The sequence below is a fragment of the Limanda limanda genome, chromosome 23, assembly GCF_963576545.1.
Source record: "Limanda limanda chromosome 23, fLimLim1.1, whole genome shotgun sequence".
Classification (NCBI taxonomy): Eukaryota; Metazoa; Chordata; class Actinopteri; order Pleuronectiformes; family Pleuronectidae; genus Limanda; species Limanda limanda.
Genome location: NC_083658.1, coordinates 7727370 through 7793946, shown reverse-complemented (window position 1 = coordinate 7793946; position 66577 = coordinate 7727370). Strand labels below are relative to the sequence as shown.

The following is a 66577-nucleotide window of genomic DNA, read 5'->3' as shown; positions in this document are numbered from 1 at the left end:
CTAAAAACACATTTATTTACATCACGTGGATCTCTTCAGCTGATAAAAACCATGGCCGGCGGACATGAGCCGGGAGTCACAGCGCTGATCAAGGATCAATTCTGTCTCCTCTGTGATAATGAGTCCAGGGGTTTCTGAATGTTTTCCTTCTACTATAATACTTGGCAAAGGGAATTTCCCTTTTCTCTGAACCTCCCTCGTCCCTTCACTGGGAGGCCACAAGGTCAGAGGTCAGGGTGAGAAACCCTGGCGCTGGTAAAGCCTCAAATCTTGCTCAAGAAAACGCTGAGGGATTCTTTTTGTTGTCAATTTTCCAGTTTTGAAATTCCAGGCCTCAGTTTCTTTTGTCCTATTTTCACATTTTGATCAGTAACATAAAACGTAGAGTCACGACTTTGAGGAGTAAAGAAACAAGACATTTTCATCATTTAATAAAACAACCCACTGAAGTTTCCTGAACAAAATAAATGATCAGATTTATCACTTTTTCTTCCAGCTTTGAAAACCAGAAACCCTTTGAACACCATTACCGTGAGAGGCTGCATTGGCAGATCCTGGAGCAGCGATGCAACTTGAACGCCTCGAGTAATGTGGGGTCAAAAATGCTTTAGTGTTTTTCTTTTCTTTTTCTTTTGTAGAAATTTCAGGCCTGGCAACCAGACCCGTCTTGCTGCCAAGACAGTCTTGGTGGCGAGGTCACCGGAGTTCAATGTTTCCTCTAAAATTCTTACCAACGAGTGGGAAAAAAGCAGGAGATTGAGATGCTGGAATGAAATACCTGTAGTGGATGATTGTACTATCACATATGGAGTATTGCAACTGCTCTCTTCGAGAGCTTCTGGGGTTCGTCAAAATACAACCAATAGGGGACCCGAATCGGCTCCTCGCGGAACTCCTGAGGCTTATCATTCAATACATTTATTTTCTGCTGATGAATCCTTAAGTGCTTTCTTTCTTTGTTTCTTTCCAACACCAATGAGCCTCTAGCTTTCAGCTTACACAAAGCTCAACTTAAAAGTTATTTTTTCGCATAGTGACGGACATTTATCATGCAGCCGGGCCAGACCCCCTGCTGCCGAGTCAAAAAACACAAGAAAAAAGTATACATGAATGCAGAGGAAACACTGAAGTTCAACACGCACTTATAAAGATTCAGCTCAAGAGTATATAGTTGATACAGGTATTTATGTTCTCATGTCTGTACAGATCCTAGACTGCTTAAAATAGTGGGGGCAACAAGACACAAATGTTTCACTGGTAGTTTATATGCACAGCAATGTGAGGTGCTGGGCTGGAGGAGGTCGGGATAGAAGAAGACGCAAAAGCCCGGACGCAGAGAAATCCATTCATACACCGTTTGACAACAAAGTTCAGGTTTGATATTGAGTGGAGACAGCAGGTGTGTGAGGAGAGTGACGTCCTGAGGGGAACCGAGGAGATGAAGCTGGTCCTGTGACCGTATAGAAGGTGCGTGAATGGATCTCGTGCGCCGGTTTTACTCGTTTTTTTTCTACGGCGACGGGGCACAATCACACGAAACCAGCCAGACGCAAAGCCCTCTAAAAGTTACACAGGGCCGGGCTCAATCCATCAAAGTACACACAATACTGGAATCCAGGAGGCTGAAGAACATTCATTCTCGGTCGTTTTTGTCCGTAGACTGAATAGAAAGATGCATGTTACAGTTTATATTCTTTTTTCTTTTTTTTTTTTTAGAATTAATGAAGTATTTCCTGAATTACAACCGAAAAACCCCCCACCCACCCTCCCTCCCCCCGACAACAACAACAACAACAACGACAACCGTAAAACGTGCCAACTCTTGCAACATTATTCTGAGTTGCACCTGAGCTCTGATCCCCAAAACCTCAGGCCTGTAAATTAAAAAATAAATACAATATATCAATATGCAAGGTCACGGATTTAAAAAAAAAAGAAGAAACAAATTAAAATGCTACAAGTTATTTGTGTGTGTGTGTGTGTGTGTGTGTGTTGTGTATTGAAAGTCACTCCTGCAGCTGATCCTACAGAGGAGTAGGGTAGTTTGCGGCACTGGTTGCATATAACTCACTAGAACTTAGAAAAGCATAGTACTGAATCCCTGAATGGTATTTTGTCGGTTTGGGTCGGTTTCTCAGGCGCAGTTTAAACTCAAGCTGTCGAACTGAAATCAACATCTTCCACCGGGGATGTGACCGCCAACCAAATGCTGGCACGTTTATTTGTTTTGTTTGTTTTTTAGCTGTGGCTGATAGGTTTGACGACACTCATCAGCCACTTTGGCAGGTGACCAACCAAACATCTGGCGGCTGTTTGAAAGAAATATCCACGTGGTTGTTAAAATACTGGTGAGGACATCAACTTTGGGAGGAAAAATGGAGTAATACTCTTAATATTGCAATACTATTACGTTGCGATTCTCCTTTTAAAGCAACATTATGGAACTTTTTAAAGTTAAAATAGCAGCTTGGACATTCGTTTGCTGGTTTTGCTGACTTGGAATTGGGAGAATGTTTCCTCTTATTCCCACTACTCATCTAACTTTAGTGAGTGGTTACGATCTGAATTATTCTGAAGTAATGCTAAAGTGTAGGTCAGATAAAAACACTTCTCCAATATAACGTACTTTATATAGCCCTATACAAAGAAAATTTGATTCATTGATTGTATATTCAGACAGGAAACCTTCCAAATATGAAGAATTATTTTCAAAATACAGTGGCAATTTGTGTGGAAGCTTGGGATCATTGTTATAAGAGCTTTGTTTACATCAAAAAACGTGTGGCTGAAGAGGGCGCTGTTGCGCAGGAAAAGTTACATAGTGCTGCTTTAAATAACCCTGCTCTTCTTTAGCCTTGTCCAATAATGTACAACTTTCACAGAAGATAATACAAAATAGTAAAAATCCAGAAACTTCTTTTTAATGGTAATTTGCTTTGTCAGTCTCAAACTTATGAGAAACTGACACTTTTCTGATTCAGGAAATTTTGTATCTCTTTTCCATTGGAGGAAACTGGTAATTGTATCCTTTTTGTTTTGCCATACTTGCCTACTCCCCCAAAGTAATCCCTGTGAGTGAGGTAGTACTTTTTGAAGGGCTGCTGAGGTTCGCCACACTGATCGTCCCTAACTCTCCAATAACAGCCGCAGCAAAAGGAAGCAATATTGATGCAACTATCGTACTCGTGCTACAATAAGTAAATAAGAAGGTGATGGCTTTGACTTCCTTCAGGTTTGCTGTGTTGTTGCAATAGTCTCAAACTCATGGAACAAACCGTCACTTAAGAGGTGAAGCAGGAATCAAACGCCCTCTCACAGAAGAAAACTTATGGTTATTGATTTTTGTTTCCTCCATTTCCTGAATTTGTTGTTAGTCAGGGCAACCTTTCAAATTAATAGTTAAATTATTGAAGTTGAAACTGACATAAATAAAGCAGGTATCACAGGATAGATGGGAAATAGGTAAGTGCTAAACTAATATAGCTTAGGATTTGTCCAATTGATCGTTAATCAATTACATCTTTTACTGTTTTACTTTGCACTTTACTTTATACAGAGGAAGCAGAATAAGTTCCAGCCTAAAAAAAAGATTTGATAGAAAGAAACACGCTTGATTTTAAACAGCGATGCTGCGAAACCGCCCCAAAACTTGAGGAGAGACTGCAGGTCTGCCGGCACCAGTGTTCAATGTCCCTCGGAGGAAAATAAAGACTCCAAAATGTCATTGCTACCTTCACAACAATGACAAGATACATCCGTTTTGCCTGACATCTACAAGAGTAACTAATATGGATACATAGAAATGGCACCAGGATGAGAGAGAGAAGGAGAGGTTCCTCGTCTAACTGCGGTTTATAGCCGTGCGATTTTGGTTAGTGTCAGCAGGAGTACGGCAACGTTAACGTCAGCCCTGTGTGAGGAACATAAAACTGAACCTAACTAGCAGTTGTTGTTGTTTTTTTAAGCACATTTTGTATTTCGGGAAAATAAAGCAGCTTGTCGAAATGCGAGGAACAGGTGAGATTCAAGGTTGTGTCCGAAACCACTCCTCCACGTGAACACCTTCGGACACTTCTCGCTTTCCAGTGCGTCATTGTCGTCTAACAATAAAAACATGCGGTCAGAACATACTCGGCCCATTTTCCTGCTTAAATAAGAAGAAAACATTTAGCATCTGCTCCAACCTTCAGGTCTTTTCAATCAAACGCTTCCCTATTTGTCACTGCTTCTGTTGAGTGACGTCCTTTTATTCAGACTCGTCACATTTCTGTTTTCTCTTTCCTCTCGTCTGTCTGTCGTTTCACTTTAATTCATAAAAAGCTCAATACATGATGGTATATTTAGCTCGGTTAATGACGGTCGACTGTGGTATAATTTCCACGATGCACTGTGGTATACAATCAGTCCAATACATAGGGTAATAAAATGATCACGAAACATTCATACTATATAGCGAGTGATTTCAGACACAGTTGTTTCTCAGGAGCTTCAGGACCCAGAAGTCCCACCACCCGTCTGTCTGTCTAGTTCAAAAGAAAACGGGAAATGAAATCTGAAGAAAGGTTGGTGTTAACACTGAAAGCAGTAGAAAGACTGGTTGGAACCAGAGTCAGAGAAAGACCTTATTTGGCTTGCTTATGAGGATGGCTAAAACACGGAGCAACAACTAAAGCTGCGTGGGGTCAAGTTTGCAAAATGAAAAAGTTGAAACACTTGTGAAATTATCTAGTTCTCAGGGTGAGGTCCGGACCAGATGTTTGGGGTCGACAAGGACACGACACGGCTAAACCTTAACGAGCAGAGACGAGGCGAGGAGGTGACAGCAGTAAGAATCAGCGAGGGAGGAAGAACTCCAGTCCGAGACGGGTGAGGATGAGGAGGGAGAGGCGGAGGATGTGAGGAGGTGGAGGGCGAGTAGCAAAGATTCCTGAGGTGTATCAAAAAGAGAGCAGAAACTCTTGATAGTGTTTCAAAAAACAGATGTGTGCAATCAAATCAATAAAAGCAAGCTGGCTCAGCTAAATACAGGTACGATTCCAAAGTAGGGGCCCGGAAACTTCCTCAAAACTGCACTTAAAATCTAATACCTTTCCAAAATGTACGATTTCTTTTTGTTATTTAATCAGCGTTGTGTTTTTTTTTTGTTTCTAAAGAGAATCAGACCACACACAAGTGATTTCACAAAATGAAAAGAACAATAAGAATAAGCTCCAAGAGTCTTGAAGCGTTCTACACCCTCGGGTTCGGTACGGATACCAAACGTGAAAGGCGAGCTGCAAATACCTAAACTGTATATTAGGATCTCATGGCCAGAATTCGGCTCGTCAGCGAAAGATATCATTACTCCATCGACAGTTGACACAGCAAACTCAAAAAAAACAGAAGAGAGAAAAAAAAAATTCACTTATAACGACAACTTCATCATTTTTTGGGGGGGGGGCGTTTTTTTTGTTCTTTCTTTCCCATCAGCAGAATAAAAAAAAATCTCAAGAGAGAAATAAAACAACAGAGGGAGAAAGTTACCATTCAGTCACAAATCAGAGTGGAGCAGAAACTAAAACAACATGAGACTGAGAAAGGGGAGGAGAAAGGGACTTGTGTTATTTTTTTGTTGTTTTTTTTTTTCACGGTGTGTATCAGCCGCTGTGTAAAACGAGGCTTCGCCCGCTCGCGCCATGGCCGACAGCAGATTGTTTGTCACGAGGAGCCCGAGGTTGTGGAGAAGTGTGAGCTTTGACTTGTGAACAGAGGGAGAGGGACTCATTTAAACTGTGTCCATCTGAACTGAGGTATACCTGGTTGAAGGAGGTTTATGGTTTTCTTTTTTTTTCTTAAACCGTCGTAATGCTTGAAAATGGACCCCCCCCCACCCTCCCCTCGCCCCTTTAAAATAAGCTCGATTACCAAGTTGTCTGGGTCCATAATACACTATGTACAGCAGCATTACACTATAAACATTCAGAAGCTGTTGCTTATTGGCAGAACGATAATCGTCTCTTCAAAAAAAAAAAAAAAAGAACGCACACAAGAAAACAGCAAATGTATTGAGAGCCGGGTCTTTTTTTTTCTTCTTTTTCTTTTTTACACTAAAATGCACTGAGAGTTCCGTGAAATTCCTCCGCAAGATCTTCTTCTCTCTCGCTCTCCGTAGAAAACCGAACGGAACGGGTCGCCCTCCTATGTATGCGTATGTATATAAAAAACAAGACATGGTAAAAGTGTTGAGCGCCGTCGTCCCAGCATGTCGGCTCTGTCACTCGGTGACTGCGTCCGTCATCGTAAATAACCTGAATCGTTTTTTTTTTGCTCGGCGTGAAGAGAGCTTTGACTGTTAAAATGTTTAAAATCTTTAGGCACACATATCAAAATGAGGTGGATATAAACTGATGTGGTGAGGCGGGCGCCGGGTGTTTCCTGAACGCGAGTAGCGGCCCGCACTTAAAGGAACAAAAAAAAACAAATCAAAAGGAAGAAAGTGAGGAAAAAAACCCACTACGCCAACCAACCAGGGTCGGCTGTCCATCCCCTCTTGGTGATCCGTGTTTTCTGCGAGCGCGTTCGTTGTGGCGTCTGATTGGCCGATCACAAGCTGGACTCCTTGGGCGGGAGGTCCACGTTGGTCACCATGGTGACGACGGTGACGATCTCCTCGGGGCCGATGGGGGGGGCTTGGCGCTGCATTTGGCCGATGCGCTCCTCGACGCAGCCGGCGGACAGGCGGGCCTCGGCCTCGTGGTCCCAGCAGTCCTCGATGGTTTCGCAGAGCATGGCCAGACCCTGAGGGGGGGGAAGCGGATCAGTGTTATGGCCAATCAGAGCGTCTTCGATGGATTTATCCTTTTGGTCTGGTCTGGGCTTTTAAAGGCATAACATTGTCCAGAGACGCTCAAAACCAAAAGAAATCTAATGCCAGCCTTCCTGATTCATGGAAAATCTGACCATGTTTGATTAATTTCCTCAGATTTAAACTTCAGTAATATACTCAATAACCTCCTATGATCATATAAATCACATTTCAGGTTTTATGCTACAATTTAAACGCTCAAAAGTTCAACAGTATTCCCTCACAGACACACGAACAGTGAGGACAGCCAACCAAATGCTGGCACATTTTTTTTTGTTTTGTTTGTTTTTTAGCTGTGGCTGATAGGTTTGACGACACTCATCAGCCACTTTGGCAGGTGACCAACCAAACATCTGTCGGCTGTTTAAAAGAAATATCCACGTGGTTGTTAAAATACTGGTGAGGACATCAACTTTGGGAGGAAAAATTGAGTAATACTCTTAATATTACAATACTATTACGTTGCGATTCTCCTTTTAAAGCAACATTATGGAACTTTTTGAAGTTAAAATAGCAGCTTGGACATTCGTTTGCTGGTTTTGCTGACTTGGAATTGGGAGAATGTTTCCTCTTATTCCCACTACTCATCTAACTTGAGTGAGGGGTTACGATCTGAATTATTCTGAAGTAATGCTGAAGTGTAGGTCAGATAAAAACACTTCTCTCACCGCGTGTTTCTGCCAGCAGTCTCGCAGGATGGGCCGCAGCTTCTTATGCACGACCACGTCCTGCATGTCCTCCAGAGACGGATGCTGCCCCGCCTCCTCCTCGAACGGGAGCATGTACTCATCCACGGGGCCTGTTCAAGAATCACACCAACAAAATGTGAAACCCGGAGCAACGCAACACACGGGGAGAACAGTGTTTTTATTGTGGATGCAGTCAGGCTCACCGTCGGCGGCTGTGCACCGCGACGCCAGCTCCCAGAGCACGAGGCCAAACGCGTACATGTCGATACGCAGGAAGGAGTCGCGCTGGAAGTTGATGGCGCCCTCCAGCACCTCGGGGGCCATGTAGCGCCGCGTTCCCACCTGCGGAGAACAAATTGGAGAAGTCATGACCCAGCTCGTGAACGGGCAGAGACGGCGTAAAGTGATGCTTGTTGCTGAGGGAGTTGTTGCTTAGTTTCCAGATTAACAACAAACAAAAACAGATCGACAAATCTGTTTAAATGACATGATTTCATAATTCTTTACAACAGTTTAGCTGAAAATGAGAGGGAACATTTATGTTTCCCCAATGCTAGATTTTTGCCAAACAGTGCCACCTATAGGTGCTCTAAGGGAAAAGGTAGGAAAGGGGGAAGAGTAGTAAATAATTGTACTTTCCACTGAAAATTGTACCTGTCCATGCGTGTCTCCCGCAGACTTTCCAGCCTCAAACTTCAGGGCAAGGCCAAAGTCAGCTATGCAGGCTGTCATATTATTCTTCAACAGCACATTCTTAGTCTTAATGTCCCTACGGAGCAAAAAGAAAAAAGGAAAACGCCTTCGGTGTTAGAAATCACTCGGGGCAGAGCTCCTCTGATCAGAATGTCTTGATCTGAATGCCGGCCAACCTGTGAGCAATGGAGGGTTTGTGTCCGTCCTTGTGCCCGGGGATATCCTCGTGGAGGTAGGCCAGGCCGCGGGCCGCCGACTGGGCCATGAGGCAGAGCTCGTTCCAGGTCAACACGTTGGCCTTCAGGTAGTCTGTCAGCGACCCCTGGAGAGAGAGAGCAGGAAGAAACACAGAGATGGCATTTAGAAAAGGGAACATTTAAGTTTTCTGATCTTTTTTTTTTTTTTTTGCATTGTTTAGAAAGACCTGATTTGCAACTTTAATGTGAACAAATAAGGTAATTCGTCTGTTTACGAATTAAAAGTTATCATAGGCAGTGAAAGGGACAGCTCCTACAGTTGTGTTTGGTAAAATTCAGTATTATCTCAGAACCGTCACTTATAACTGAAGGTCTTAACTTCCTGTTTTAAACTAACCCCATGATCCAGTCCAAAGTATGGGTTTCTTGCCTGTGCGGGACAATGTGGAACTTGTAGGTGTGGTTATCAGAGAGGAGGAATCGAGAATGGCCTTCTGGCGCTTTAAGTTCTTAGTTCACAGTGATAAATCAAATTTATCACCTGCTGGGTGTCCTCTTAAAACCACAGTGGAGCCCTTTTGTCATCTCTGTCAACAAGCCAACTTCCAGCAAAATCTACTGTTCACGCTGAATAACAGAGCTCTGATGAACGCTCTTCATTTATCTGCTTGCTGTTGTGCTTTGTCATGACTGCTCTGTAATCTGTTTTTATCGAGGGAAGGTTTCCTGAGCAGACAAGCTTTTTATGAGACCAGCTTACATTTTATACCGTTCTACTTCTTTACTTTACGGATCTAATTCAAAACAAATATTGCAGTTAAGAAATGTAGAAAATTGTGCATTTGCTTCGGATGTTTCAACCTCGATCCTATATACACCATCTTTGTTCTTGCATAACATACGTCAATATGGTACAAGGTCACTGCTGGCAAGGGGCCACGCAGATGTAGTTCACGTAGGTGACCACTAGAGGGAAGGCAGCTCCAGGAGATGTAGGGGAAAGATGCAATCAGATCAGTGTCTGTTTTTAGAAAAGATATTCCTTTGTGTGTGTGTTTGTGTGGGTACACAGTGTTCATTTCTTTTCAATTGTGAAAACTCAAGAGTCAAACCAGACCACATTCCTTTAAAAAGACATCCACTGACGTCTACTAATGTCCTCAGATTGTCCAAAATATGAAAAGATTCAAGTGCAGGGAGTTTTGAAAGAGGTGTGTATCCTTCAAGGCGAACCACTGCATGCTACAGATACTTCAAATCCTAACACTGGGCCGCTTAGATGCATTAAACAATGGAGCATGAATCAGCTGTCAAGGAAAACGCAATCGCTCATCTAGCTGCGGTACACAAGCTCCGATCCAGAGCCGAGCGGAAAGGTGTCTCGCACCGTGACACCTGCTTGGGAAGGAAAGGTCGAACTCCAAGTCATGAATCCTCTGAGGACTCACAAAATAATTACAGTACATGGCTGACAAGGCACTTAAACATGTTTCTGATATACTCCCAGTCATGTGACCCTTTCCTAGAACTCCTCTGGAACAAATTCCTTCAATGTCATTTCCACTTGGAGAGCTCTAACAAATCAGAGTAGCACTTTTAGACATGCTCCAGGGTTAAGTGGATTAGTGTAAGGGTTGTACTGCCGGGATAAAGCCTCTTAGCCACACCCACAACCTTTAATTTTTCAGCCTTTATTCACGCAGGGAGGGTTTCTTGAGGCACGCAGGGATAAATTCTGGGCCTGGCTTGGAAAATGGGACACAAAATAAATAAAAAATCAAGCAAGTGAAGTGTTCAAGTCACTCTCCACTTTGTCGGTAATGACCCTCAAAACACAGAGGGACCTCGAGCCCAGAACGCTACAAAACACTGTGTTTGAGGCGAACAAAGCTTCCTTCTCTGTATCAGCACGGCTTAATAACACAGCGTGAACCGGCTCTTAAGGCGCCAAACACAATCAATACAATGTGAAGGTTTCAGGGATGTTTTCTATCACATCGTGAGCTGCATGCCTGGGAGGCTTTTTAGTCCTGTGTGCAACATGCATGCAGGGCACACTGAGATGACTGCATCGCCGTGTTTACATGGAAACAACCGTGTAAACACAGCGATGTGGCGATACATGGACACAAAGAGCACAGTTAGTGGAGAAAAACAGGCAGGAAATCGGAGAATTGGTTCACACGCACTGTAGAAAGTGGAAGACTCTCTACCCAAACACTAATGTATCAGTTAGCCCATAATATGTATGCAATTTGACTTTTTTCTGAATTCATGTTCTATATATTTGGTTGTAGTTGTGTGTTCTTTTTATTTATAGGGATGTATTAAAAAAAAATCTATGGTTGGATTGCAAAATATCAAGGCTAGCAGTACTAAAGGAAATCCCGTGGGGGCAGTGTAGCCGATAGTTCAACCGAGACGACCATAGGACACGAGGTCCGGAATTTCCACAAAGGTGGAACTTTTTTCGAGGTGAGAGTTTGCAGGAGTTCAGGGACAAAGAACGGCGCATAAAGAAAACCTCCTCTGCCGTCACCACGTTTGTTTTCGTCAGAAACTCTCGAGTCTGTGCCGCCCTCAAGTGGATGTATCGCCTAACATTGGTTACAGCGTTTGAAACAGCCATATCGCTGCTTGTACGTAAAAGCAGCATTATTGGCCGTTAGGGATCATTTTTTTTAACTCCCTAATATTGATATTGGCACAGAAGAATCAGCCGGGCTCTTGTAATCAGTTACAGGAAAACATTTGGATACAGCTGGTCAGTAATCACATCTCTTCACTGAGATATTTTTTAAACCAGAGCAGGCCTTAATATTTTTTGGGACATGTGTCTCAGTTTTTTAAATCAGCTTTACTCGCATGTGCTGCTCAAGTGAAAAGGTTGGAATCTACAAAATATTAGTAGTTGATTTAGCCTAATGTAAAAATGTCATATTTAAAAGAGGCATGTAGGGATTTGATATTAGACTGCGTCAGAGAACTCAATAGCAGTAGCAGTTTGCTGATGTTGTGTATCCCGGATCGCACCTTGTCGTGGTAGGCGGTGATGAGCCACAGCTCCAGGTCCAGGTTATTGTTCCTCTTCTCCACGCCGATAAAGTGGAGGATGTTCTCGTGCTTCATGCCGTTCACGCTGAACATCTCGTACTCGTTCTGCCAAGACAGCTTGTCCTACACGAGAGCGGAGAGGGGGATACAGAGGTTATTTATGTGGAGCCTGCCCTTGAGGATGAAAAAAAAAGACCCAGACTGATTTAATCTATGATCTCAGACGTCAACCTTCAAATCTCCACACCTCAGTGGATGTAAAGTACGGCAACCTTACCTGGATCGGGAAGATCTTGACAGCCACGTAGTCGCTCAGCAGCTGGGCCTTCCACACGCAGCCGAAGCGCCCCCTGGCTTTCATCTCGATCAGCTGCAAGGGTTTGTGTCCCGTAATGGGAGACGGAGGTGAGGGACCGGGATCCTACAGAGCGAGGGTGAACAGAAAAAGGACATTGTTATTCTTTATTTTTTCAGAGCATTAAAATAGCATGGGCTTACACTGAAGGTGACCGGGCCTTTGGCTCAGCAACAGTGTGCCTGAGGAGCTCCGGGCCACCAGAATCAATATCATCTTCACGTCTTAAATCACACCTTACAACTTTCATTTATAGACTGGCTTTTTATGGGATGATGCTCTGCTGTTGTTCCTTTTCCCAACAAACAGGTTCAGCCTCTTCTGTTGCTGTGGTGCCTTCTTGTTTTTCTTTTTGACTTGCTTTATTTGTTTTATGGGTCTGCCGTTTACTTTATGGGATTGTTAAAGCACTTTGCGAAAAGACTGATTCAGGAAGTGCTGCAATTTCGCATTATTATTAATACTGGTAAGTTTTTTGGCAGCAAGGACAGAGCATACCAAGCAGGGTTTGGATTCATTCATTTAGATTCAAATTAAAAAACCCTCAGGGCTACATTTGCTCACATATTTGCTTAGTTTACTGAAGAGGGATTGGAACTGGAAGGTTGCCAGATTGAATCCAAGTGTATGCAGAGGAAAAGTACCTTGTGAGCAAGGCACATGGCGTGCAGGCTTTAACATGAAAGGATATGAAGTAGAGCTTAAGCACTGATTGAAATGAACAAACGGTTGAGTAAAAAAATATCATTTAGGCGTCATCGTGACAAACCCCGGTGGATCAAACCCCATGCGTGTGCAGTGCATTCATGCTAATCCCATATAAACAAAAGTGGACGCAAGGAGGCCGAGTGTTTCCAGGCCAAAGTATGTTAAACACAGCTGGTGATCAGGATTAAGCTGATCACTTTCACGTGTGACTTCACAGAGAAGGACAGAGGGCGAGTGAGGATAGAGAGAGACACGGAGAGAGAGAGAGGAGGAGAAGGGGGGGGGGGGAGGTTAGAAAGAGGCATGCAGTGAGGGAGTCACATTTCCAAAGGATAAAAGGTAGAGGAGAAAGACTAGCACATGACTGATGGCCTTTGATGAAACCAGATACGCTGCTGTAAAAATCTCGACTTCACTTCCGCGCCTCCACATCGCTGCTGTCAGGAAACAAGAAAAAAAAAACGCTCCCTCCCGACAATGACAGCAGCGTTCATGTTTTTACTTGAACTGAAGGCTTACAAGGTGCACGATAAGCTGCAGCAAGTTTCAGAACCCCGGGGCCCACAGGATCCACTCGCACACCGTGATAGTACATGAAAAGTGCAGGGTTGTCAATCCCAGTCTTTATTCCCGTCCCACCTGTGAAATGTCTCCCTTTTGAGCTGCGAGGTTTGCTCCTGATGTGAGGGACGGGGAGAACGATTTAATTGATGGGAAACGCACGCACGCACGGACGAGAGCGTTTCCGCACACAGAGATTACCGCTGTCGCTTAATTTACCGTTTTGGCACGCAACACGGGCGATATCCAATTCTTTCCTGCTGTGAAAAATGAGCTAAAGCGGCGCCACCAGGAAAAAGCCAAAGAGCTTTTAACTGCACGAGTGAAACAGTTTGAGAAGTGGCTTCGGATTCTGCTGCCTGTCCCAACAAGATTACTGTTGCTACAGAAGCATACTGTATATCATTGAGGAGTATTTATGAGTTTGAGATTTTATCAAGAGGAATTTTTATGTGTGGTCCTGAACTTTGGCCTTTGCCGCACGGAGACAGAAAAAAATGAAAAGAGAAAGTGTTTTAGATGCAAATAGATCTCACAGTTTGAGAATTAAAATCTCATCTCATTATAAAAAAAGTTCAATAAAACAGAATAAGGATTTTATATATAAAAATGGGGAAATATATTCGGAAAAATAAACAGAAGCTGATAATTATGCAGCCAAAGTTGCATCATATTTGTCTTTTAAAGCCAATAAAAACGTCTAAATTGCTGGAAAATATAATCTGAACCAAGTTTGCAGTATTTCAAATAAACAATCAAACTTTAATCCACTCTTATGTATTATTGAGGCTCCAGTAGTACAAATTACTGTAATACCACTTGCAGATTTCTGTTTATTCAACGAGACGATTTGCATGAATAAGGGGAAAAGTGTTTGTTGGTTTTTTTTGGAGGGGTGTAAATCCAGCGGAGAGTTTCCAACCCGGGCAGTGGCTGGGGGAGGAATGGAGGCTTTGAGTGGGAACTGCTGTGTTTACTTAAAAGCCTTTTCCCTCTGACGCAGAGCTGCGAGGCAGACCTGCTGTCTCCGCGCGCTCTCACACCGAGTGCCAGCCAAATGATGGGGAAAATTACCCATGATGCTGGCTGAGGTTGGATTACAGGGCAGCCCGGAATGCTCCCACGTTAGGACCCCGAACAAACATCTTCAAGAAACAAAATAAGGAATTTATAGCCGAGCTTCGATATATCTTCAAACAAAAAAGGACTAGACGTGTAGCTTTAAATCTGATTGGCTCACGACCAGGAAGAGTGCACTCCATTAAAGTTATATTGAGATCCTCACATCTGAAACTTACCGTCCACCTCGGCGAGGGACCCTTATTGATCTGCCTGCTAAAGTTGAAGGATTCGGTGCCCGGCGTGGCTGTAATTTCAGACCCTGCATGTGCTGCATCGGGCCAGCGCTGTTCAAGCTGCAGCAATAACTGACACTGAATGGACCGAGATCTGGTTTCCCTCACTTAATATCGCGGACAAAGCTGCAGCGGTGCGCAGGATAAAAAGTGAATACGTGTGAATATGTCACAACATAAGGAAGGAAGTGGAGTGGAGTGCTGCATCATGCATTTAAAAGGAAAACACAAAACAGGTCTGTCTTGAATTGAAGGGGATTTGTTGTGCTTTAACTTAGACCCGTAATAATTGAGAATAATAAGTCACTCAATTTTGTAATTTGCAGAGTTTGTATTCAACAATGGAGCTAATCCCTTTTTGCGAGATAAATTGAGGAAAATCAGCCGTTTCTCTCGGTCTAATCCGAGAAAGGTGGGCTGTGAATTTGCTCCCCGCTCTGCTTTAAGTGTGACAGTCAGCTTAAAATTCTTAATTACCGACACCACACGGTGACAAAAACAAAGTGCAACGGCGATGACTCAACTGCGACCTGAACACGGCGAGTACACAGAGAACTCTTGTGTCCCAAGTGCAATTAAATACGACAAGGAAGTGCAAGGGGAGGAATAATCAGAACGGTATGCCTGCAATCTGGAAATCTGGACACATGTCAATGACAATAAGGTGATACTTGTTGCTCAAGGTCTCTGTGTCAGGACTGTCCCAGAAAAGTGACAAAACAACAAAGCCGCGTGACGCACTTGTTATTTTATTCATGATTTATTGTGAATATTAATGTATTATTCAATGCTAGCAGCGTTATGTGTCAATTTATTATTTGACCTCATCGGTTTGTTAATTAAAGGATTTCCAAGCTGACCTTCATCAAGGTTAGACAACCGGCTGCTAACACTCACAGCTACAGGCAAATTAGAATCAACAGTTAACCTGAGCTGCATTTCTTTGTAGTACCCAGAGAGAACCTAACAACCAGGAGGTTTCGAACCCAGACCCTCCCAGCTGTGCTAACCGCTGCACCCCCACCCAATCTATTATTAGCAGGATTATTAGGGTTTGATTCGTGATCGAGATCAGACGTATATAAATTTGAGGATCATTCTACCATACACGTTCTCACAGAGAAAAATTGAAGTACATCTCTTTTTCTGGCTACTGCTAAAAGCAATTCATATTCTGATCACATAATAATTATAAGATCCACGGGGCTTCATAAAATCTACTTCTGTATGTAATGTCCTTAATGATTTGAAGTCATTCTATTCTGGTCAGGATGCGGTTAAGAAATCTCTAATGGCCGAGCTGTGTTATCTTTTCCTCTTCCATCCCTCTCCGCTGCGCGCTGTGAGAATGAAAGTCATTAGTGTGTCTGCACAAATGTCACCGGGACAAATTCCTGTGGATCTATTGAGCTCGGTGAAATATATGATACCTCCTCCGATCATGACGTGCATGACCAAATGATCATTGAAGGACTCTGGCGTGCTCAAAATGCCAGTGATGTTCAAGGGCACAATGCAAGTCTGAGATCAGGGTGAATTTCTGCACAGATACAGCGCCTGGCAACAGACATGACGGCGTTTGACCATGAGTTTGAGGTGAATGACGAGGATGGTGATTGATGGGTCTGTGGGTGACGGCCTGATTCTCAATCCCGGACCTGCTTAATGTTACCGATCACGTCGTCTTTATTACTTCTGCTGCCACGTTTAGAGGTAACTCTTATGACGGCGGCGTCTAAACACAAGTTATTGCGGGGACTCTTTTCTTTTTTCTTTTCTCTTTGTGCCTGGATTGTTTCTGGAAACTCTTTGTCCGCTTTCCGGGCTTTGGCCTGACGAGGCGGCGCGGCCCGGTCAGCTCAGGGCCTCCCTCGGGAGTCACCGGATCCCTTGTCCGATCACAGGGCGCCGTGGCCTCAAGCTGGGGCGCATTACACTTAGTCAGCAGACCACAGGAAGCAGGAAAACAGAATCTGCTGCTTCATGCCGTTCTTTCCAACCTGAACTATCTCCCGTGGCCTAATCGGGTTACGCCTTCATCTATTACATCTGAATGGGGTCCTTTCAACCTGGTCTGGTTTGTCTGGGCTTTATGCTGTAGATTAAGTGTGCAGAGATATAACAAAATCCATGGGCCAAGTTTAAGCTTTGGACAAAAAAAGGACAATGGGCAATTATTCTGGACTTAAGCCTCCAAAGAGGCATATCTTAAGATCTTGTGACCATATAACTTGAGGCCATGTCAAACTCAGAAAGTTGACATTACAAAGAGATAACCTGAATTCACAAAAGAACAGAGTCTAAACCCTCTCACAAAGTCTGGGGTTTATTTTTGCGAGCCAAACGCACATTTGCGGAGGCTTATGCTCCTCTCGTACTTAAGTAATTTACACTCTCTGACTTGAAAAATGTTCCAGGTAAGTGGCAGCGCTCCTGCTTATGCAAAAACGTATCCGCACTCCTCCTCAGTCTGCGTGTGAAATGGAAAAGCACGCCGCAGTTCAGCTTCGAACACCTCGTGCTTTGTCTCTGTGCATGAGAGCCATAGGTCTGGCAGATACATCTCTGGAAACTGGGTCACAGCACACACAATAAGTTACATAAACATCACAGATGGACATTCATACATACACAAAAAAATAAAAGAGAAGGGGGGGGGGGGGGGGCTGCATTCGGAGGCACGTTGGCCACTTTCCACCATGCACAATACATTTTCAGCAGGGAAGACAAAGAATAAGACATCCATCCATGCAGTAAACCCAAGCAGAAAAGAAAAAAAACAGACAAAAATGTGTTAGGAGCGGAGTAAACAAGACGCTGTCGAAAAAAAAGCAACAAAAGAACAAAATGGTGGTCTGAGATTAAGGGTGGAGAATTCTTAACAAGCTCTGAACCCAAAAAAGAGGGAGGGGAGGGGGTGGGTACGGGGGACTGGGACTAATAGTGTTTCAACTTCAGTTAAACTGCTCTTACCTCCACCATAATGTGAAAGGCGTGCTAGTCGAAAAAGGAACATAAGAAGCAAACAGAGAGATTATTGCTACTTTCTGTCGGTTAGTGGGTGGAATAGAGGCAGGTAAAAGCCCCCCCCCCCCGAGATGATGGGTCGTCCCAGGACAACGTTCTGTCTCCCACTCCAGACCAGCGCTTCCAGGGCTGTGGTTTGGGACCACAGGGCTGTCCGTTCATAAGCATGGCACCAAAAGGCAAGATGGTTTGTAATGAACGAAAAAGTGCCGTTAAGCAAAGCAACTGAAAACTGACTGAAAGATGTGTGGAAGAAGAAATGTTGTCTTGAGGGAAGTGAATGAAAGCCCCTCCGCCTGAGGACATGAACACAGACTGTTTAGACCTGTTTTTGCAAGTGCTGACACATGTTTGATACCCAAAGATGCTAAAAGCTTAACTTAACAAAAAGAACAAAAAAGAAAAACAAGGATTTCAATTTAAAACAGGAAATATGTGCTCAATAAAGAAGTGGTATCGACACATTTCTGTCGATATCAGATTTTTTTGTTTTCCGAAACCCAGCCAAACAAATGAAAGGGAAACAAAGCAAATTGAAGTCCGAGCTGAAGATGTTTAAAAGCAGAGCTCTTAATGGGAAAACTTTCCCAGTACATTTTCCCCTATAATATATCGATTTAATTGGCATTTCAAATGGCAGCACATGTTTAAGAAGTTTAAAAAAAACAGACTGAGCGTTGAAGCTGCGTCCAGACAAACAAGATGTAAGTAGCTTGATAATAAAACAAGTGATGAGACTTTGGTCAGAATCGATGATGAAAATAGGATCCACGTCAGAAAAAAAAGCCCAAAGGCCTGACTTGTGTTTAAGTGCTGCAGGTCTGTCCGTGTGAAAGCTGTGGGTCTGTGTACTCAGACAGAATCAATTCCAGTTTGCCTCCACTTCGCACCGTAGTGTGAATAATGGAGGCTTGGTGGCAAAAATGAAGCTGGTGATGGATCGCGGACATAATGGCGTAATGACGGCGTGCAATAAAGTTACTTTGCCGCAAAGATAATTTCCTGGGGCGTCACACTGGATATTTTTTCACCTGTGCGAAACAAAATCAAACACGCTTCATTTGGTGTAATAACTCAGGAGTTAGACGCAAACCGGTTTCACCGCCTCCAGTCGGCTCAAACAAAAGGCAGATTTCCTTCCCTCAGTGCTGTTCCTTATAATAAAATTACAGAGCTGCGATAATGTGCCGTTATTGATCATTACGTGGGAACAATAAAAATCATGAAGCCGGCGTGTTTTATTACCTTCAGTGAAAGACGAGACTAAATTGGGGATTGCTGAAAGTTTTCTGTGCATGTGATTCCCTTTGTGCTTCTAAATCTGATTATATAATTAATGTACGCACCTATTTATCTTTTCAATGTTTGAACCCTGGCTTATCTTATCTCACCCTATCGCGTATTTCCCCTTTACGCAACAGCAACTAGGTGTTTGATAAGAGACATTATAAAAATATTTCTCTGAAGCTAATGAGGTTAAGTTAACCCAAGATGCTTAGCTGCGTATATGTTTGGTATTCGTCTCTGGCTCTGTGCGGACTGCTGCTACTCGTTTGTGTCATAATCACACTCCCACTCCTTTTAATTAGAGATTTAGATTAACTGCGCACGGTGTGGTGGCAGAGCTCGGCCGTTTGAAAGGAGTCAGGGTTTTGTGTAGCTGCCTCGTGGATGTTGTTAGGGAAGAAGGGAGAAAGAATCAAATCTATTACCACCGACGTCTGTGATGAGCCATGGTAATGACTTCCCGTACGCGCAGGGCCAGCAACAGGTGCGGGCAATTTGCTACTGTCACATTAAAAATACATGAATATGTACAGAGCATTATGCACAGATGAAGATAAACAAGGATGATAAAGCAAAAAATTTAGACTGCTCTGCTGCCTATTTTTTGTTGTTGCACTACATATGTAAAACATCTAACAGGGTGTCATCAGGTTACAAAATTAAGACTTAAGACATTTTAAGACCCGTAATAATGCGATTTTACCCCTATCTCTCAAGAAGCCAAATTATAAAAGTGATGTTAATGTAATTATTCAATTATCATCCGACAAAGTGTTTTTATAACGCTAACGCAACAAATTGCAAGAAGCTGTCGACAATTTGTAAAGTGCCTTTGGGCAATACTTGCATTTCTTAAAGTAAACATGATTATTTTATTAATTCAGATTTTACAGTCTGGTAAAAAGAAAACTCAACTATTGCCTTCTATGCCTTTTAAGTTCTTATATAATAATATATTTCATCGCTGTTCCACATCCCAACGCAGTCACCTGTAAAAACAGAAGGTGTTTGTGTTGTGTTTCTACTCTCAACAGTGTCAGAGCTGCTAGAAGCTGTCCTCTGTGACTTTGCAGAAGTGAGCGCTTTGAGTGATTATCAGAGTCACCTCTGCTTCTTTCTATACAGCCTGAGGTGCAACACAAAAACACATTTTCCAATAAAAAGCTCTACTTCTGGACTCTGCACTGTATTCTCTCCACTTAACGGAGAAAACTGCATTTAATCAATTAAAACGACGTATGGATGCCAGAACAAATGTAGATAAACATTGCAGACGTGCTTGTTTTGGCTTCCTTTGGAAATTGCAGGCAAATGGGATTTAATTCATCACCTACTTGCAGCTAAGTTGACTTTTATAAATATATCCCGTTTCCTCTCGTGTCCTTGTACACCTACTAGCTCATGCACAAGCGCACTCGGCCCATTTGTTCCATCCTGTCTCTTCCATTCCATTCTATTCTCTTTGTGATTTTATCAATCTTTTAGCTGTTGTTTTTTTACCCCAGACTGTATCATGATTCATTATCTTATCCACTCTTCTTTGGCCATGATCTTGTTGTGCTTTCTGTGTTTATTTATGTATTTATTTATTTATGCGTTTCCAGGTAGGGCGGCTCACGAGCCTCTTAGTGGTGTTGTTTTTCAGATTGCACATTAGCATCCCTGATTGTATTGGGTCGGTGTCTTTTCTGTGTCTATTCTCTACTATACTTCATCACCCTGCAAAAATATAATAACGGAGTTGAGAGAATCGTACGTTTCTCCTCAATCCCACCCCCGCACTCCCCACCCACCCACCCACTCACCCACCACAAGCATCCTCTGAGGCAGAGCTGCGAGCATCTCTGTGTTTAGTTGTGTTTGCCTATATAAAGCCTCATCAATAATGCAGAGGCCCCTGACTCCTCTTCCATACGGTGGAGAGCTCTGCATGGCTTTCCTTTTCCCCTGCTGCCGAGCACCAGAGAACATAGCTGCGCTGCTGTCGGGTGAAAAAACGCCTCGTGATGCAACTGGCTGATTCAGGTGAAGACATGAGAAAAAAAAGCAGCGCTGGAAAAAAGTGTGGCTGCAGAGGAAGAGATGATTCTCTGAATAAGCAGCGTAATGAAAGGTGAAAGAGGTGGATCCAAACGCTGTTTTAACCTAATTGGCACTATACGCACTTAAAATGGATGTGTGCTTAAGAGCATCACTGACACATAATGAACTATGCCAATTCAAATCATCCCCAGACACTCTGGCGGTTTTAAAAGCGAGTCTTGAGATGTGTGTGGGCTCCAGAAGAGAGTCGTGGAAAAAAGGAAAAAGACAGAACTAGAGCTCCTCTTATCCTCCTATACAACTTTGAAAGGAGAAACTGAAAAAAGCAATTATCCCAACGCAAACTCTCCCCGCACAGTGTGTCCGTTCTGTTTGACCACAGCTCTGTCCCTCCGCAGCGAGGGGCAGGAAAGGCCAAGGCTGTTTCAGCTCACTGAGAAACCGGATCAGCGGCGAAGTTGAAGGTTTGTTGAATAGAGACGGCAGAGCCGAGTCTTCAATGCATCATACGGCAAACTTTAAACAATACGAGAGTTGTCTGTCGGGACCGACAAAAGAGCACTGACTCATGTAGGAAATAAATCGACCAGAGCAGAGGCAGACGTTTTCGGCAATAAATTATCTTTGATTATTTTTAACCCGATCGCTTTCAGTACATGGTTCCGCGAATACTGTTCTGCTTCTTACACACATAAACTTGGACTAATTTGGTTTTTTTTATTTTAAATTTTTTGTGAAGTGAGATTTTCTATTGTTGAACAGACAAAAAGAAGAAGAAACTCTTCACCGTTGACAGGTGAAATCTGGGAACATATTACAGCGATGAGCGTTGTGGACCAAAGACAGGAAGTGATCATGGATTTTTGTCAGAGTGTCAGCATCTGTATTTCATTTTTACTTGGAGAGTTTGAGAGATTGTTGCGTCTGACTTTCATTCTCTCACCCTAGGGAAACTTACATGTGTCGGGACGAGGGCGGCCGGGTAGGCCAGCTTGTGATGCCTCCACATCCAGAAAGAGAAGAGGACGACAGCCGCCAGGCCTACGATGGGGACCAGCGAGTAAAGGAGAGTGCTGAAGAGCTGGGGCTTCTGGGAAAATGGGTTGGAAGTGGCTGTGGGGAGAGAGCGGCGGAGAGAAGAGATACAAGTTAACAAGAAGTGGCTCGTGTTGATCGACACGGCAACAAGAGTAAAGCAATGACAAATCAGAAATTGTGGACACTGACGGAGAGAAAACACAACCTGGGGGGGGAAAAAGAAGACACAAAACAACATGCCCGATTGGCTTGACATTGTGCTACATCATCTCAGAGTGCAGCACTAACTCTGCTTACAGCTTACTGCCACTGTGCTTAGGGATCATATCAATGCACGCACGCACACGCGCGCACGCACAGACACACACACGCAGCAGGATTAGCAAATCCATCTCGTGACATAACGTAATCCGCCCGCCAAAAATAACAGAGCTCTGAACTGCATCCGACCCCTGCAAGAGTCGCTGGGTGACGTCTGCTGGCTCAGCCCGTCCTCCCATCACAAGGTGTGACAGTCTGATTCGGCAGTGCTGTCAGAGGGCCGCTGATCGGACGCCGAAAACACCACGGCCGCCCTCGGGGTGATGGTGGGAGAGAGGGGGGGGTGGAGAGAGGAAAGGAAGCATTGAGGGCCGCCGGGGCTGCACCAGCTGCACCATCACACTCTCAGGGTCTTTGTCAGATGTTTGATTTGCTCTACGGGGTGTCTCCAGGTTTCGGAAAGTCACATTTGAAGGGATAAAAAGAGACAGACCGGCCTGTCGGACAATTAAGTTGGAAAGCTGGGAGTGCAAGGACGAGAAAATCGCCGCCGGGCCGAGGTGGTGACATGTTCTTTCCTTTACCATCGTCAAACCGAGCAACACCTCAAGAGTTCTGCCAGTGTAAACTTTCCCGATTATTTATTTCTATGCTTGTTGCCTTTGCTGGCTTATTTCTTGTAGCCTGCAACTTACGATGCTGCTGTATTGTCAGGGTTTCTTTCCCGGTTAAATAAGGTGAGCCATGCGCTATATTGAGAGTCAGAGGGTTTCATAAAACCTCTTATACAGACTGCATGCGAACACTTTAGTTTACACCTAATTAGGTAATTGCAATTCAACAATTGAGTGTAATTCAGGTGACGACTTTTGGATTTTGTTTTATTTAGAGGTACAAACCTAAAAACCACAAAATCAATTAAGAAAGCAGACTTTAACTTGCATGTTCCAATACTATTTCCCTATCCTGATACCGTTTCTGATCAGGGGGACATTGCTGCGTGTGTGTGTGTGTGTGTTTGTTTATATGTGTGTGTGCACGTTGGACTGTACATACTGTAGGCGGTGGAATGCTGCTGGCCGATCTGCGGGTGCAGATCAGGGTTGTACAGGAACTTCTCGTTGCACATGTTGCCCTCGCAGCAGCAGAAGAAGACGTCGGGACTCTCCTTCTTCTCCACACACTCATTACTACAGGGGACAGGAAAGCAATTCATCAATGCAAGTGCGAGTAAGGAAACACACGTGAGCAGCCATTATCTGCATGTGCTCGCTGATAACAAACACACCTCTCCTTGCCTTCATTGAAGGAAGACACACAAACACTCTGGGCATACACACAGCTACACACAAACGCACACTACTTCCTCTCCATTCCCTCGCTGCCGCACAAGTCATGAAAAACAAACATTTATAAAATACCTCCTGCACATGCTGATAAACAAACTTGCATGCACAAGCACACATGTGCACTAACGCGCGCCCACACACACACATCCACTCTCTCTCTTTCCCAATCGCAGTCATCAGATAAAAGCCAAAGGAAGTGGCAGCCGCCCTCGACTTTCTCTGGACTCTCCAGGGAGGCGAGGCGGCGCCGTCTGAGCCGAGGTGCCCAAACTGAGCGGGCTGCAGAATCTACAGCAACGCAATCGCCCAGGAATCAAAAGAAAAAACCGGAGCAGAGCCGGCTGAAACCAGCATCTGATGCAAGGTTCATGTTCCGGCAAGAAGGAAAAAAAAGAACCACTTATTAATATCTGCTTACAGTCCAGGGTTTGGCCTCTCGGTTTGCGCACATCAGACGGAATCCATTTTTCAGTGGAGATCCGGGGGAGCAATTTAAATTCCATCTCTGCTGTATTTAAAAATGTAGCCTTGTACGAGCCAGTCAGATGGGGAAGCGCACAGAGGGACGAAGAACTGTGCTCAAGGTGATTTGCAAAGTATTTACAGCTGAGGCTTCCTCTGGATGTGCTGCCTTTGTCCCGTCTGAGAGACCTGCGCCGCTGCTTTGTCTCGGGACTCAATGCTCCGGTTTTTTTTAGGGAAGGATGTTTGTAATTAAAAAATAAAGCACAACAATTTTCACTTTCTTGCACTTGAGGGACAGATGAAAACGTAGGTAGTCTTTGATAATGGCTCAGGTTGGATCATTCTTGATATTTATATATATATTCCCCCTGACTTATTTGGCGATTGCTTTTAACGTGCCCGCTACACACGTACCTGTCGTAGCAGTTGACGTCGTCCAGCCAGCAGCCTTGCTTGACCACCTCCACGTTGCCGGACACGTTCTTCCACGTGGCGAAGCAGTGCCGCCGCTTGTCTTTGTCGCCGTAGCACGGTTCGATGCCGCTGCGGTTGGTGCGCTCCTTCTCCCAGCTGGAGTTGTAGTACGCGCACTCCTGAGTCTCCGAGCGTCCTAGGATGGCACCTGGAGAGGCAAAGACGACGTTGATTAAATGACTGTAAATGTAAAGGTCATTATGAAGAAAGTATGGATGCGTTTGTGACTTTTCCTGAAGGTTAAAAAGAACAATTTGTGTGAAATATTTTTCCAGGCACACACTGTGAGGGCGGTTTTGAGGATAATTTAGTTTGTTTCAAAGCGACATTTCTTTACAGCCTCAAAGTTTGCGAGACACGAAGTCGTACAAACAAAATAAAAACATTTCGGAAAATGAAAAAATCTACTTCTAAATGTCAACGCAGACATGAAAGATGAAAGTTCTTTTTTTAAAGACTAACAATAAAAACCAGCCAGGCATGACTGACAGAAATAAGGTCTCAGAGAAACAAACAGGCGAAGCAAGGAAACCTAAATCCTCGCCTTCTCTCACCGCCAAAATAAAGGGCGCTCTGGTTTCCTGCAGATGAATGCGAGCTGCAGGTTTTTTTCGCAAACCGATATCCAGAGAAGTGACGGCATGACAGCTTGTCAGTTAAGCTGCCACTTCTCATCACCTGTCGGGGGAGTCGGTCCGGTTTAGACCGCTGACAAGACTGGAAATAGTCGGCCTTGCTTGCTGTCTTCACGTGATTTTGTCCGAGCGCTATAGGCAACGTGTAGGACTGTTGACGCTGGGTCTCAGTCATCCATATGCATCAACTGGAGCTCAACACCATGGGAAATTTAATTTATTTTCTGCCGAGGCTCATACTGAACAGCCAGCTTACTCTGCTCCGGTGTGAAAATGTGACTTAACCCGTTTGTGGGAGAGACAGCGGTGCCATGCGTGGGTCAAACGATGTGAACTTCCTCAGGCTGTTTACATAAGGGTAAAAAGTTTTATGAAAAATCCAGTCGTGTTTCTCGGCGCCCGGAGACGAGATCATACGCCAGGTCTGAATACAGTAGGGAATGATGTCAAGTCAACTGGAGTTCATTTCAATTCCAATTGGAAGGGGGTCTCAAGTTTTTTTTTTTACATGATGTATTTTGGGCTCTTGTATGTGATTACTGCAGTTTGAGGTCTGTGATGAATCTATTTAGAGCTTGTCAGTCCAACAGGTTTGATAAACACCTCCTGGGCAGAGGTATCAGAGCTGTGAGTGTTTATTCCATTTATTTTTGTTTTATTCACTTAAACTATAATTTGCCCACTCTGCCAGGATTTGCACTCGATACCAGCTTTTTTATTTACTGTTGCTTTTAATGTCTCCAAAGTGCTCCATGATTTAACTGTAAAACGCAACAAATAAAGAATAATTCTCCGGTTGTATGTGATCGGTTACCCGCTCTCATCCGCCAGGGTCATAACAGAGTGTCCTGTCCGCCCTCACTGTGTCTCCGGTCGCCGCAGCTTCCAGAAATCAGGGCTTCGCTTGCATAATGGAGGCGAACTTCAGAAAGTAAGTCAAGAAATCATGTATTTTTCAATAAAATGGCTGCTTAAGTCAATCCAGTTAGCGCCAGCTCCCCAGCCATGTCTCTCCTCAGCGACAATAACAGCTGCGGATGGAGGCGAGAGAGGCTACTTCACTGGCAGGCGAGGTCACTGGGCCTCTTAGCGCCACTGACGGCATTTTCTCTCTCTCGTCAAATCCATTTCCCATGAAGCCCAGCTTCATGGGAAGTATTTCCCAGCAACAGGTGCGACTCCGAAACTGTTGCCTGCGAGAGCAAATGGCTGGAGCAAAGGCGGAGGGGAGGAAAATAGTCCGGGGCTGGCGAGTGAGCGGTGCCACAGAAAAGAAGCCACAGCACATTGAAAAACGCGAAAAAATTATTGGTTTAAAACAGAGCATTTGTATTTACATAGAAAACACATTTGCGATGAGTGGATCAAACTGTTATTACATATGTAAGCAAAAGAAAACAAGAAAGCCACAAAGTTGTGTTATAGTTAAAGTTGTGGAAAGAAATTTTGCCCGAACATGCACACAAACTTAAATAATGCCCCAAGGAAGATTACATCATCCGACATATGGTTCATGTGGTCTTCATTTCACTTCCCCCCTGCAGGCTCTGAAATGCCTCCCCTGCAAACACATCACATTCTAGATGTTTGAACTGTGCATTTAGTTTATGGAAATAAATAACTGCACCACGTGAAGAAAAGGAGCAAATTCTGCAAGCCTGACTCACTGCCTGAGCTGAGGAAAAGCAACATTAACTCTCCCTTTTTTTGTACGGCCGAAACCTTTGCCAAGATGCCCTCGAGTGAGACACTCAAAAGTGCAGAGATTAGGTGTGAAGGAGAGCTGCTGAAAAGGCCGGCCCTCCTGTCACAGCCGTGAAAATGCCTTAATGAAATACGCCTGAGAGAAAACACCGGTGAGAAAGAGAAAGAAAAAAAAAGGCCACAATTCAACTCAAGTGTTTGGTATGAGGCTTGCGAGGCTACCGTCATTCCTTTAGGCTGACGTAGGTCTCGAGTAATTTTCCAACCACATCTCGAGGCTGAGAAAATAGAGATGTTTTCTCTGTGGCCGCTGATGAACTGCAGATAATAAAGAAGTGGGCGGACAGATTCCCTGATGGCAACAAGAGATGAGAAAACACGTTTTTTTCCTATCCTCAATTGACCTACTACAGTTTTAATATCGCTGTACGATGATGTATACTAGGAGCGTGTTTCTATAAGATTTGTTTATCCACTCCGTCAGAAACTCCAGCTTATGAAAGATAAGTTGTAGTGCAACCGAGCTCCTATTAATCTTCCTGCATGGGCATGAATACATCATCCTGTCCATTTGCCTTCGAGGGGGCCGAAGGTGCTAATGATGGAGGTATGTTTTACCTCCGTCGTAGGTGAGCTCATTAGTAGCATCAGCCATGCTAACGCTGATCCCCCGCAGTGGCTGCGTCCGGGAGCTTTGCATACACATTTCCATTTTATCTGCGGTGATTCACTATGAATTCAGAAGCCGGACGAGCAGCGAGTTCCTGGATCGACTTCAGCACGAGTTCCTCATAATAATAACGTCTCTATCTAGCTTTCTAGGTTTGTGAAACTGAAACCGACACATTTTTGGGGCCCGTACAATACGATTTATTAGACTATGTATTGCTCCGGCTTTGGCCCCCTGAGAAAAGCACTGAATCAACTTGTTTTAAGTCCTTCAGTGGCTCGGACATAAAGTACACTATTTCTAAAAATGAATCTAAAGAGGAAAAGAGAAACCAGAATGTCGGATGTCTCTTTTTCTCCGGCCGAGGTGAGCCGCAGCACCTCAACGGCTGCTTTGATAATGCACTCCATTCAGGTATTATACTGGGTGAGAAAGAGCCGCGAACCATGTGAACTGCAAACAGAGAGCTCCGTTGTAAATACAGCCGTTAAGAGCCCGAATCAATCACCTCTCTGAAATGAGGTGACAGTGCGGGCCGGCTGCCTATAGTGCCGTATGCCAAAGGTGGGCAAGAGCCGCCTCGGCAGTATGGCGGATATGAAGGATATAAAGCGGAGGAATCAATCTTCTGACTATTTTGCGGGCTCGGAGTTCACTAAAGCGGATAATGTCATCGAGTGCAAGAGCCTACACAAGTAATTGTGCAAGGACATACAATGGGGCTTCCACCCACAAGCACACATCCAGGCAATAAAGAGCGAAGCCTCTTTGTCTCCGAAGATATTCGACGCATGGAAATGTCAAACACGAGAGGCACAGGCTCACTTTGTTTGCTGTAATAAGGTTTGTGGGAGAGAGGGATAGAAAAAGAGAAAAAAAGGGCCATTGAAGGACCACAAACACGTGGTGTGTATGAAGGGTTGCTTTCGTAGTTAAGACCCAGGGATCCTATATTTAATTTAGAACGCATTAAAGGAAAATGTCAGAATTAAAGCATTTTGAAAAAGGGACACAAAAGTGGAAAAGCGACAGAAGGAAGAAGGGGGAATAAAGCGGTGGTCCACTCTCCTCTAGTTGGATCGATTGTGAAACCATGCAAGAGGCCAAGACAAAACTTTACATGGAGTCCAATCAGTCCAATCATTGGGACAGACAGAGGCATGCATGTTTTCGTCCAGCGCTTTTCTTTCGCAATAAACTGAAATGACCACAGAGCGTTCCATGGAAGCTCCTTCCTCTCTCCCAGTCATACTGGAGATTTATCAAGGTTAACCGTGACCTACTTTGGCTGCAGATATTTAAGCAATGCCTCCCCCCTGCAAAACGTCTACACAGCCCGACCCACTTCTCAGTCCACCGGGGCTTTTTGGAAAAACTGCTTCTCGCCCCCCCCCCCTCTCTCCCTCTCTCTGAACGGTGGCTCTGAAAATTCACCCTGACATTTTGAATTTCTACATTTTGGGCATTTTGCCGATGCTACTTATCCATAGTGATTAAACTCCCGAGTTCCCACAGCACCAAACAAAAAGGAAGTAAACTGTAAACTGGTCTTGTCACGATACCAACATGTTTTGCTTTGATATTAATACCACGTTTAGCATCATATACTGAAAAAGATTGAGCCGGAAAAAGTACCTATGTTCCAGTATACACTCTATTCCTGTGACCACAGAATGATCAAATTAGGTTATTAGACTCTCAAAGAATAAGTCGCCTGAAAACAGAGGGGAATGTGAGTTCACTTGAGAGTGTGTAATCGGAAGATGGAAACGATGGTGAACTTGGCAGAGACGCAGCAACTGGAGGAGGTAACTGATTATCTGCAGGCTCTGAAAATTCAATCTTTTGTCTCGTGGCCAATAGGTCAATGCTAGATTGAGGCAATTCAGGGAGCCTGAATCGGAGAGTTACAGGCGGGGGGGGGGCCCTGACACGAAGACGCAGAGGGGGATGCCATCGCTTTTCGATGGCGAGGCGCGCCGTGATAAACCCGAGGGCTGACAAGCCGCCAGTTCGCTGCTGGCACGAGTTCACCTCCAGCTTCAACAGGAAGTCATATCCACGAAAAACGATTCACGCTCTCTAATCTGAAATGTACAGTCACAACGTTGCTTTGAGTTAATTTGCAGTAATGCCTTGTAAAGCTAAAGCAAGGTAATGAAAGTAGCTACACTCTCCGCTTTAAGAAGTTATTTTAAATAACCCTTTCATATCTTTCCTTAATTGTATTCATGAATATAGTTAATTCAAGTTTTGAATAAGGCCAACAGTTTTTGTCAAACCTTGAAAAACATGAGCAAGGGTTCAGATTGAAAATAGTACTGTGTTAAATAAAAAAAACGATCAGAAGAAAGAATAAGATATATAAAGCCTGGTTTAAGGCCTGAATCCATAATTTGAAGGTTTATGTGAAAACACAACAATCATTCTCCCCGAATTCATAATTAAGTGGGTGAGGAGGGTCAATGTGTGAAAAGGATCTCAAAAGCGTCATAATTATTCAACACAGAGTTTGAAAGAACCTCTTAACCCTGTATGTCTGGAAACTTTGGAAACTTTCCCCTCCCAAGATGAAATGTTTTTAGAAAACAAGATCTTTTGAGCAAACAGATGGGCACAGCAAAACATTTTTCTTTCCTTAATTTCTCTGACCCGCCGCATTTCTCCAATGGAAGCAATTTCTCCAAAGCAATTACTTCTCTAAACATTTCCTTTCATGAGACAGTAAGTAGCCCGGGCCCCTGTAATACCTCAAATTCACTTTTCTACTCAAGACGACCATCTCTCTCTGAATGGCCACTGTTTGAGATACAAGCCAAACGTTCAGAGAGGAGACAGAAATCACAAGGGAGAACTACATCGGATCCTGCGTATCGGCACACGTCTCTTCATTAGCCAAGCCAGGGCTGCAAGGCGGGAGCCACGCAGCAGAGATGGTTCTGGTCTGATCTGTGGCCAGGGCTGGTGAGGTGCATGCTGGGTGGGAAACGACCACAAACCACCTGCCAAATGTTGGGAGAAATTTCGACTAAAACCAACTTGGCCGGGAGGCAGCTGCTACCAGGAAGGTAGAAGAAGCCATTTCTATGTAGATGGATGTAAACTTGGCTCCTCTCCATCACCAGCTGTCTTAACACCACTTTGACTCAACCTTGATCGTGTTCAAGGAAGCTTTGCAATTAGCATTTTTGTCTATTTTGCTCCCATCACACGAGAAGTGATGCCTTCATGCTTCTGCTCTCGCTGCCAGGTCATCTCTACATCGCACGAGGCTTCGACACAGAGAGAGAACAGTCCTACTGATGAACCTGTTATCTGTCAGTATAAAAATGTGACATTTTAGACTCACAATCCGTCCATCAGGTATTTCTTTGCCTGATCATTGCTGAGGAAAAACAGGAACTAAATATCTAATTTCCCCTCTGTGGCTGGTCGTAGGGGCAGGCTGTGCTTCCCTCTGCTCTGTTGCCTCATAATGAAGTGGCATTTTGGCGGGCCAGGCCGGCACTCGACACTGCGTGCACCGAAGTAGGTAAACAACTCATTTATCAAGGCCTTTTTGTGTGCCTGCCAAGAGCGGGGATTGTTCTTTATGATGGAATTTGTTCTTAGGATCAACTTATCATCGGCGTCCGGGCAGACCTGAAATAGATTTGAAGTGATGTATGGCTGCTCGGGGCGCTGGTTTGTGTGGGAATATGTGCGACCAGTGCTTTTTAAAAAAAACAAACGTGAACGATGCTTTTTGAATAGGGTTGGAATTCAGCAGGTATAGGCCAGGGGTTAGAATGACGACTGCAGAATTGGCCCCTTGTCTTCCCAGCAATGCTTGTTGTTGCTGCTTATGCAATTTGACACTCCTCCCCCACACAGCGAAGTGAAGACACAACCAAATACAGCTTTTGAATGTGTGAATAACCACATATTCAGCGGAAAACTTGTCCCAGTAGTGTTAACACCTTGCTGCACCCATTCTAAGAAAATCATACGTATTTTAAAACAATCAGCATTATTTATCTGTACTGTAGAAGGCAGAAAAACAGATTCTGGGTGTGTGCCAGCGATGTGGAAGGAGGGAAGAGAAAGACTAGATGTGCTTTTGAGGTGACACTGGGTTCATGCGACTAATGTTGTCAGCCTGGTTTGGGCTGCAGCACTAAGCAAATCAGATTGACTGTCAGGCTTTTCTTCCTGAGGTGGTTTGTTAGTTGAATTCTGTAGATAAGGAAAAATAAAAACATAAAAATGACATGTGTACGTCTAGTTTTCTTGCAGGATTTCTGCAAAGTTGTCAAACTCACCCGTGGAAGCAAGAAATAATGTTTGAAAATCCTGCATGAGTGGCAGCCATAGGAAACTGTGTTCACTGACTAAATGCAGCCATAACTCATCCGATCCAAACTCGCTCTTTTTACAACCACTATCCATCCGACCTTCTTCTTCTTCTCTTCCTCGACACGTAAACGTGGGCTCTGCCGGTTGGAAATGCAGCCCACCACTTGCCTTTAGGGCAGCTCCTGGCCGCCTTGGATAAAGATTTTTTACACCATTTATAGCTGTTTTGACGATCACAGGCATTAGGCACCGGAGGCAGCACTGGAGACCGCTGGCCCCCGGCGAGGTTAACACCTGAGTGTACACTGCGCGCCATTTTTAGTGCCGGCAAATGGATTCCCAAGTCCCACTGAACAAAGTTTATTAAGCCGTCAGCCTTGGAGCTCGATCCATATTTCTGTGATGTGAGAGAACTTCACCGTCCTCAGGTATCTGATGGTATAAATCATAAAATGTATTCTAGAAAAGAGGCTGGGGAATAAATAGGAGCTCAGAGACATACGAAATGATAAAAAAGTTTTTATAATAATTATACCAGTTCTATATTTTTCTCCAGCAGCAATGTTGTTGCTGTACAGGTAAGTGAACTGAGAGGTAACAGTCTCGTCTGAGCACAGAGGCATGGACGGAGTCAGACACTACTTTACAGTAGACTAATTTTTCAGAGCGGCCCTGGTCTCGCTGTGAGTGCTACTCTAATGCTCAATCAGATGGTGTCGTGACATGGCAGGGGTGGTCAGGTTGGCTCGGGTGAGCTGGTCACAAAGACTGCACTCTTTCCACGGCCCGGGAGGAGGGGGCACGGTGGGGGTGGGAGGGGGGGCATTAAAAAACCACCACACTCAGCAACTGAATCCAATCCCTTTAATCCTCGCTGGTATGCCCGAGCGACAAACGCCCATTGGTCTCCGCCTCGGTTAGCACTGATGGGGCCGGTTGTCGGACAGGTCAGGAGAGCGCCTGGCTCTCTCACCGCCCGACTCCGCCGTTTGCACAAGGAGCAAATACCAGAGGAGCCCCGTGTCCCGTGTGTGCAGTGGGCCAGCGCATACCGTACATTCTTCGCAGGACAAGCAATTTAAAAAGGTCTCGTTATCTCCCGGAGAAGGATCTGCATAAAACCCCCTTCTGCTTTTACCCCCACAATCCCCTCTGTGCTTGAATAGTTTGGATTTATTTGAAGGGTGTGTTAAGTGCCACGAGGGCTTAAAGCTGAACTGTATATTGAATTAGCAGCGATATTGCAGTATCACAAAGCCTGCGGCGCGGGTATTTCAATTCATTTTTATACAACAAGCAATCAATGAGTGAAGAACGGAGGGTGGGTGGGGGGGGGAGACGCTCCATTATATGTATAAGGAAATTGTCCCTCGGAGAGTCTAGTCAAGAAAATAGCCAAATTTGCAGGTGTGGAACTTTTTAAATGGCATAGCACACTTAATATGATTATTAAAAAGAAAATACATATGGAGTTTCCAAATACAGAAGCTCAAGCAGCTGGAAATATGATGTTTGAAAAATAATAAACTCCTCGACCCCACAGTGCATGCACAGCGGGCTCCAAACGCACGGAAAAGTGGGCTCAGACTTTCGGAGCCCACTGTAAAGCTGTTCCAAATATCTGTTATCTTGTCTCGGTGATTTATAATGATCCCTGTTGGCCCTGAAACAAAAACATATGAGCCGACCCCTTCTAAGAAAGCGTGCAGAAATGCACTCTGCAGTCAAGGTTGGCCCACACACAGCTTGCTGCCGCCGCTGCCGTGTAGAGCTAATGCACCGCTCCGTTCTGAGTCATCTCACGTGTCCCGAGCCATGCTCTCTCTGCCGCTCGGCTATGTTCCCTGTTTGCACTCGCCAGCTTCCCATTTGCACAAGACCAACCAATAAACATAGGGAGTCAATAACCCCCCCCTCAACCCCCCTTTTCATCCATCCAGCTATCTGACAACCCCGCTGACTCCGGGCTCATCTTTATATTTAGTGTAAACTAATGACACATACTGGTCACGAGGCAGCGGCGCCAAAATAAAGCACCAACACTTGTGTATTTTTAATTGAGATTGTGTTACAGGTGCGGTGAGCTAAGAATGTGCCTCTGCTGATGCAGAGAATAACCACAATATTTCCGCGGGGTTTATAGTTTTTGACTATCAATACCAAGGATGATGACTCAGTGATTTCTGGGCACAGCTGAGATTTTGAAACTCTCTTTACCGTCAACGCTGGTTGATTGAAAAGAAAAACCTGTTTAATATTAATAGGTTCAGGTCTGAACAAATCTCCTCTCCGCATCGCTGGTATTTCAAACTGGTGGTCGGGAGCCACCGGTGTCGAAAGATTTATATTCCGACCTGTTGATCTGTCTACACTTTACATGATTGGTGCTCTATGCAAACTAAAAAGGTTTATTTGAGGTTTATAAGATAGCAAAGCAAAGTGGCAGCAACAATAATGGCAGGAGGAGAAACCCACAGTATCCTAAGAGCGAACCACGTTTAAACCTGGTTCAGTTCCCCGAGACGACGCTACCCTTTAGTGGTTTTGGTGATAAGAGGTCAGGGCGACCTTCATGACAGGGAGGAATCTTGGCAAGTGTCGGGCGAAGAGGAGGAAGGAGGGAGAGCGTAAAGCGGGCGAGGACCCTCGAGAGAGCCTGAAACAAGAGCATGATGAATGTACAGCTCGCAGTTTTTAATCAAGGATCAAAGCAGGGCCTCTCCGTCGGAGCAGCCAGTCTGTCTAGACCGAAACGCTCCCAAGCACATAAAGCAACATCTGCAGGACCCATTAATTACAGTAAAAGGACCGTTCTGGACCGTTCTCTGGGGTACCGACACATCGAGTGGCCAAGACGGAGATTCAAATCATCCTGATAGTTGCTATGAATAGATTTCGAAAAATCATATTCAAATTCTAAGACTCTAAAAGCTCAGGGTCGTTCCCAAATCGCTGAAGCACCGCAACGCTGAAGGTGGTGGTTTTTGTTTTCAGGCTTAAACTTATTATCGTCCCCATCGTTTGTTTAATTTGAGCCAGTAATGTTTACAGGGGCAATTCATCGAGTTCCCATTATAGAGTACGCACCCTCTGCATTTACATTTGAGGCTTTTAGCTGATGCTCTCATCTGGCATGACTTGCAACGAGCTGAGCAAACAGGGGTTTCGCTTTAAGGAGCGTGACCTTTCGGTCGGGGGGGTTGGACTCCATGACCTCCCGGCACAATCCAGTAAAGCCATAGATGACAAGTACAGGCTTACAGATCAAAGTCACTGAATGTTACAACATGTATAAGGTGGAAGCCAATTTGAATCTCTAAAAAGTATTTACAGAATAAAAAAAAAATTATGAACTGATTTCTTTATTATTAATATTATCAATGCTTATGTTTGACAATATGTACCAACTTTTATTTAATACAACATCGAGTTCTATATATTTTCTTTATATTATATATATATATAAAAAGCCTTGAAATTATCTTAGCAATTACCAATATATCGCTCGAGATAAACTGTGTAAAGATAAAGCGAAGGATCAACCATATGGAGTCGGATTATCATGAGGTTAATAACATTATAACTGCAGTATCAAGCAGAATAATCAGAATCATCATTTTATCCAGGGACACGGCAGCTCGAACCGTCTTCCTCGGCTTCTCTTCGGCTCCTCCACCTCTGCTCCCTCCAAGGAGGTGAAAGCTGAATTAAATATGGATGGTATTTTAGTCCCTTCACTGCCTCCACGCTGCCATTGATCAAAAGACCCAGAGCCTTGCAGCATGTGCAAACGATTCTTTGCATTTGCTCTGACCTGCTTGCAGTATTTAAGATCTGCAGCATCGGATGATGTCAGCCTCAGAAAAAAGTGACACCTAACTGGCTTTCAAACGATTTCCTCTAATTACTTTACCTCTGTGGTGTTCTGCTTTTCTTCCAGTGTATTGGCGTGTTTGGCCCAGCGATACCGGGAGCAAGTTGAAACGCCGCTAAGGAAGAAAATCCCCTCAATAGCAATAATGGTGTTTTGATGATTCTTAATTGCAGTGAAAGTTTAGATAGTCATTAATGTGGCAAGTGCGTTTCACGACGCCCGAGGCCTTTTTTCATAATCGGTGAAAAACATCACTGCCTTCCACGCATGACAAACACCTCACTGATTTATTTCCAATGTAATTCAACAAGCTGAGAAACTTGGGCAACATGTGAACAAGCTGTGCTAAGTAATGAACTTTCTAAAGGTCATCTGCACTTCTCTCCCTCCTTCCTATTGTCATTTAGTTGGATTCTCAACTTCCTTGTGTAAATGAATGGACACTAAGTTTACCACAACTTATCCTGTAAAATACATTTTGCAACATATCGGCAAACTTTAACAATGACATCATTATGTCTGTGAAAGTCTCATATCAGCTGAAATGATAAATAAAGAAATAAAAACCAACTGGCTCCAGCTTTCTTGGTCTTTTTTTGGAGCGTATCATTGGCCTCCACCTTGAAAACACTAATTTAACTCATCCAAACTGCAATGTCCTCAACATCCGTGCCGGAACTGCACGCATTCACAAAAACCACCGCGACCACCCCAATTTGTCACCAAAAATCTGCACACAAAAGCCATTTGTGTCACAAAGCCCAAAACACCTGGCCGCGCTCTAAAATTAACCAGTGCTCCGACTGGTGGAGGGTCATAAGTCCCCCAGCTGGACCCAGCAACGTGCCATCACCGGTCACCATTCCACCTCCATGGGCACAAATCGGTTGCGGCGCTTTGTTTTCTTTTAATGATGTTCGAGCACAGAATGATACACGGCCCTGCGAGGGAGCGCTGTGGCTAGTTGGGCCCGATGGGATATCGAGGCTACATCTGGCCTTAACAAATACACCTGTGCTTTCAGAGCCTAATGCATAATGCAAGGGAACATATTAGGAATGGATAGGTGGAAGGAAATGGGACAGAGTTAGAAGCCAGACACGGAAACACCTCAAAATCTGCAGCAGAAGGGTACTAGTGGGGTTTAGTCACAGTCCAAAGTCTCAATTGGCACAAATTACCAACTTATTAAAGAAAATATGACTTTCTGTGACTTTGGACCCATTTCCTCCAGATTTTTACACTTTACGTTGATTTAAATATTCATCTTTACAATAAATAGATACATACCAGTGTTAAAGACAGATATGTGGCATTTGTTTTCATTTATTAAATTGACAGGTACATACTTCCCGAATGAAATCAATGTTTGTGTTATTATCCCTTGGATTTATAATGATTTTACAGTAAATAATCAGCCATAAGTAAAGATACATTTCCAGTCAGAGGACAGAGTCACAGTACTTTCAATTTCAGGTCAAACTCCTGAAATTTTGTGTATCTGGGTATTTGGTTTAACAATAAATAAATAAAAAGATGCTTTATAAGTAAACTAGTAATGAATAATGGTGTCTATCTTGCCCAGAAAGGCCAAAGGCAAAATCTTTACCTTGGCTGAACAATTGTTTTTTGTTCTGGATTAGTTATAAATAATTTGTTGCTTAAAGAATGTAAACATAAAACAACAAAATCTTCCAATTTTTCACATTTTAAGATATTTAAATAAAACTGATGCCATCAAATGAAAATAACCTGAATATGGTCTCTTATCTTCCTCTACTGGAAGGTCACCAAAACACCCAGCCCGGAGCTGGGAGAGATTTAGCATCTCGCTCGATGACGATGAAGTTTTAATGAGATGGCAGATAAATTAACAAATTCTCCCAATTAATGCAACTGGTAAATATTAGTTTTGCTTCACAAGAGGCCCTGGTGCGGCGACTGTGCTCAGATACCGTTACAAGTGGAGTCTGGTGTGTGGCAGAGCCGAAAGTGCATCATCAGATCTGCTGTGCTGCTGAGGATTTAAAAAAACACAACACACACACACACACACACAACCCCAGAGTCGCTTCATCCTCGCCATATTGATGTAACCTTACACTGGCATGCAAGAGGATCAATGTCTGTGTGAAACTGCTGCAGTGAACAAAACAGGGGGGGGATGGTGGAGAAGGGGAGAGGGGGGGCAAATGTGAAGGCAGAGCACGAGACTTCACTTATCCGGCCATCAGCCTCCGTGGTGGAAACATGCAGGAAGCTTAACGACCATTTTTCACCAAATTACCTACGGGACACGACTTCTAAACCGGAGTATGACCCGCGGCGCCGGTGACGGATTACCAGCGGGGCGTTCCCGTGGAAACACGACACGTCCTATTGCTTCAACTTAGATCCATTTACATGTGCTCAAGGAGTCGTTAAGAGAAAATGTGACGGTCATGGGTTCAAATGGTCGCGTGACACTGCAGTTATCGATCAAATTAAAATACAGGAGATGTAACTGGCTTTAACCATCTGGGTTAGCGTGGACGTGATTGATGGTTCGGGCCGTGATCTGATCACACGTCTAATGTTTTGAATCGCTGCTCGGTTTCCCTCGGCCTCAGCTCACACTCGCAGTAAATCTGACAGGATCCCAATGTGCCACAGGGCAGCTCAGTAAATATTTACAATTCGCAGTGGACGCTCACGTTGGATCTGAGGCAGAGGTCACCTTTTAAATAGAAAAAAATAAAAAAGACGGACCGGGGGCGCCAGCAGCAGCGGCGGCGTCACATTCCAAAGTTCCCCCTGGAAGTGAAATGTCAATTTCCAGTTTTCAAACTCCACACGGAGCGAGGGAACTTACACGAGACGCCTGTCCTGCTCTCTCTCTCGTCACATCACAACTCTGGCACGCACACCTCGACCCGCCATGTGTTAGAGCGAGTGTGGATCAGAGGCACCGGGCAGCTGCTGAACACAACATTAAACAAGGTCTCTTCCAAAATAAAAGTTCAGTGTGTCAGCTTCTAACGGCTTGATTGAGACAACTGTAAATAAACAATAACGCTAATTTGCTTTATTTATGTCCATTAAGGTTTGCCCTATAAAATATATATGGATTAACAGTCAAAAGCAATAATGATATTGCCTCTGAAAATAGTGTGGTATGTTCGAATTGCTTGTTTTGTCCAAGAGAACAATTCAAAACAAAGATTTGTGAACTTATAAATCTGCACAGTGAATTGGCTGAATAGCAACTTAAGATCAATTTCCTAAAGCGGCCTTGGGTGCCTTGAGTTGTACTGAATATATCACAGTAATAACAATTAATGTAATTTTCCTTTTGCAGTAATTCCAAACTGAGTTCCTAACAGCATTTACTCATTATTATTAAGGAGCTGCATTGTTTTCTTCCATCACTTCCTGTCTGGGATCTCATCAGATCGAACCCCTCTGCTCTCAGTGCCTTGTTCTTTATCCTGGGTTTCTCTGTGGCCTACGAGCTGTGCAAAACCCAAGATGATTACTATTCCTCCGCAAATAAGAACCCGTTCATTTCCCCACTTCAGAGCGTAATGAGCAAGTGGAATAATCATGTGCTGCACTGTGCGGCGCGGGCGGCACCTGCGCTGCACTCCCACCAACACCAGCCATTACTGTATTTGAGAAGCCTTTTAATTTCTACTCAAATGCTCAAAGACGCCCCGGGGCTCGCCGTTAAAAGGACAATTCGGCTGCAACTCAAGACTCTATGGTTATGCTTTTCCATTTCTCAGGTCCTAACTGCTCTGACGGCGTAATGGATATTTTTAAGGCGCGTAATTTCGCTGCTATTTACTTCTAAACAACGCGGAGAGCAGGTTTTAGTGGCGAACGACGGGAAATAGCATTTTAGCGTCTGGAGGAATTTAGTCACACGGTTTCTGTGGTTATACTGAGCTCTGCATGAGTACAGTGACACCATCGCTGCGTGCAGAGCTGTTCATGTCGGTATTTAGGGCGCCACGCAAATTAAAAGCACGCCGGTTAGAATATCTGTCACCTTCCTGTCACGTGACGACTCGCATCACAACAAACACTTCCAGGCTCGGGCGCCCCAGTAACGTTTATACTCTGACGCCACGTTTGGCAAACTGCCTGATCTCCAATGTGTCAATAGGGTTATTACGACCATGTTGTATTTTTACACCTGGCGCCCACAGACCAGTCTGGAGGTTTTGAGACTCTGGTGGTCCTGTTGGTAGTTTAAAAGCGAGAGAGCGATGTCGTCTGGACCGGCCACGAAACAGACGCCACAGAACGATGACGCAGACCCTGCTGTCGCTTCCCGATTGGTTCTTATCAGCCACAGCTCATCTACCAGGGTTGACGGCGAGACACTTACAGTCTGTAACATTTCCACCAAAATAAGAAACCCCTCGTCTTGCTTTCCACAATATTTGTTTCTCTTCGAGGTATTTTAGGTAACCAAGCAACCGACTAAGGGGTAGGCAATCCACTTCCTGTTTAATGTGTACAAATGGCCCATGCGTGTTTTTAGGGGATTGATCCTGATACGGAGTAAAATCACTTGTGTGGACAGAGAGAGTTTTATGTTTTGAAATTAGCTTTAAAAAGGTGGATGAGGTTACAACCTGTACAAATCTTACAATCCCTACAATTAAAAGGCTCTTTTCTTAACACTGGGGTTCAGATCACATTTCGCAACAGATATCCAGTCAGGAACAAGCAGGCAAATATGCAAACCGGGAGGATGAAAAATGCCAATCGATGTCATAAAACCTGCAGGAGCAGCTCCCTACAGTCGTGGAGGATGACGCTGGACTCCTCCCACCTCCCTGGAACCAATGTGCTCTGCAGGAGAACACACAGCACTCCTGGGCTCACCCCATTCGCCTCAGCATCACCTCGCCGACCCCGCTGACATTCATTATGCATCCGCCCTGGGGGGGGGGGGGGGGAGGAGAACATGGAGTGGATGCACACAGCCTCCAGGAGCCTGGTAATTGCTGCGAGGGAGATTTCTCTATGTTTTTAATAAGAAGAAACCTCCCACGACCTTTAGAGCCCGTGCAGAGGTGACATATTCGAAGCATCCCTGCAGATAAAAGCATATTTTTCTTTTAAATGCAAGGTTCTCGCTTTGAGTTTTTTAAGACGGTAAAGACAATTTGTTGTAGCGTCCCCGTCTCATGTGAGATTTGTCTTGGTTTCATGTGTTTACGCTGCGAGCCGGGAGGTTGAAGTGAGGACAGAACAAGCTGCCGTGCCCACTTGTGAGTGTTTGCTTGTTTGTTTGTGTAGAAACTGGGAGGAGAAGGAAGACTTGTGTTGTGGTGGATCTCCTCAGGGGCCCCTTGAGGTCCCCAAGCCCCATCTTGGACCCCCCACCCCCCCATCCTCCCTATTGACATGTGTACAAATCCACATCAGCACATGGAGGCTGCAAAATCATAATAAGGCAGAAGGGAAGAGGGGCATTTCCACACAAACACACACAAGCCCCCCCACTCAGAGTATTGCATTGCACTGCTGCACCCCCCCCCCCCCAAAAAAAACAACAAGGTCTCCATCTGCACACATAACAACACTTCAGCCCCCCCACACCCACCTGAAGAGCAGGAGATGAGGAACACGGCGAAGGCCAGCTTGGTGGCGTCTCCCATTTTCCATCCGAATCGGAATCCACTGATTGGAAAGAGAATTCAAAAAAAAAAAAAAAAACTACACACACACACTCAGACACACAAAAACAACAAAAAAGAGAAACCCAGGGGGTCAAATCAAAATGTCTTGCAGCTCCGAGGGTCTCAGCAGGAAGAGCATCTTTTTAAAAAGATCCAGAAGATTCCAAAAACACACACCACTGGTCGACCCCCCCCTCAAAAACAAGGACTTGAGGAAGAGGAGGATGAAGAGCCGATGGCTGCTGGTATTTCCAGGTTCACGGGGCTGAGCAATGGAGGGCGACTTGTTGGAGCTTCAAGCCGCGGCTGTCAGGGACACGCCGGCCCCGCAGCGGTGCGAGGGGACCCCGGTGCCTGCTGGAGGAGTTCCCCGGGCGGCGACGGAGAGCCACGGCCGGACAGGGCTAACATCCATCGGCCTGGGAACCGAGCTCGCTCCGCTCTCCGGTCAAACTTCCAATAAGCTCTTGGGGGTGGGTGAGGGGGGGAAACGTCAAAAGGGCGTCGAGCTGATCATGTCCCGGTCCCCCCCTTCTGGGAGTATGCGTGCTGGTGGTGTGTTATTCCCCGGTGGAAAGTGTCGGTTCTGTCCCGGCGGTCCGGCGTCGCTGCCCGGCCACAACCAGAGCCAGCGTCCGCTCCCCCCTCCGCGGAAAAACAACCGATGAAGAGGCTCTCTCCCTCCGCAGCGGTAGCCCTCTCTCTCCCCGGCCTGGTTCCCCTCTACCCCCGGGTCGAACGGGTTTCAAAGCCCGCTGTCAGACGTTAGCAGCCCCCGGTGGAGGAGCCGTGGTTAATCCGTGTGTCTGCCGGAGCGATCGAGTTCTTTTCCCCCGCGGAGTCCGCCTCCTTCCTCGCATCCTCTGGTCGGGACGAGTTTCAAGATGGCGTCACTGACCCACGGCAAGAGCGGCGAACTCGAGTAAGGAAGCTTCCGGGAGAGCTTTTCGAAATAAAGGTTGGTTGAAATGAGATTTTGATTTTGATGTTCTTCAACCTTGTTTTTTTTATGCAGATGGGCTGAGACTGGTCTTTTCCTCGCATGGAGCGTGTTTACCTGGAAAGAGGTCCACAGAGTCATGTGGTAGATACACTTCAAGAGAAACACACATTTTCTGGATCTCTCATATCAAACATCCCTTTTCCTCCGTACAGACTGAATACATCAACATTCCTGCACTTCTGTCCCCTTTTAAACAAATCCATCCATCGTTTTTTTACTAAAATTCTACAAAAAAACTATAATTCCGCCTGATAAGTTATTTTAAATAATAAATGTATTCATTGTTGTGACACAGGTCCCAAAGAAACACGTCAAAGCCTCACATTATAGATGCAAATGTTTGATTTTAAAAGCAGTAGCTGATCAATTTTCTATTGATCTACATTGGAGATCAGCTCATTTATGTTTACTCTACAGTATAGTTGTGATTTTGTTCATAATAAGGCTTTGGCTGGATGTTTTCAATCTGGAGTTCTTGGCAAATTTATATTATTGTGCATCAGTTCATGGGTTTTTGCATTTTACCTGCTTAGCCGAAATCAACCTGAGATACTACAATCACATAATACTCAAATATGGTGTGGTTTGTTCCCAGTTGTTCAATATTCAATATCTTTTCCTCCGCTTCACATGATTTGGTCTACTTTCATTTTTAAAGCAAAATAGTTAAACTTCCGTCACCAGACCTGCTCACTGTGGCGAACTTGACGAAACCGCTTTACGAGCTAGGGATTGTTTTTGTTGAGTACGGGCGTTCGTTTTGCGCCCGAGCGTGTACCGTTGTATGGAAAAGAGGGGCGGGTCAGTTCGGGTTGTTTCAGGATAACAAAAAACAACATAGTTTTTAACCATATTTTGTTTTAGTTTGCATTTACAGGTTAAGGGCTATTGTCGGCTTCCGTTGCATTATTATACATATACAAGCATTTTTGTCCAATATAAACAACAAAACAAAGAGAAGTAAATGTATAAACATCACTCAAAGCCAATTAGAGTGATGTTTCAAGAGGTTTAAACCACAAACACGTTATTTAAAACAGTAAGCTCATAACAGTCAGCCCAGGACTGCATGTAGGTCAACACATAAGGCCCCCTACATATAGCCTCATGCCCTGGTATGTGCTACTATGTCACGTATCCCGTTTCACCGCGGGTGGAGTGTTCAGTAATAAACGCTGAGAATACCGTGAACTACAGATATAGGCTTGGCCCATCCCCAAATCTGCGTGACACTAATCTCTCTAATAGCCTGGAGCAGATCTCCAACCATAAGCGCTGCGAAACGATTAGGAGGTCAGAGGTCCCGGGGGATTTCTCTGCCAAGCTTGGAAGCTGAGTCACCTGTTCTACATCGACAAACGCACACACAATAAGAACCTGTGCGTGGCTCGATCGGGTCAGAGCTCCAGGCACGGACGCCGGGGTCAGGTGAGGAGTTCACTTCCTGTGCATGTCACTTCCCTCCACCCCTTTTGGCATAGGTGTTTTATGGATCACAAACGGACGCCTCAACAGAAAGTCTCCGCCGCTGTCTTTGGGAAACGTCCTGGATCATTTCACAGATCCCTCACTGGGAGATATTCCAAACCTGCCTCAAAATATTGCTCTTATCAGGACCCAGTGGGCCTCTGGTCATGCGGCGAGTAATTAGATTACCCTTCATTGTTAGATTCCTTTGTCTTGCGTCACAAACATTAGCTAATTCAATTACATTCATTTAGGGTGAACCCTGCTCGAACCCTTGGCTTTAAATATAGCCGCATGATCACCTTATACCTCACCTGCAGGGTTCGTACACCGGTAATTCAAGTATCATCGTGTTAGGGATCAGGGCGTTTTTTAATTTTTTTACATGCAACATTTAAGTCTCTGTTTCAAGAGAAGCTGTTTCTTTCTTAAGGAGAAAACAATCCATTACAAACACAATGATGTGATCAGATTAATTTGGAATAAAAAGGAAAAAATGGGTAGTAAAGAGTAAAATAAAACTCACAAAGAGACACACACACAAAAACATAACAAAAACTGGAGCCACTGGATATTAATATGTTGAATATTATCAGTATAAGAGACGAAATAAAGAAATAAAGGTGATAAGCCATAATCTATAAATCAGTTCCTGCTCTCTCTGAAGGGGACCAAACAGTCAAATGACAGCACACTTATTTCAGATCAAAAATGAAATACAAAGAAAAGAAAAATAAAGTCAATTAGGTTGAAGCTGAGATCAACCAAACATCACTCTACTCAAAAATATAGAAAAATAAAACAGTACATTCATTCAAACAATTGAGATACACGGGAAATATATTTCCTGGCTGATCAACAGTGGGAAACAACATGGACTGGTTCAGCTAACTTAACAGCGAAGAGAAATTAATTAATACAACTAATTATGACAAAACAGTCTAAATCAAATATGTGTGACTCATTGAGGAAACAGGGTAGCATCATTTTCTTTGCAATAAACTAAAATCTTAAGCCGAAAAGACTGGTTGTGTTTTGTAATGTGACAGCAAAGAAAATAACAAAACCCAGGATAATGTGAGTGTGTGAAAACAGCTTATATAAAAGGACACAAATATTTCTCATTGGCGTTATGTATACATGTGTATACATAATATGGCAAATGTACATCGTGTGCAGAATCCCACATTAAATAGTCAGCAGCGGTATAGCTGTGTACTCTGTCACCCTCTTGTTCTCTGGTCTCTGGCGGATAATGAATGATTCAGCAGTGGCCTTGTTGAGCCGCCATCAAGTGTTTTCATTTACCTCTGTTTCTCAGCAGCGGTGATGTTTCCATCTGCAGGGCGGGGGGGGGGGGGGGTGTATGGGGGATGGGGGGTGAAACGTGTGGCGGGTTGCGTGTGGCACCGGGGGGCCGCGATGCAAAGTCCGATCATATGGAAATAAGAGAGAATGGGTGAAAAGCAAGTCAGGTGGGAGATGTGTGAGCAGCTGTGGGAGGCTGCAGCTTCCTTTCAGCTCGGACTTGCTGATGTTCAGCAGCTCAATCCGCTAGGCTCACCATCTTAGTTTAGTGTTGTGCAAATTCAAGTTTAATTTTCGATACACATGACCAGCTTGTCCTGCTCACCAATACTTTCTCTATAAACTCAACAACTGCTGTAGAGATAAAAGGCTCCACACGTGCATCAGTGGGGAATGACTTGCATTCATTCCGTGTGGAAACATCAGGTTGGGTCGTGTGTGTCCATCCTCCTTTGAGTGGGGAAGACCTTCAGTTCTGGGGCCTGCAGATTTACTGCCCGGCTAATCCCATTACTCAACTATCTGATGCCAAATCCCCTCTAATGGCATTACACGTGCCAGAATTACGTATGATGCTTGCTAATGAGAGTTCAGCAGATATACCTTACTGGAACCAGTGGGCCCTCTGCACGCAGAGTAGCCCCATGACTCTGCGGCTTAATGGACTCGGTATTGAGTGTCGAGGGAAGTCAAATTTATCGACAAAGTGCTTTTAACAAAAAGCAGGTTGCTGGCAAAGTGCATCGCAGAGCAAACAGAGGATGTAAATACAAACCTGCCAGCGGACTCGTGCCGACAGTGTGTGTGTGTGTGTTTGTGACGCGTGGGCGTGCGTGTGACAGTGAGAGGTGCGGGACAACGCCACGGGGCAGGTGCACACTTTGAGATGCATGCATGAATGATGAATGGCAGGATGGAGTTTCCCCGTGCAGACCTCAAATCAGGCGGCCGCTGCCACGTCCTCTGCTACTGTAGCAGCTCTCCCTTCCTTAAGGGGACATGAGCATGAAGGCTTTTGTAGAGTTACATACACATGAAGTGGATGATGTCTTTGGTTCAGCAGAAGATGAAAAAAACAATTATTTTAGTATAAATACTGCATTAAAAATATTACTTAACTACCTATTGCAGGATACCTCTCTAACTGAGGGGAAACCTGTGGTACGATGGAATGTCTTAACTGTTCATTTATTTATTTATTCATTTATTATTTTTCACTAATCAGTCTGTCATAGATAATTTGTGATGTTGTCAAGGTATGTTTGTGTTCCTCTTCAGTAAAGTTCTAAAAAAAAAAAAATTACTTAATCAAAGTATTATTAGAAAATGTGCCTAATTTATTTAAAAACTACCCTTGTGAGTGTTGTACTGTTACACATAAATATACTATATTATTCAGTAGATACTAGAAAGTGTATATCCTATACCGTTGCATATTCTAGTACAAATATTCACAGTTTGGACTTAAGCACTTAAATCAGGTTTCAAAAGGTGGATGATAAAGTCAAGCGTATGCTAAAGGTCTTTATGAAGCCATTGCCTTTCAAATGACAGGAAATGGCCGAAAGTATCTGGACAGTAAAGTTCATCTTCATCGGCACAGAGGAGCCGAGGAGCAGAGGGGCCGAGGGGAGACCCTTCATTGAACCGAACACATGATACCAAACCGCATCCTTCCAACCAAACAATTCTTTTAATCTCAGAAGTATTACCGAAGCCCAGAGAGTGAATGCACCTCAAAAATATTGAGGTATTGAGATCACGTGATCAGCCGTTCTCTGGGGCCCGGACCCCCAGTCAATTGCTCTCTTTGCCTCCCCTGTTGCAACACCCCCGACTCTACTTCCTACATTCCTGTGATATCCTTCTGATATCCCCTTAAAGAGGCAGTGATGTAACGCAGTGAAGCCCTTCAGTTTGTCTTCCCCCAGTCCGGCTTGAAACCAGCAGTGGTCCCAAAGTGCTCCAATCGCTTTTTGAGATTCTCCGGCATCACTTTAACGCCCAGCGAGAGAGCGGTTCTACATGGCGTCGGCTCTGTGCTCCACCGAGAGAAGCGCCCCCCCCTTGCACTTGTGATTAAAAACAATACTCCCAGCAGGTCGTCCGGTGGCTGAGTGTGGTGCATGGGGGGGGGGGATCTCGCCTCTTTTGCTCTTAAAGCGCCCCGGGAAAATGATTTATACGCCTGCTCTCGGCTTGTCGCGATGCCACTCAGAGCGATTTATCTTGTCCCGACTCTGGCTCTCTGCAGCAGGAGCCGGCCAATCCCTCCCCCACCCCCCACCCACCCCCACACCCCTCTGCTCTGTTGTTTCAGCGTGAATGATCTTTTCCATTGACAGCTTTGTTCATCCCCGCAGGCAGATCTGCACCTGTAACCAAAGCCCGGTGGATACCGGCCTAATTACCGATCTCATCTGGCACCCAGCTGCCTTCCTTGTCCTCGCACGAACCCCACGCGGCAGAGCGCAGGAGAGGAGGCATTATAAGTGAGTTAAAAAATGAGCCGTGGTCGCTGTGGCTGCTCGGTGGAAACCATGTTTCTCCAAAGGCAGCAACAGAAGAAGCTGGAAAGAGGGGTTGTTATTCTCAGGGGGGGGTTGAGGTTGTTTCAAGGTCAGGGAGGACACGTGGAGTCAGCCAGAGAGAGGGGGAAAAAAGAGAACACACCAAATCTACAGTTACTCGTCAATTGTTTCACGCTTATGTCATGACAGGTATCGCTGACTTCTTAATCCCCGGCGTTTCTGCTGTCACCTGGAACAGCTTCTGGTTTTACGCGGAGGCACGCAAGGTCAGCACGCCGCCGGGAAGCAGCCGGCTGTGTGGGCTGAGCGGAGCGAGCTGCTCCCTGGGTTGGCACGCAAAAAAAAAAAAAAACAACAGAAAATCAGCACCTAATGGAGGTAAGAGGGAAGAAATGTTACAGGTTGAATACTCGTATATGCCTGCGTGCAGCTGTGTGTCAGGTGGGTGGGCGCTGGAAAATGAGCAAGCGACCTTCTCCGCGTGAATAATCAAGTAAACAATCTTTGCTCTATTGGAATACGTCTATTCTGTAGGCCTGAGGTAATATCCAGCCGGAGGAGGGGATGACGCACGCCGCGGAGATGCACATAGAAACCCGACGAAGGACGCTCATATGGCGCCGGCTTCCAATGCTTTTCATTAATTCTGTTCATACCTCAATGCTGTGTGCACTTGCATCAAGGCCCGGCGCTGCGGCGCTTATTAATCTTCCATTAAAAGGCTGTTGGCAATCAGATTTGCAGAATTTGCCAGCGCAGTCGTTTCACTTTGCCAAAGCAGCGGCACAAATACGGAAGGTGGAGTTCGAGGTTGAACCGAATCACCTCTCCCCCAAGTGTGACATGTTTTCTCTCTCTTCGGAGGGATCTGGCGATTGACGCGGTGCTGACAGCTCCAGATTTAAGACGCAGCGCCCCCCCCACTTGGAATACGCGTCGGCATGACCAGGCTAGTTTGGAAATAACACCACGTTAAGAGCTGAGCCTGCCCATGCTCCGAGCGTGACGTGACCCTTATGCAATCGCACAATGAGAGCAGGATATTTGGGGAATGTAACCCAGCACCCCCGGAACCTTTATAGCCACTTGTTGCCAGCGGCTCAGGAAGGTAGCTGTGTTGCTAGCGGGCAAACGGAAAATTTACACGGGCCATTTACAAAACAGATTTCAGAATCCATGACTCGAATCCCACATTTTGATTTGGGCAGATTCTGGTCTTGAGAGTCAATTTTTGTGATATTAAATTTCAAACTTCTTGTAATTCATTTTTTCATATATGTATTTTTTATTTCTGTGCTATGTCACTTGCATTTAGCCAAACCTTGTTTGTGGATTACTAGACATCACTAGTGTTTGTTGGATTAGTAAATTATTAATTTATAAAAACTGAATTGGCCTCCTTATACATAGAAAAATTGAATAAAAACCGTATGACTTCTATTGACAAGGCCACTTCCATCAAATCTAATGGCAACTTTCATCCAAAGCTTATTAACAGAGGTCAAAATATAATAAATGATGATATTTTGTACCTCATAGAATTTCTATTTACTGTCAAAAGATGGAGCCTGGAATAAAGCAAGTGAAAGAACAGGTTTTCAGAAGTTTGAACTTTCATCCTCCACAAGTATCATACTGGTATTTACCACTCCACCTATAATGTTAGTGTGATCTTGTCAACAGTGGATGAGTGTGTGTGTAGTTGTGTTATGTTACAGGGAGTCAATCATCAGAGCTGGAACGCATGTGAACACATGTTGACACGACTAAAAGGGGGGGGGGGGGGGGTGAACTCCTGCCTTCTGTTCGTATCAAACAGTTTGGAGACCTATTCAAAGTGTCATTGCTGGCTTAATCCCTGCAGTGTGTGTGTCAGTGTGTGTGTGTGTGTGTGTGTGGTCATAGATAATAGTTCTGGCTTCCCTGGACCCTGTGACAGCGCTCAGCAGCTGTACAAGACTCTGCCAAGGACCGCCTCTATCTCTTCACATCTCTTGCTCTTTTTTTTCGTCTCCCTGCGTGATTCACTTTTGTCTCTTTCTTTATTTCTCATCTTCTGCCTTACAAGTATTTTTTTTTTAAAAGCATTAAAAAGCATAAAAAGGAATTAGGAGTGTCTCTGCCAGCTACTTAACCCCCCACCACCCCCTTCCCCTCCAAGCTTTTATATTTTCTGTGACACCGCCAACAAAGAACGAGTCCATAAAATAAAAAAAAAATGAAACAAGTCCACGAGAAAAATGCAAAGAATCTTTCCAAGGCTCTGCTGGATGTTGGATAATGCAAATGTTAGATAATGCAAATGTTGGCTGCGTTTTCGGGCTTTTACATAAGACAGAAACAAAAAAGGACAAATGCTCAGTCGGTTTTGTCTGCACAGAACTGAGACTAATAACCTGGGTTTTTAAAATGCAGCCTGCGTGGTCACAAATGGACAAAACCAGAGAAAGACAGAGTGTTGTCAGGACCTGCTGGTTTGGAGAAAGTCCATTGCTGCACGTAAACAACAAGTATGATGTTTTTTTTTGGGAAGTCAGTAACGCAAAGATGTGTTATGAAACGGAAAAAAGGGCAAATGCAAATGACTGTATTGTCAAATGTCTGTATTGACCCACCCAAGCCAGGTGCCGAATGACGTCGGTTTGCTTTGTGGCAAAAAGGCGCGATGGCGTCAATTTTGTTGCCAGGCGATCCTGTGTTTTTCTTTACCCGGAGCCGTGTGCGTCAGGACCTCTGCTGATCCAACGCCGTGGTCTCTGAAAGAAATAAGATTCTTTGTTACGTGAATGACGAAGAGGGCTGTCGTTTTCTCGCCACACGGCCTTACAGACAAAAGTTGAAGCTGTTCAAAGCCTTTAACATCAGTCCTACATCTCAACATTTATTAAAAACATTCCTGTCACACGCAGACTTTCTCCCATAGTCCAAACACATGCAAACTGGGGTGACGTTAACCAGAGACTCTAAATCGATTGTACACGTGAACCTAAATGTCGTGTGTATGTCGGCCCTGAGATTGACTGGTGACCTTTCCAGTGTGCATCCTTCCTCTCGCCCAGTGTCTTCTGGGATTGGCTCCAACCCCCTCCGACCTGGAATGGAGAAGCGATATAGGTAACGGATGGATAGACCCTTTTTCATCCTCACTTTCTACTTTCCTGTCCTCGTCTCCTCCTTACCCGTCCTCTCCCTGGATAAAACATCGGTGGTATCCTGCAGCAGATGGCTCCGTGCTCCGCCACCCCCACACCCGCAAAGTGTGGGTGTCAAACACAGGCAACAACATGGCCCCTGCATACACATACATCTCACCTGTGCTACTATATGCAGTCACAATTTACATATCCATCCCCGGCGCGGTGAATCATGCGACTCGGCGCTGAACCGAATCTGCTCCTGTGTGTCGGAGAGGGAACCTTCAGCTCTTTCTGCTGAGATGCTCCCGCCCGCGTGAGCGTGAGTGTGAGTAACTCAAACACGGCCACAGCTTCAGTTCGACGTCTTTATCGTCTCGGGATCTGATCACCGGGCGACGGCCGTGCATTCGTGTCGTGTGCACGTCAGTGAGGGGAGTAATATGCCAAGAGGCAATGATGGACAACAAGACGAACGTGATAACGGCCTTAGTTTCAACCCCTGCACATAAATCACTCTGCACAGCGGAGCAGGACATTTCTTGAAATTATCCATAGTTTTATTTTGTTACAGTCGAAAAAACCTACCAAAAAAAGGTGTAGAAATATAATGTTGTTATGCACAAACATATATTTATTTATGTATATATATTTGTTTTCCTATACGGTTACTTATTTTGCCAGCCCTGAGATTTTTCTTATGACCAAAGTAAGACAAAAGCAATCAATAAAAGGGCCTCCATGTTGTTTGTTGAGCAGAGATATCAAATATTCTCTTTTCTCTTTCTTTTCTCTTTCTGAATGTGGTTTTTAACATGAGTTAGAATAGACACCAAACAAGAATTCAAAGGTGTGTAAAGTGGTCAAAGGTCAAAGGTCACATTGACCTTATATCATTCTTGAGATAAATGATATGTGCATGAAACTGCACTGGTTGGTGGAGGCGTTTCCATTTCACTATTTCCTGACTAAAAAGATGAATTGAATAACCTTGATATTGGTCGTGTGATTAATAAGGAGTGAAAATGCTCTTTGGCTGCTGCTCCAGTTTGCTGGGAATCACAGTGGAGTCCCATTAGACTTCCTGTGGGAGTAACACCAGCTAGTAACACAAGTGATAAAGTGATGGTCGTGTCCAGCATCTTATTCAGCTGCACCGCCATTAGGAGGAAGACGCTGCACCTTGTTTTGGAACCGAGCTCCTCACTTGGCTGTCTGAGCGGGGGGGAGATGAAGGGAGGGGGGGCGAGGCGGTCTCAGTCCAGAGCCGGTGACATCATCAGGGCCTTTCGGTGCCGCTTATCTCTGCGGGATCTCCCAGCCGCCCTGGCATTTCCTCAAGTAGGCGGCGCACTGTAAAAACTAAAAACATCCAAAGACGAGAGGGGGGAGAGCCGTGTTGTTTTCTCTTTCTTACAGGATTAATTCCTGGGCTTCAAAATAAAATATAAAAACGGCCTAATAATCATAAATGATCCAAGCGTGTAAACACTGTGTCCAGGAATGTTTCTGCAGTGTGCAGTTTCTCGCCGTGGTTCTTTTATTCCCACATTTCCGCTGGTTGTTGTGTTGTTGTCGTGGTGGAGCAGTGAAAACCTGTTATCTCCAGACTTGTCGCCTCAAATTAAAAACACACACCACTCTTTTCTTTACCCTGAAAACAAGTCTGGGGGCTCTGAAAGGTTTTATTGCGGAAAAATGGAAAAAAACAAAAAAGATCTTATTTTGCAAAACGAATCATTTATTATTGACGGTGTTTGTTTTTTTATATTAGGAAGTGATAGGGTTTCACCGTCCCCACCAGGAAGACTATATCTTTATATTCCATTCAATCTATACTAGACTGTGGTGGTTTACAGTGATCCAATCATATTTGGCCAGAATAGCAATCAGCCACTCATGTTGTTGCTGTCAAACTTTAAATGTGAAAGTTAAAAGTTTTGCTACGGATTGAATAAGAGTGTGCGACGGGTTTCAAGTCTTTTATTCTGTATTCTCTCAATGACGTGTGTACAAACCCCAGTGTATTAATATGGCAGAGCACACGTTCAACCTCGAATGTTTTCTACAAACGTGGCAGCTGCTGTGTGATGTCGTCTGTTCCAGAGAGAAAAAGCATTAAACACGTATTTTCTAACCCCCCTGGTTTTCTGCATTCCCTTGTAACCATGGTGACATCACAAGAGGTCTCAGCATCAAATAAACGCCAAATACGCAGCGCAAATAAAGATTGAGCTGAAATCATCGATTGTCCAGTTCGGTGGTAATAGTTTCATTGATCTATACCTGAAACATTGGGACTGTTTCTTCCCGCTATGAGAAATAAAAATGCAGCTCTTCAGTGTCCTGACATGACTCCCCCAGGACCCCACCATAAAGCACTCTACTGCTCCACTTTAATATGACATGTGTCACAATGTGCTTCACCACGCTCCACCTGGTTATTCCTGGACGTGTCAGACAAAGGGGGAACGGGCGCCGTCGTTAAACGCCGAGCGGGCGAGCTTTAGATATTGATGAACGCCCTGATTTTCCTTATCGCTCTGCATCACTACCGTTTTTCTTTTTAAAATTGCAGATGTATCGCCGCTTTCAGATTTAACGTCCACACTTCCTGCTTAATCTGATGATTACTTCAGTAAGGTACAAGATGTTCTCCTCATGGAACTGACAATTAGAATATATCATCTATGTATTATTATTTTGGGAGTAAATTTAGGCACCTGAAACTGTTCTGTTATGGCGAGAGATGATAACGGAACCATTATGTTTTATAGCCACTGTAAAAGCGAAGCACTGTAATTTCACAGTATGCTGCAGCTTATGGACTGAGAACTGTAAACACGTGATCATAAACGCTGGAAGGCATTTGAAAAGATGACGCATGGCAGTCACAGCAGAAAATGCTGCGAATAAAACAAATGTTTCCACAAAGCCGGGGCTGGAACACCTCATAACGTTTACATACACAACAGATCCAGTCGGGCACACGTCGGGCACGGTGCCCCCCGGTGAACCATCACCCGCTGATCTTTCACAACACATGAAGAGATGAAGGGTATATGGGCCGCTGGGATAAGGAATGCCAGCAGCTGCGGCGCCCATGAAGCACTTTGCAGATGTCGTTAAACTAGTTTCAAGAATCAGTCCCATCTCCAGGTGCCATTATTATTTATTGCCCTGCATGTCAGCAGAGGCAGAAGTTTGATTCTCACCAACCTCAGGGAACTTAAGGGAATATCACTTATTAGTTAAAGGTCAAAGGTAAAGGTCAACAACTTCTAAAGCTTATGTTGATCAGAAAAATAGTCCACCTCATATGATGTCAAGCGGAAAGTAAGGGAATGACGTCATCCATTGTTCAAAAATGCATTTTTTCCAGGTAACTCTTCTTGCTATTGGACTGTAGACACACCCTGACGTTTATATAGAACAATTATTTAGGATCATATGGTAAAGGAAATTTTATATCATCATAAAGGGCAGCGATCCATTCACTTTTGATTATATCCACAATCTACAAGTTGTTTAAACCCATCATACGTCTTCATGGTATAAATACCATACCACATGTTGTCCAACTAAAGGAGAGAATCATTTGTTTTGTCTAACTCTGTCTGTCCTCAGATAGCGTGAATAAAGAGTGAAAGTCTAGTAAGAGGAAAAGGGGGAAGTTATTCTAACATAGTGTCGTTCTTCCCAAAAAGTGTCTCAGTGGTTTTTGAACCTCTCCGTCTCACTGGTTCCCTGTTAGCTGAGCCGAGCCCACAAATCCCTCAGAAAACAAGCGAGGCGGCGCAGGGGAGCGAGGGATGAATGGATGACAAACTGGCTCCATTGAAGTTGTTTGCCGGGGTTTAGTGAACCCGCGAGGCTGCGTCACCAGAGGAGAATTTAATAGTGACATATAAACTACCTCTGTTTGTCTCTCATTTACTCTTGTTGACTTCCTCCGGGCGTGTTTACTGTCGAAACACCCGGTCGCGTTCGCTGCCTGGATTGAATCCGGCAAATTATGATTAATGCAGCGTCGGAGCTTAAGGACGACACTCTGCCTCTCATCCCTGTTTATCTCTTCATTAGTGTCACTCGCACGACAAACTTTTGAAAGCGCCACACGCATGGACACGTAGCAGAAATTTAAAAAAAGTCACACACTTCAAACGCACACACACACACACACACACACACGTGTACAGTAATGAACTTTAGCGAGTCCGCTCTGCACAGTAAGACAATTCCAACCCCTCACACACTCGCACGGCGCTGCCAGCACAGCTTGCCATTAGCCCAGGGTTGGCCGACTCCAGACGATGTTTCCAATCTCTCGCACCATCTGCTCCTCGCCTCGCCGCCACCGAAAGGAAGAAAAGTGCAGCTTCCTCTTCCTCCTCCTCCTCCTCCTCCTCCTCCTCCTCGGCCTTCCGACGAGGCTGGCCATCTTGTGTGGAGGTGTGAACGCTCTGGGACTCAAACCCCTTGGAAATATTAGCGGCAGTAATGTGTTTGCGTGTGTAAACTACTCCGTCGCTTTCACTTAAGGGGTCATCCCGCTCGAGGATGCAATTATTTTAAACAGACTTATGATTCTTTCATTTTTTCTTTTTTCCATTTCATTTCAAGGCGAATTCTTAAGTGGTAGCATTCTCTCACTGGTACCCTCTAAAATCAAAAGCAGACGACTCACACGATCGATAAAACACTAAAGACAGGACACTAAAAAAACAAAGTACCATTAACATAACAGACATTTGCAGGTAGCAGCACAATTACATCAATAACAGTTGCCATTAATTTCTTGGAAATGATGGCAACTTCCTCTAGCGGGAAAGATAAGAATAGCTTCTGAACTGTGTCAATACCTATCGACAAATACAATATAACAATACTAGTAAGCATGTATATAAAACCCTGGTGTTGTTGCCTTGTGTCGCATGTTTATCTCTTCGCTGTTCGGTTTTCGTGCGGCTCCATCACCATCCTCTCCTGCTCCAAGGTTGGGGATTGAAAAATGAGCTGGATGTGTTTCCAGCAGAATATAAAGCGGTGGCCGGAAATCCGAGAGCCGACAGAAATACGACATGAATCATACGTGGTGATATTACACAATGTACTCCACTTCCAGTAATCCAGCTCTCAATATACCGCCTCGAGTTTTTCTTTCAAGGCCGCTCGGCGTTTTCAATTTCCTTTTCGATGATCTCTCCAGCACACGGAGACGCTTACGTCCCGATCACCTGCTTCCACGTGATTTTTGTCACTGCTCGGTTTCGAGAGGATGCAAATGGTTTCACGGGTTATGGTATGCTCTGATTCATTCAGGAAATTACTCAAGACAAGTCAAGGATACAGATACAATATGTGCCACGTGAATAATTTATTCACGCGGGCCGCTGTCAGACCTGCCGCACGCCACATTCCGCCTTCCTCTCTCCGTGGAGCCTACTCTTTCCTACTGAAGGTTTAAATCTTTAAAAAACAGCCACACATATATGTTTCAGTATAAAAAAAAAAAAAATATGCTAAAAAGATTTCTTAAAACAAAGTCAAACAGGGCAAGTCGTGCATTTGCTCTGGACGGTTTTACTGCGGCAGATTAATTCACATTAGGTGCTCGAGTGAATATTTGGGGCAGCAGCACAGAGTACGGGGCGGTGAGTCATAGTAAGCTACAGTGCGTGTGTACATGGTGATGTAGGTAATGTAACCCAGTGTAACATGGGGGCTCATTCATGTGTTTTAATGCAGCTCTATAGAGTATGTGCAACTCTGTCTCCTGGAATTGATGTCCTGATACGACCGCAGGTTTCTATTTTCCTGATAACTTAGGGTCCCTAGCGCCTCCTCTCCACGTCCAGGGAACAAATCTTGGCGTCATCTTGAATCCAGCCTTAAAATGTGTTGCTTTCTCCATCTCACAAAGTCACATTTAATTCATTCAAAACACAGACTTACCAGCACAACTTAAAAGAAAGTGTGTTTCCAGCTCAGCAGGTTTAGGATGCAGTCGACCTTGACATATACACAAAGGCAGTATTTGATAGTAACAAATATCGTCAGTAGCATCAGTTCATTGTCGTTATCTGACTCCCAGGATTGTGTTGTATAATATCTCCCCTCATATGATTGTGTATGTGCATGTTTTTCATAACCAACTCTACAAGGTGCTGCAGAGTTGCCTTCTGGATGATTAAGAATAAGAGAAGTGCAGAAACGACTCGACAAAGTTAGGTAACCAGAGGGAAACATATCACCAAGGGATCCACTTTTTAAATGTCTTGTTTGGTTCACAGCGAGTCCAGAATGTGTGACTCTCTCGTGAAGGAGCGACTGCCAAAAAATGGCTGTCAGCTTGTGTAAATCAAAGCTCTCTTGGAGGTAGAAGTACATTTTCTTGCCCACAGTTAAAGATTGAAATTCAGAACTCTCTGAATGTACCTGCTTACCTTCTGAAACAAGCGAGTGCATCATCACCAAGCGGTTTCTCCAGCGGGTGAAAGCAACGCAAACTCAGAGTGTTTTATAACCTCTTGTCTTGTAAACACAACCACGGCTGAAGCTCTTCACCAGCCGCTCTCTGCAAGAAACCCCGTTCGGCGACAGATACATCTCCTTTAAATTCAAGCCAGGTGACGTTAGAGGAAGGCCTGCTGTTTGTCTGAATCACTTAAATCTGCACTAGTGAGCGAGGTGTGATACTCCGATGGCTCCTGGAAGTACACACACACACACACACACATACACACACACACACGCACACTGTGTGAAACTTCCAGTGTTCTGGCTCTGTAACGAGACGGATTCTACCAGGACAGGTGCCAGCACACATGCTGGTCCACGGTTCTCAATAGCACGTCCTTCCCCAGTAAATGTGACAGGGTTTGTGTTTTCAACAAACAGATGACATGTTAATTGAAAACGCTGCGGCTACGAGCTGTAAAGAATAAAAAAGAGGGAAAGTTGAGGGATGCCGGGAATTAAATGTCAGTATTGTGCTGAAGTGAGAAAGCGCCACATAATGTCCTGCAATCACAAAAAGGATGAGGTAAAAGTGACATAGGATGCTCTTCATTTTTTGTTTACTCTTATTTACTGTAGTTGAGTATGTAAAAATACATTTTATTTTAGTAAAATGTATGTCATTTAACCTGATTTAATTTGATACAATTGACTTAATTAAATCAATTTAAGCATTCCTATACTAAGTTTGGGCTCTAAACTTGTATATACTGTAAACGTCCTTGTGTGTATGTAATAGTTCAGCACAGTTGAAATGCCTTAAGTCCACGTATATGTTATTTTAGTTATTTAAATCAATTTCATTTAATATGATTTGAATAATTTGGTCCAATTTACTTGAATTGAAACTACTTTTGAGAAACAAACATGCTCACGTCAAATATGGCCGAGCTACCTGAATTACATCTGTGATATGCGGATGTACCATCCATCCTTCCATCCATCCGTCCATCCATCCATCCGTCCATCCATTGCTTCTCTGCAGTAATCGTTGCACTGGGTGGCTCCAGCTGCAGGAGCCTTGTGCTCCCTCTGACTGGGATAGATGATAAAAGGCGCCAGTCTGCCTTTAGGGCTTTAAGTCCTCCACCAATCTTTCTCTTCTCCTGCCTTTGAAATGAGACACCCTCCCTCTGCCGACTACAGACCACCAGCAATCCCTCGCCAAGGTGTCGGCACCCCTGCCGTGCAAACCAAGGGGCCACGGACCTCCGGGGTGGAGAGGGAGGGGACAGGTTTGAATAAAATGCTTGTGGAGGATTGTGTCTGCAAAATGCAGTGGTACGTAAAGAGAGTTTCTTTTAAGACATATTTTCACCTGCAGGTTTGTGAGGAATGTGCAAAAGGAGGACAGAAGGGGGAGGGGCAGCATGATGTAAAAGAAAGTAAGAATGCTTCAAGGACAGTGGCATGATGAAATAAAGGAAAAAACGTGAAACACATCGGAGAAATATCTTTTAGGGCACGTTCCTGGATGATACTGTCAACAATGAAACGCAGGGAAAAGGAAGTTGTTGCACACTTGTAGTAAGTTGTGTATTATATATAGCTGCTGGTGTTCGAGAGGCGACTGCTGCTCCCTCGGGATCCTATTTTTGTTGCAGGATCAGTTGAGGCACTGACAGGTGTGTATGTGTATGTAGAGACATATACACATATACAGTACACACACACACACACAGAAAGAGACGCTTTTGTCTTGGCCTGTCTGGTGAAGGTAATCTCAGCTGTTGTCTCTTACTGTTGCTCAGAAAATCAGAATAAAAAAAGCAACTGTTTTCAATTTCAACTCAGTTTTTGAATGAAAAGAGAAGTTTATAAGTTTTTAATGAGACAGGGTCGTTTCGTTTCTATACAGAACTTTTTGAAAGATCTAATCATCTATGAAGGTTCAGGGTTTTGCTTAAATGAAGCCTGAATAGTTGAGTGTTCAGTTGAATTTGTAAGGTTTTTATATTCACCGAAAAGCTGAAACCGCTGCTTGTGGCAAAAGTAAAATATAATTTGTCTGCATATATTGCTGAATCATAATTTAGCTTAAGTTTAGCTCAAACACTGAAATCTCCCAATAAAATGAAAATAGGATTTGAGGGTAACCTAATAAGTATAAGCTGTTCTTAATGTTCCTTAAGACGGTTCCCTGAGGAACTCCTTTCTCCTCCGTACACCTTTCAGGATCTGCACAGAACCTTGTGGCTGAACGGGTAAAATCGAAGCTCGACCTTCGGCTCCGGCTTTTCAGGGGAATTTCTTTCTTCTTTCTTCAGCAGCGATAACACAAACCTCAGAGCTGGGAAGCTGATAATCAATCCCTGGCTTTTTAAAGCAGAGCGGAGACTAATGAGGAACACACCTGCAGCACCACCGGGGTCACTTTTATCAATAGTGTTTTGTCTCCAGCTTCTGCAGAACACACACCCGGGGCGTGCATGAGCACTTACTCAGGTAAAGTTGTTGAACACATTAATAGAAATCCCTTGACTCCCTCTCTTCTGTTTCTTTCTATCCCTCTCTTTTAGGCAGCAAAGCCTAGATTTGGTTGTTTTCCTGAGGAAATCATAAGAAAAGGTAATTTATAAGAATGTGTGGTCCAAAGAGAAGGAGCAAAGATTTCAGGTGCGTGAAACCCAAATTAAATATTTTACTCACAGCACTGAATATATGCAAAAGTGACGTAGTAAAGAAATGAATCTATTACATAATAGATTCATTTCTTTACATTACATAATCGACTCCTTTCTGCCTTTCTAAAAATGTTTGTGCCTGTTTTTATTCACTTTCTCGTCCTCGTCTCCTTTCGTCCATCTCTGTCTTCCCTCTTGTCCCTTTCTTCTTTAGACTTTGAACGTTTCCGGCCTTGAGCTATTTTTGTCCCTGTAGGTAAATCGAGCAGAGCATTGAGTTCATCGTGACAGCCGTGTTTGGAGCGATTCAAGCCTGTGATCACGGAGCTGACGTGGTTATGACATCAGTCGGAGATTTCTGAAAGGATCATTTCACACTTTCTTTTTCGCCATCTTTTGTTGATTATTGTGGCCGCCCACACCAACGAAAGTGAGAAAGAGTTGGATATAGGCTCCTGACAATTAAGCAAACAAACTTAAATTAAAGTCCCCGATGTAACATTTAATCTCCGTTATACTGCACTTCCTGTTTTATTTTGTCTGTTTAGTTTCTAAAATAAGAATTCATTTTAAAAGATAAAAACATAATTTGTAGCACGGGATTTTAACATGTCAATCTTCAAATAATAATAATTAAAAAATTGTAGTGGACATTCCCAGATATTTGCTCATTTCGATGTATGGACTATTAAACTAGTATTACTCCCATAGAAGAGCTACATGTTTTTGTCAGAAACCTATGAATGCACACATGTAAGTGTGACTGTGACGGTGACGTAGATGAAGTATTCATCTCCCTGTCACTTTGTCATCCGGCCCACACAGCATGCGGATGATGGCACTTGGGGGGGGGGGGGGGATTCGCTCCTGTTTGCCATGTCTGTACCACAAGTAAGCCTTGGCGAAAACCACACGTCAGCCAAAGGTGCCAAAGCAGGCCCTGGATTTGTTTTGTGCTATTTGGACCGTTTAACACATGGGCCACATCCATTTAGTTTGGTGCCACAAGAAGACAAGCACAGCCTCATCATTGACTGAACTGGCCCACATCCATATACCATGTTGAACGTAATTGTATGCATGACACATGTTATATATGCAAAATGTACGTGAAATAGGGTAATTTCATTAAATGCATAAAGACTTTGCCGATATTTATAATGGTAAATATTTGGGAAACTACTTTTCACTCTCGGCGTAATTCAATAAACGTTATGTCACGTTCTTTTAACAGATTTAGAGTCCACACGGGAATTGTTGCAGATTGCTTAAAGTTAAGGCATCGCAAAAGTTATTACGATTCATCCAAAGGGGAACATGAACGTGTGTGCCGATGTTTATATCCTAACATAAGAGGACAATTCAGGAGAGCTCCAAAGTCAGTAGGAGGAATCATCTGGGGACTGTGGAAGCATGTCTGGTAATCAAATCTAATCTGGACTGAATCTGCCTTTACAATAATACAAAAACATGATCTTATCTGTTGTATTTCTTTATGTTCCCCTCTTCAAACCCCATATTTTCCTTTTTCTTACCTCTCTGGTTCCTGCTTCTGCATCTTTCCTCCCAAATTCCCTACCTCATCCCCCTGTTCTCCTCACTCTTCATTTATCTGCCTCCTTTCCTCCCCTGTCCTCCTCCTCCTCCTTTTTCTTTCACCTTTAAGTGTCTCATTAATAATGCCTCAGCTCTCCCTCTCTCTCTCCCAGAGCGTTCATTATCGCGGCGGCTGCAACACCCACGCCACTGTGATCAATCCAAATTAAAAACGTGGAGTCGACTTAAAATAGAAGGAATCGGGCTCAGGACGAGTATGAAGGGGTTTGTTTCCCTCGTCGGCCTTCGGAGGAGAAACGCTGGCGGTTTGGATTTCACCGGTTGCTGGTGTTTACATTTCTTCTTGGCACCTTGAGAAGAAAGCAGCAGTAATTGAAATTAATGTCAAGTGTTTTTTGCACAAAAATGGGCAGGGGCGTGTATGCGAGCGCTCATGCAGAGTACACACACACTCAGTTTAAGATATTCACGAATGCATGCGCACACACACACAAACACACACATATACACACACATTCTCTGACAGTGATGAAGTGGAAACTGTGTTGTAGCCAGGCAGAGAGGAGTGATGAACATGGTGTTGAAACAAGAGGAAGCCACCTTTGAGAACAATGTGTGTGTGTGTGTGTGTGTGTGTGTGTGTGTGTGTGTGTGTGTGTGTGTGTGTGTGTGTGTTCCAATTAAAATAATTCCAAAATTTACAAGCAATTTCTATATCTTCAAATACTTGAAGCATATTCTGAGCTATGACTGTTTATACAGTGGGTTTTGCCTCACCAATCAAATAGACAGACACTCACTCACACAGCTGTCAGGGGCAATTTTTGGGTTCAGTGTCTTGCCCAAGGACAGAGGTATTTGCAGAAGGGGGGTCGGGTGGGGGGGTGGGGGGTACTGGGATCGAACCAGCTCTATCTCCTGAGCCACAGCCGCACTCGCCACATTTCAACTGTGAAATTAAATTATGAGCAACCTCTTTTTGTTGAGAGAGGAGTTCCAAATTTTTACAGCAAGTCTTTAAGATGCATGGATGCAAAAATGCTCAATTCACTCTGTTTCTTGGCTGAAGCTCAGTGTGTGTGTGTGTGTGTGTGTGTGTGTGTGTGTGTGTGTGTGTGTGTGTGTGAGTGTACAAATCCTTCCAGGAAAATACAGGCTGAATGCTGTACGTTGTGTGTGTCAATGTATGTGTATATGTGTGTGTGTGTGTGTTTGGATGTGTGTGTGTGTGTGTGTGTGTGTGTGTGTGTGTGTGTGTGTGTGTGTGTGTGTGTGTGTGTGTGTGCCTGCAGACAGATAATGTATTCGAGAAGTCCAGTCGTCTTTCAGACTGGCTGCAGGAGCCGACTGATGGAGCAGGTACCAGTAACTTTTCCTCTTGTTTGTTGGAAGGGAGAATTTTAATTTGAATCTTTCAATACCTTTTATTTACTGTCGTGTGTTTACAGGATCTGCGAGAGATCCTTACAAATTGATATTCTTATTCCTAAAGTGTATTTTATGTTTTCCCTATATCCCGCTCCTCTTAAACCTTTGTCCAGCTGTAAAACACACAGATAGAGACGATGAGTCTGTCGTTATTATCTGTCGTGGTTGCTGGCTGCAGTACAGGTCATGAAACCTGCCTCCTCCATGTTTTTTCTTTTTTTTTAAACATATATATATTGGTTTTATATAGTTTTATACATTTACATCAATTTCCATATATACAACACCCTTCCCCAACCTGAACATATGGCAGCATAAATGGAAATAAATATTACAGAAGTCACAGAAATTGCTAAGATATGATTACAACATAAATTCAGATACAAAACATTACAATGAAACTACTAATTTGTTTAAACTAAATTAAAACAAAATTGAATATGTAAAATAAATTACAGTCACTAACAAGAAACATAGCACAGCACACATTCCTCACACCAGATTAGTCACTTCACATTTCCAATGCCTCTTCAATGTCACCATTCTTAACAAAGTCCAAAAACATCTCCCAGATACTATAAAATTGAGAAGCTTTCTTCCTAACTACATATGTTAACTTCTCCAGAGCCAAACTCGACGTTAAGTTTTTTAACCAGTGGCCTAGAGAGGGGCAACGAACATTCCTCCAAGTCAGAGCTATTGAGCGCCTGGCCTGTAGAAGACACAGGTCAACCATTTTTCTTTCTCTATTACACAGAGAGCAATTGTCCGGATAGATTTTTAATATACATAGCTTAGGATTTAGAGGTACTGGAGAAGAGGTGATTTGAGAGATATATTGTAACACCGAGCTCCAAAATTTTTGAATCTCCTCACATTCCCACAAACAGTGGTATAAAGTACCTTGATGAATATTGCACTATTGCCTCCTCCATGTTAGCAGATGGGACACGGACCAAAATAAGAGTTAAAGATGACCTTGAACATGATTGACATCTGAGACTGACTCACGATTGGTCGAGCATGCTGACTCCACTTCACAACACAGATTTCCTGTTTGAGTAAGGGGGATAAGGTCATCCCGGGGAATAGAGCCAATCACCAGCTGAAACAGGAGCAGACGAGGGAAGGTTGAGGCCGACAGACAAATTATACCACTTAATTAGGGAATCAGTCACAGATGAGGAGGTAATGAGCCCCCGCAGTGTCACGAGGTGGTCTTCATGCTGAATTCTGGTGTTTGAGGGGGGGGCCTGCAGGTTGAACCACCGGGCGCCACCGGCTTCAGCCTCCACAACAATCGCCCTCATCGGCCCCGGAGTGCCCGTGGCGCTCGGCCAGCGTTAATTGCGTTCCGGAGTGGAGTCAGAGCCTCGTCTACACCGAACCTGAAGAGCCGCGCAGACTCGCCCTCTCTCTCTCTCTGTGTATTTTCTTTTTGTTTCTCTCATGTAATTAAGCAAATGTGGTTACCATCAAATGACTCCCCGAGCGCCCCGAAAATAGGGAAGGAGGTGTTAATCGAGGGAAATGTAGAGCCGCCTGTGGAGGAATGGGATTAACACATCGGAGCGGTATTGTGGAGAACATGACGCCTCATCTGCAGATGTGTTTTTTCTTTTCTTTCTCCACAGGATGAAGAAAAGAAGACATGTAGTTCGATGCCGACACAGCGCTTGCACGGTCTCAGATCCATCCCTGTACCTGAGGCTGGTGATTCCACTGGTGCCTTGCTCGAGGGCACTGTGGCAGAGGAAGCAAAGCAACGAGAGCTCATTAAAAGAAATGTAAGGAGCGATGTGAACGCACTGCATTTTAGAAATATGTGAATCCATTGCTTCGCCGTGGAAGAGTGACAGCAGCACAAAGCAGCATTTTCCCCTGGATGATACATTGATGCGGTTGGTTAACAGTTCATTCTAATGCAGATTTTGCACACACACACACTGGAAAATGTATAGGATGACTAATGTGTCAAAGAATCCGTCTTTTTCAGATGGAAATTCAGACCAGGCCTCTTACTAGCACCCTTTGGAATCAAGAGACTCATCATGATCGTCCTTCAAGTCCGAAAAGGTAAAAAGCAGCTTTCTGGCGATGTATTGATTACGCTGAGGAAATCATCTGGATTTCCACCTGAAATATGGAATCAATTCATGTAACTTTTAAAATGTTGTGCTTACTTGTTGTTTTTGTTTTTTTTGGGCCCATTGAAGTCTACAAAGAAGCTGCTATAGTGTGAGATCCACATTAAAAATGAATAAAAGCAATAGGTCAAGGAGAAAGAAAAAGAAAGAACAGGTGAGAACATATTGATCATGACCAAAAACATAATTCAGACACAAATAACACACACACGTCTATGCTTCCTGGATTCAGTTTTCACAAGATACTGTGAAATTCCCATGACTGCCACGTGCACCCATTTCCCATTCAACACACGAAAAGTCATTTTTCTGTCCGAGCGCCTGAAGGAGAGACACGGAGGAAGAAGACGATGATTTCACTCCAGCACCGGCAGCCAGAGCTGGAGAAACATGTATACATTGTATGTAACATGTGTACGTTACACAACACAGTGTTTATATAGTCAGTGACTCAGCGGATGACTAACATAGTTGGACCTTTTTCCCCTGGTATCAAGTCACATTGAAAGTGCCTGTGGAAATGTAATATCAACGTCACCGCTCGTTTTCCGGACTGTACATAAAGATGGATGACGCGCCTCCACTTCCTCCCAGTGTATTAAAAAAAAAAAAAAAGCTAAAAATATCCCAAATATGAACGCTGCCGTGTCATGCTTGCGACATCACATCACATACGCTCAGCTGAGCAAGTAATTAAAGCCAAAATTGCCAGAAGCAGGAACACTGGAAAAAGCATCAGTGAGATAAGATCTACCTACACTGACAGAAACCATCTCTGAGAACAATTAATTTGACGTCTACTTTCATTTAGTTTTATTTTGTCAACGCACCATCTGCTCACAGGGTTTATGACCTATTCTGCACCTATTCCAGTCTGTCAATGCTATGCATCGTTGCTGAAAAACATATCTACTGTGTCCTCGCAGCTCTCAGCCGTTTTAATTTCCATTTCCACGCGTCCCCCCCGCCCTCTGGGTAGGACCCTGTTATCTGAGAAGCCGGCGTGAAGGGTGACACGCAAACCAGCGTAGTTAAAGGTGAGCACACAGGAGCGCCGCGAGGCTGGTTCCCTTCACCGTGTCGCTCTGCTTTCATCGCAGCCCTGTTTCCCCTTTTGATTTCCATTCCAACCTTTAATTTCCAGGACCGGTGACACATTTGCATTTAGATTTCCAGAGTATGGCTGAACTCTTGAACTTTGTTAAAAGGGAATTTGTGACGACCCAATTTAACTGCGTGGTGACATCCAGCGTCTCTATGGATCTGAACAATGTTCCTGCAGTGGGTTACAGTGTGTTGGTGTTAGTTGTTGACCTGACAAGTTTTTGTTGTGTTTTGGGCATTTAATGATAAATTACAGCATTTTTACAGCCAAGATAACCTATGTCCTTCCATTCATGCCTACCCATAAGAGTGTCGAATGTCAGTAGAAAGTTGCAACAATAGTGACGATATAAATAAAATGAATCTTCATTTTTATAGTAATTTATAGTAATTTTCTGGCACGATGATGGTAATCATCAGTACTATTACCATCATCTTGCCACTGCACCTTATCTACCTATT

General features: G+C 44.2%; 1 protein-coding gene across 1 annotated transcript; it reads right to left on the bottom strand.

Annotated features, from left to right (window-relative positions):
- Positions 1-5885: 5885 nt before the first annotated feature.
- On the bottom strand, positions 5886-42151 carry LOC132996639 (activin receptor type-2A-like). The gene is made up of 11 exons (XM_061066957.1): positions 41218-42151; positions 24341-24548; positions 23169-23302; positions 21772-21926; positions 11755-11898; positions 11457-11600; positions 8403-8548; positions 8188-8302; positions 7737-7875; positions 7513-7643; positions 5886-6777 (listed from the first exon to the last, which is right to left on the bottom strand). Exons 1-11 carry the CDS (start codon positions 41270-41272, stop codon positions 6583-6585), a joined length of 1566 nt encoding a protein of 521 aa, XP_060922940.1. The 5' UTR covers positions 41273-42151; the 3' UTR covers positions 5886-6582.
- Positions 42152-66577: the final 24426 nt, after the last annotated feature.

Excerpts from the sequence above, each read along its gene's own strand:
- LOC132996639 (XM_061066957.1), bottom strand. The coding sequence starts at position 41,272 with ATGGGAGACGCCACCAAGCTGGCCTTCGCCGTGTTCCTCATCTCCTGC. Across the intron at positions 8,549-11,456 it reads TCACCGCCTACCACGACAAG|GGGTCGCTGACAGACTACCT; the intron begins GTGCGATCCGGG and ends CTCTCTCTCCAG. Across the intron at positions 6,778-7,512 it reads ACTGCTGGCAGAAACACGCG|GGTCTGGCCATGCTCTGCGA; the intron begins GTGAGAGAAGTG and ends CCCCCCCCTCAG.